The sequence below is a fragment of the Oryx dammah genome, unplaced genomic scaffold (genome assembly GCF_014754425.2).
Source record: "Oryx dammah isolate SB20612 unplaced genomic scaffold, SCBI_Odam_1.1 HiC_scaffold_10, whole genome shotgun sequence".
Classification (NCBI taxonomy): Eukaryota; Metazoa; Chordata; class Mammalia; order Artiodactyla; family Bovidae; genus Oryx; species Oryx dammah.
The window spans coordinates 20,039,320-20,100,267 of NW_024070194.1; the positions used below are offsets into that span (position 1 = coordinate 20,039,320).

At 48.1% G+C, this 60,948-nt stretch overlaps 2 protein-coding genes and 1 long non-coding RNA gene across 7 annotated transcripts in view; 1 reads left to right on the top strand and 2 right to left on the bottom strand.

Annotated features, from left to right (window-relative positions):
- The window catches only part of CHMP4B (charged multivesicular body protein 4B), a 43,282-nt gene extending 34,530 nt beyond the window's left edge, over positions 1 to 8,752 (bottom strand). Inside the window, exon 1 of the mRNA XM_040247512.1 lies at positions 8,334 to 8,752. Within this exon, the coding sequence (XP_040103446.1) occupies positions 8,334 to 8,523 (190 nt within the window). The 5' untranslated portion in view covers positions 8,524 to 8,752. The remainder of the gene's footprint in view (positions 1 to 8,333) is intronic.
- Positions 8,024 to 16,492, top strand: LOC120868700. Of its 2 annotated transcripts, none has more exons than XR_005722282.1 (3): positions 8,024 to 8,238; positions 10,934 to 11,095; positions 16,459 to 16,492. It is a non-coding gene; the product is annotated as an uncharacterized LOC120868700 (long non-coding RNA). The 2 variants fall into 2 exon arrangements; XR_005722283.1 differs by lacking the exon at positions 16,459 to 16,492 and adding an exon at positions 14,462 to 14,946.
- A 3,143-nt stretch (positions 16,493 to 19,635) lies between these two features.
- On the bottom strand, positions 19,636 to 60,397 carry ZNF341 (zinc finger protein 341). Of its 4 annotated transcripts, none has more exons than XM_040247515.1 (15): positions 60,336 to 60,397; positions 53,825 to 53,935; positions 51,938 to 52,134; positions 48,836 to 48,985; positions 45,611 to 45,862; positions 42,514 to 42,709; positions 41,034 to 41,124; positions 38,524 to 38,717; positions 37,359 to 37,549; positions 32,232 to 32,440; positions 27,974 to 28,070; positions 26,284 to 26,416; positions 24,522 to 24,633; positions 24,214 to 24,284; positions 19,636 to 22,215 (listed from the first exon to the last, which is right to left on the bottom strand). In XM_040247515.1, exons 1-15 carry the CDS (start codon positions 60,364 to 60,366, stop codon positions 21,686 to 21,688), a joined length of 2,565 nt encoding a protein of 854 aa, XP_040103449.1. In that variant the 5' UTR covers positions 60,367 to 60,397; the 3' UTR covers positions 19,636 to 21,685. The 4 variants fall into 4 exon arrangements, with proteins under 4 accessions (XP_040103449.1, XP_040103448.1, XP_040103450.1 ...); XM_040247514.1 differs by having other exon boundaries at positions 42,472 to 42,709; XM_040247516.1 differs by lacking the exon at positions 60,336 to 60,397 and adding an exon at positions 54,893 to 57,016.
- Positions 60,398 to 60,948: the final 551 nt, after the last annotated feature.

A 60,948-nucleotide genomic window follows, 5' to 3' on the forward strand; every position in this document is an offset into this window, starting at 1 on the left:
CGGGCTTTCTCTAGTCGTGCTGGGCAGGCTTCCCATGGCGGTGGCTTCTCCTGTTGTGGAGCACAGGCTCTAGGAACGCAGGCTTCAGTCGTTGCCGCGTGTGGGCTCAGTAGTGGTGGCACAGGCCTGGCTGTCCTGTGGCACGTGGAACCTTCCCAAGCCAGGGATCAAACCCATGTCCCCTGCATTGGCAGGTGGGTTCCTAACTGGACCACAGGGGAAGTCTAACTCATTTATTTTTATAACTGAAAGTTTGTACCTCTTCATCTCGCTCACCTATGTCATTCACATCCACACACTCCTGTCCTCCTCCAGCAACCACCTGTTTATTCTCTGCATGAGAAGCAAAAGTTGATTAGTAAATATTGTATCCTGTGTTTGCAGCTGAAGAAGCTGATGGCCAGAGACAGGAGGAGACTTTTACCAGCAAGCAGAGGTGGACTGTGAATTCAGGTTGACTGATCCCAAACTTAGAGCTTTTTTAACTAGACCATATCACTATCCTCCTGAGCTGAACATCCAGGACCATGAAGACATATAGCCTTCCTGCATCCCTCAAGTTAGCCCTGCCACCAGCTCTGCCATGTAATGCAGAGGGAGGAGGGAAAGCTAGAAATAGAAGCTATGGGAGAATCAAGCCAGCCAGATGCTCGTGTTAAGAACTTAAATCATTCAATCCTTCAGCTAAGGCTCCTTAAGAAGGATCAAACAAACTCTGGGTGTGTGTCTCACATGCTCAGTTGTGTCCTACTCTTTGCGAACCCATGGAGCACTGCCCACCAAGCTCCTCTCTCCATGGAATTTCCCAGGCAAGAATACTGGAGGGGACTTCCCTGGCAGTTCAGGGGCTAAGACTCTGTACTCCTAATGCAGGTGGCCCTGGTTCGATCCCTGGTGGGGAAACTAGATCCCATATGCTGCAACTAAGAGTTCACACGCCACAACTAAAGGTCCTGCATGCTGCAATGAACATGGAAGATTCCGACGCTGCAACTAAGACCCAGTGCAGCCAACTAAGTAAAAATAATAAATATTAAAAAAAAAAAAAAGAATACTGGCATGGGTTCCATCTCCTCCTCCAGCGGATCTTTCTGACCCAGAGATCAAACCAGTGTCTCTTGGGATTCTTTACCACTGTGCCACCTGGAACAAATTTTAGGGGCTCCTAGATGCTTGCTCCTTCACTAATGAAAGGCCACGGGAAAGTGTAATCAATCAAGTGTAAAAAAAAAAAAAAATGAGAAAAATTCTCAGTGATATGGAAATTATCAGGGCCATACAGCACACAGAACTAAATTAATTCCTAACAGCCAGCCAGTCCTGCGTGTTCTGGGCTGCAGTGCTCAGACCTCAGCTGACACATTTACAGAGTGGTCAGCTCTGCCCACTTCACACCTTAAGAGCGACACTGATGAACAGGAGCCCACCTACAGGAGGGTAACAAGGAAAGAGGAAAAGCACCAGGCCAGGAACAGTCAATGGAACACAGAAGACTTGTCCAAGAGAGGTGCAGGTTGAGACTTAAGCCCCATCTGCCTTGATCTATCTTCCCAAAGGGGGATTAGACCTGTTTTCTGAGGCAGAATTCACCACCTGTTTTTCCAGCTGAAGCAAACAGTTCACTATTGTCTAGTGTCAGGGGTGGCATTCGCCCCTAAACCTTCTAACTCCAGATCCCACATTCTTTCCACCAGCCCAAGCTGCTTCCCTGCAGAGCCACCACCCCAGCCTGTACCGGAGGTCGGCACTACAGGAAGACGGATCTCAGTTTCAAATAAGAAAGGTGGTTTTATAGTCAGAGCCGTCCAAAGGCAGACTATGCAGTAGCGTGAGAGGACAGGGCACCTAATACAAATCCTGTTGGCAGAGAGGTTCAATCAGAGGCTAATCGCTCAGCAGGAACACTGCGAAGGGAATCTGGGTACTGGATGGGTGGCTGTGTGAGATGAACCTGCCAACCCTCAGAAATGAATTCATCTCTTCCTGCTGGATTTTCCTCTAACACTTCATCTGTACATGGTTTGCCTTTTATCAGTTACTTGTACGTGTGCGTGTCATCTTCACTGAACTGTGTGCCCTTGTAGCATCTCATCCATCTTTCCACCTCTTAGTGTGCCTGAGACTGTACCTGGGAACCCAAGGAAACATACGCGCCTCCTCTGTGCTGGGCACTCTGCTAGGCACTTTACATGTGTCACTTTATTCTACAGCCTCACAAGAACCCTAAGAAGTATTGTTCTTACTCTGTGTTTATAGATGGGGAAACAGACTCAGAGAGGATAACTGCCAAAGTATTGCTGGTGAGTGGTGAACTCAGTTTGGAAATCTTCTACCTACACCTTCATGCTACTTTCCTCCTAAAAGGAACTCAACAAACGTCTGCTGACTTGAGCCAGACACCTTAAAAACAGGCCAGTACTATATCCAGCTAGGTCTCTTGTTGTTTCCTGTTGCTATGCTCAAATTTTCCTTCTAATTATAACCATCCATCCTCAAAGGAGGAAAGGAAATGGCAACCCACTCCAGTATTCTTGCCTGGAAAATCTCAATCCATGGGGTTACAGAAGAGTCGGACACAACCTGGGTGACTAAGCAACAAATCCTCAAAGTGACCAATATAAAGTTGTCAATTTTTGGATATCCTTTTTCTCACTTTTTAAAAAAACAATGGCAGAGCACAAAACAACTCTGGGTAAGAGGAGCAAGTTTTCACAAACTTTTCCTATGCAAAGGAATCTCTCAGGGTCCCAAGAACCCCAGTCTCCTCCCAGTAGGCCAGAACTCCATCTCAGGACCCTGGACCACTGTGAACATCAGGCCCTGGCTTTCTGCCCCAGAAGTATATGGCTCAAACACATCTTCACAAGCTCTTCTCCAAAACCTAGCTCTCTACACTCAAGCCCAACTCAGAACAACTCAGAACTTCCTTAAGCAAAATACTCCAGCTCAAAGGTCCTCACATTTAGCTAAACTTCCAAACAAAATCTATCTTGAATTTCAAATCACACTAGAAACCCACTGGCAGGCACTTTAAAAATGTTTAATCTTCCCGCCCAATAGGGAAAAAATTTTTTTTTTTTTGTAATTTGAATCAAAGGCGCCAGCCTGTTTGGAGAGCCAACACATAAGGCCTCTCTGACACTCCATCTGTCTTAAGAAATAAACCAAAGCCAATCTGGCCAACCATCTCTTTAAACAAGAAACTTAAGCAGCACGAGGGCCAGTCCCCATTGCTCAGTTCCCTGGGTGGGTTTCAGGTTTTCCATCCCTGGGCCTCTGGGGTAGGCGCTCCTGCTGGCACATGTACCATTAAGACGCTGTACTTTTCAGCCTGACATCTTGATTACAGAGGACCAAAAAGCCACGATCACTATAAATTTAACTTATGAAGATGTCTTCCCTCATGAGAAAGCCACCTTGGCTCCAGCAATGAACAGGACTTAATGAAGATCTATTTCCCATGAGTGTCTGGCCTATCTGCCTCCATCAGACATTTTCAACTGAACCCAAATGAACCTAAAAATGAACTGATTTGCATCCATAAATCCAAGAGAAATATACCAGTATAGGAGGAGGTATCCAACCTGCATTTCCCAATCTCATGTAAGTCTCCTGTTAAACTAATATGATTCTTTCAACAGTCAGGTTTCATTTTTATTAAAATGGGAAAACAGAGAAATCTGAGCCACATAGGGTAGCTTATTTCATAACTAGTTACAATGCCTTAAGAAGAAAACAATGTTTGCTATATGATCATCTTTCTTAAGGAGAAAACCAACCAGGCACTGTTTAGAAAGATACCAAAAAAGACCTAAGCTGGGGAGATTTTTGTCAGTTCACCTACACCGCAACTCTGGTTCCCATCCAGTTCTCAGTGAAAGAACTTTTCCACTTGACAACTGAACCCAAGGAGTTTGCTCAAGAGGTTGGATGGGGTGGGAGATGGGAGGGAGGTTCAGGAAGGAGAGGACATGTGTGTACCTATGGCTGATTCAGACTGATGTATGGCAGAAACCAACACAACATTGTAAAGCAATTATCCTCCAATTAAAAATAAAATTTTTAAAAAGTTTGATCAATAACAACTTTATCAGTAAAGGATAGTTTACTTACTCAATATTACAGTGTGCCACACTCTTTCTTATATTATCTTAGCTAATCCACACCATAGTCATGTGAGATGAATGCTATTTCCACTTGATAGAAAAGGAAAAATGACAATATTTAAGTGCCTTGGATGTATTTGTTTTCTCTATATTCCCAGTACTAAGCTCCTCGTATTAAGCATGGGACTTAAGACACAGTTTAAGAGCCTGCCACATGCCTAAGAATGAATATATAACTAAAGGAAACGAAAAAATAATGTAAAGGAAAAAAAAATGTAATCCAAACTTTGTTCTAGGCCCCTAACTAAAACCACTTATTGGAACATACTTGCCTGATGCAAATAATTGACTTGAACTGCAGAGGTTTGTTTCAAAGAACCAGTTGTCATCTTTCTAATATGTACATCACAGAAATAACATCCACGTTTGGTTACACACTTCACAGGGCAGGGCCGAGTCCTGTCTCGCTTCTTTTCCCGGAATCAGCACCACACCTTGCACAGGTGGGTGTTTAACGAGCTACGCGATGACAAAGGTCATGATGAGGCCTGCAGCCAGCACGGGAGTAAACAGAACACAAGATACCCATGGCCACTGGAAGACCTGGTCTCTGAGTCGAGTTGCATCCTCTCTCCAGCCTCGGTTTCCTCTCCAGACAATAGGAATGACAGAACATACCTCCAAGACTGTTTGCATGCATTTAACAAATACTTACTGAGCATAAATACTACATGCAAGCACCGTGCAAAGTCCAGTGGACACAGTAATGAATATGACTAACACATCCTGTCTCATGGGGCTCAGTCTCAAGGAAGTATCATGAGACTCATGAGAAAAAAGGAGTTTCACAAATGTCAAAGGATTCACAGTTATGAAGTCCTGCCCTGCCTCTATGTTTCCAAACTTGATTAGTGGCATCGCTATCCACCCACTGTCTGAGCTGTCAACTTAGGAATCACCTTCAACTCCTCCCTCTCCTTCATCGTGCCCACAGTTGTGATCAACCACCAGCCTTCTGATTCTCCTTCAGAAAAGCCTCTGATGTTTATTACTTCCTGTCAGGTCTTCCATGCTTCTCTAGGCCCTTTGTTCCCATCTGGAGTCTCCCTGTAATAATGATAATGGCCACCACTGATTGGTCACTGTATGCCAGGCATTCTTCTAAGAGCTTTACATGCATATAAGTTAATCCGATAAGGTAGATACTAGTACCCCTACTGATAAGAGGAGGAATCTGAGGTACAGAGCGACCTGCCCAAGACACGGTTCATGACGAAGCTAGCTCAAACGCACTGTCCATGAGATCCCACCCTGACCCTGTACTGGACTCCTGCCCCCGGTCCCCTCCTGGTCAGCTGACACTCCTTCCTTTATGGATACTGCTGCAGTCCTTTCAGAAACCCAAGCTGACCGACCTCTTCTGCTTTAAGACAGCCAATGCTCCTCACCATCTCCAGGGCAAAGTCTCAGGCTACAGGTCACTCCCTAGGGTTACCCACCTGCTCTCCTGCCCAAAAGACTCCCACCAGGGGATGCTGTCACTTGGGGCTCCCCAATCCCCTTGCTGACCACTTCACATCTCCCTCCTCAGCCAAGCTGCTTTTGCCCTTTGCCCTCCAGACAAGAGTCTTCTTCTCGGCAGCCTGAGCCCCATGTACACACACACTCATATCTCAGCCCTGACTGGTGTTCTTTCCTCCTTCCTTTCCCACTCTTCCTCCTCTCTCCTCCTCATCCTCTCTCTTACACACAAACTAAAACACACACACACACACACAGCACACACACACTTCCAAAAGGAGGGCAGGCACAGTGTATTTTCATCTCTTCCAAGTCCCAGCACAGTTCGAGTCAATCAGTGACTAAATGAATGATAGGTTGTGGTATTAACACCTCATAGCACTGTCCCTATAAGCAAATACAACTTTTCCCCTGGAGGACACTAAAAAGAAGGGGAGGTAGCTCCTGTCCTCTCAGGTAAACTCAAGAAAACAGACTGCTTTCCAAAATGTTCTCACAGCTAGCTGAGCCTGGTTGTCTCATAGTTGGCTGGCAATCTCTCTGCCAATTCAATCACCTCTAGAACTGCAGAAACAAAACTAGCTCCAGACCAAAAGACCACAGGAGACCTTCCCTCTCAGATGGGAGATGATGTAAACGGATGCCCTCCTCCGCCCAGCAATGGGCAAGCCCCTCCCCAAATGCAGACTGGTCAAAACACCAACTCTCACTACCTCTGTGAACAACAGAGGATCCTGATTGAGGGAGAGTCATGAAAGAAAAATGCTAAAGACAGCAAAACCTAACCCTGCTTTCCATCTCCGGAACTACAACTGGAGTCCAAGCCGCAAATGCCCAGCTGCCTCTGTCCTCACACGTTTCCCCTCTCCCATTCTCACCCCTCATTCCCATTCTCACCCCCACAGGTCCGTTTTCCAAAGAGAGGCCCAGTGGTGTTTTTAAAACAATGTGAATGATTAGGACAGCCATAATCATCCTCCAGCAGTTTTCCATCCACTTGGAATAAAATCTAAACTCTTCACCGGGAAGTTCAAAGTCCACTCCACACCCACTTGCATTATACCACTCTCCTCTTCAGTCACTGTATTCCATAAACAGAGGTCTTCTGTTTCTTAAAAGAGGCCAATCTCTGGGCCTTTTCCATTGCTGTCTGCTTGCCTGGAAGGCTTCTCCCCTAGATTTCTACAGAACTAGTAACTTCTCAAGGTTCAGTTCAAACTTGACCTTTTCCAAGAGGACTTCCCTGACCACCTTATCTAAAGTGGCACCCTTTCCTACCCCATCACTCCCAACCCGTTTTTTTTTTTTTTTTTTTAGGACTTTCCACCACTAGACAATATTTTCTTCATCTATATTCCTGTCTTCTCCCTCATGAGGGTGGAAGCTGTGTTCTGTTCACCCTCTGAATATCATGCACGTAGTAAGCCCCCCAAAAGAATTTCCAGAGTATCTGTTGACTATCATCAGCAAAGGAGCATCCTCAGGGTGGGTTATTCTGCTCCTTTGTTAGAATGATGAAAACATCTAATTAACCCTACTATATGCTGGGCACTGTAAATCCACGATCTTCCTTTCAGAGGTAAATTCACTAGCTCAAGGTCACACAGCTAGTGACTTGCAGATTTCTCAATTAAATACTTGTTTGTAAAGCTCCTAAACCCCTCTCACCTTTCCCGCTTCTCAGGGGAAGAGTTGTCATGCTACGGTTCACCCCCGTATTGCCATAACAACGAGAAAAATCAAATATTTCTAAATTGCTTTATAGTTATTAAAGCATTTTTACATTCACCTGACTTAAGAGGAATACAAACCACTTGCCCAGAAAGCCACACAACAGTAAGTAAAGTGCCTCAGAGTTCAACAGCCCCGCCCAGAACCACACTAGTGGGGACTGGGGGAGGAGTCAGGGCCAACAGAGGCAAGGAATCCTCATTTCTGGTACACAGGGATCCCGAAGCGGTGAGTCACCGGGTGAAGGCTTGCGCTACGTGAAACTCTGATAAAGCAACAAGAAGTGAATCACAAGAGCTGGAAGGCACTTTAGGCCTACAGAGGACAAACCCTGGCTGATGGATGGGGGAAATGAGGCTCAAGAAGAATAGTAACTTGCTCAAGTTCACTCAGCAAGTGAACAGAGCTGGAACCAGGGAGTTTCCTCTCCCCTAGTTCCCTTTCCTCTCCATCTAGGCTTCTCAAGGAGAATTCTGAAACAGGAGATGGGGAGAGGCCAGGGACAGCTCATGGACTTCACAGAGGAATCGGGAAAGGGCAGGGGTGGGACCAGGAAGGACACAAGTGTTGGGATGGAGGGCCGAAATGAGCCAAGGAGGCGACAGCAGTATCTGAGGGGGGCGGGGGGGGGGGGGGGTGAGGGCAGGCAAGAGAGAGGAGGAAAAGGCGGAAGAGAAAGAACAGAGTGAAGGCGGAAGAAGAGGGAGAAGTGCTGTGAAATTAGGGTCTGAAGAGGCCTGGCAGAGAGCGGAGAGCCTGAGACGAGAGGGCTGGGATGACAGTGTGACGATGCAGGAGTCCAAGGCTCCGGGAGACACCGAAGGCAGTCGGATGGGGAGGGGTCCCGGACCCAGAAAGGCAAGGAATGGAGTCTGACAAGGTAAGAAAGAGTTTCAGGTCCCAAGCAAACACTGGAGCAAGTCTGACGAAGGCGGAGTCCGGCCAAGGGAGTCTGAGGGGGCCCGGCCGACTCACCGCGCTTGTTTTTAGTGCCGTGCTTCTTGGCAGCCGTCAGCTCCTGCTCGATCTTCTTCTCCAGGAATTCCTGCTTCTTACTTAGCATCTCCTCCGTGTCCCGAAGCCTCTGGATGGCCTCCTGGGGGGTCGGGCCGCCCTTGCCGGCCTTCCCCCCTCCAGCCCCGAACAGCTTCCCGAACACCGACATGGTTGCTGCTAGCCGCGCCGGCCTACGCCGTCCGCTCCGGCTCGGCTCGGCTCGGCTCGGGCGCCCGCTCTTCTCCCCGCCGCTCCCTGCCGTCGCAGGCCTCTCCTCCACCTCCGCCCCGCAGCTGGGCCCTGCCGCGCCACCTCCCACAGGCCCCCACGCCCGGCCCGGCAGGCGTCAGGGAAACACGCCGCTGACTACAACTCCCGGTAGGCAACGCGCCGGCCGTGCTTCAAAGCTAATGGAAGGAGGCGCGCTGCATGCCGGGAGGCTATAGTCTTCCGGCTGAAGACACTCGGCGGCGCGTCTTTTTGGTCTAACTAGGATCAAAGGGCGGGGTGGCATGCTGGGAAATGTAGTCTCCTTGGAACTAGTTTTGTCGGGGCGGGGGTGGAGAAACAGGAAGAGAAGTAAGAATATTTTATAAAACAGTAATTAACGTTATGCAGTTTCTGTGATTCAAACATTGTGAAGTGCTTTACTTGCATTATCACATTTACTTATCACAAGCTTGTGTGAGATAATACTCTTACTATTTTCAGTTCAGTTCAGTTCAGTTCAGTTCAGTCGCTTAGTCGTGTGCGACTCTTTGTGACCCCCTGAACCGCAGCACGCCAGGCCTCCCTGTCCATCACCAACTCCCGGAGGCCACCCAAACCCATGTCCATTGTGTCGGTGATGCCATCCAACCATCTCGTCCTCTGTCGTCCCTTTCTCCTGCCCTCAATCTTTCCCAGCATCAAGGTCTTTTCAAATGAGTCAGCTCTCCGCATCAGGTGGCCAAAGTATTGGGGTTTCAGCTTCAACATCAGTCCCTCCAATGAACACCTAGGACTGATCTCCTTCAGGACTTACTATTTTGTAGGTGAGTAACAGCGATGGCACCCCTCTCCAGTACTCTTGCCTAGAAAATCCCATGGACGGAGGAGCCTGGTAGGCTGCAGTCCATGGGGTCGGGAAGAGTCGGACGCGACTGAGCAACTTCACTTTCACTTTTCACTTTCATGCATTGGAGAAGGAAATGGCAACCCACTCCAGTGTTCTTGCCTGGAGAATCCCAGGGACGGGGGAGCCTGGTGGGCTGCCGTCTGTGGGGTCACACAGAGTCGGACACGACTGAAGCGACTTAGCAGCAGCAGCAGCAGCAGCAGCAGCAGCAGCAGCAGCAGCAGCAGCAGCAGCAGCAGCAGCAAGACTCAGGTTTCTCTGGTGGCTCAGTAGTAAAGAATCCACCTGTTAAACAAGAGACACAGGCTGATCACTAGTTAGAGAAGATCCCCTGGAGGAGGAAATGGCAACCTACTCCAGCATTCTTGCCTGGAGAATCCCATGGACAGAGGATCCTGGTGGGCCACAGTCCATGAAGTCGCAGAGTCCAACACGACTGAGCAAGCACACACTATTGTTCCTTACATATTTTAAACTATGGGAATGGACTATATCACTTAAAAGGAAAAGAGAACAGGTCCCTGAAGACAGAAGCATTTAGATGTTGATAGAACAGTTGGCAGGGCTTCCAAGGGGGAGCTAATGTTAAAGAACCTGCCTGCCAGTGCAGGAGATGTAAGAGACACAGGTTCAATCCAAGGGGTTCGCAAAAATTTGGGTGCAACTTAACAACTGAACAGCAACAACCAAGACTCAGAAATTGAGTGACTGACTAGCTTAACTTACTAGCCATGTCTTCACATATGCTGTTCCTCTACCTGCAATGCCTTTCTATGCTTTATTCACCTAACTGATTCTTTGAAACCTAGCAGAGGCTAACAGCAAAGCTGGACTGCAAAGGTTCAGAACCCTCCTTGAATACTTACTTGGACATGTTACCTCCCTTCCTCTGTGTGCGTCCCTTTCCAAAACTGTTAACTGGAGATAACAACAGGACCACCTCTGAGCTTGTGTAAGATAGGGAGTTATAGGCCTAGCACAGTAGGTGCTCAGAAATGTGTATTTTATTCTAGGCCATCATTATGCACAATAGCAATTAACAGGAGAAGACTCAAAACTTTCAAAAGTAGCAGAAGTATTGAGGGTTGTTTTTATTTTATTTTTTTGCCCGTTCATTACAAAGGCCAACTGGTTATGGGTTCACATATCATTATTTTCCTTTGTCTTTTGCTGTCAAGAATCACTTCTCTGTCTATTAGCGGTGAGTCTAGTAGCCAATATTTCCCTCAAGCCCACCAATCTAATCTGTGGCTTCCAGTCTTTTGCATTAGTAAACCAGTTCTGAGTAAACCTGTTCTGAATGAGGAGCTGAAGTGGTTACCTATGAAGAAAAACTTAACTTTTTTTTTTTTTAAATCACTTCCTGGACTCTGTTTCCTAGGAACAGAGTTTCAGATAAATGAGAGCTTAATGGAACTTCTCCTCTATTATTTCATATATATGAATCTTGTCTCCTCCCCAGACTATTATCTACATATAGACAAAAACAAGCTTTGAATGTGATCCTTGATGTTTTGTTGCTCTAATCTGCCACAACCCCAGCCTGCACCTACAGGTAACTATTTCCAGAGGATGAAAGAGTCCATCTCACCCAGCTTTCTAGGTTGGAAACACTTTTTCAAATGTAAGAGACATGCTAGAATTGTCAAGAATTCTCAGCAACATAAATTGTGAAACATAAGCCAGACTTGAGTTTGTTTTGTAATTGAGACATTGCAGTATTTTAACAAGCTTTGCCAGTCGTAAAGAATCCGCCAGCAATGCAGGTGACTTGGGTTTGATCCGTGGGTCTGGAAGATCCCCTGCAGAAGGAAATGGCAACGCACTCGAGTATTCTTGCCTGGGAAACCCCAGGGAAAGAGGAGCGTGGTGGGCTACTGTCCGTCAGGTCACAAAAGAGTCAGACACTATTGAGCGACTAAACAACAACAACAATATTTTTATCAAAATAAAAAACAGAAACAAGGAGGTTTCTGTCAAGTCATCTAATGGGTAGAGCAACCCCTCCATATCTAAGCAATCAGCCTCTCCCCTCTTAGCTAAGTCATGCTGCAACCAGACACACAGGTAACAAACACTTGCTGGGTTTGAGCCATGACCCAAAGAATATTTGAACGACCAGACTCTGTAGACCTCACCACCACCAGTCTCGTATTGCTGTGGGGAAAACCATGGATGCTATCAGAGCCCCTCATGTCATAACTCTGGGAGCCCAGAAAAACATCTTGGGGATATGATAGCAGAACACTTAATCTTTAATACCAACCACAATCAATTGGTGTGGGTCACTCAGATTATTGGGTTGAGAAGAAGTCTCAGTCTGCATCAGGACATTTTGTAAAAATATGCTGAGATCAATTCATGATGTCTGCCTAGTGTGTGTGAGATGGGAGGTGGTGACATATGGGCAAGGTAGCTGCCATCATGACTGAGGATTCAGCTGCCTTGGTAGAGATTCTCAGGGCAATACTGGGCTTCCCTAGTCTTCATTTTTTCTGGTCTCTGGTCTCTTGGGCAAATGCATAGCTTTTTCAAACTGAGGCCGACTGTTATTGATCTCAGAGGGAGAGCAGTGAGCAGTCCTGAAGAGAAATCTTAGTTCCCTGCCCAGAAATTGAACTGGGTAACCTGGATGAAAACCCAGGAATCCTATCCATTAGACCACCAGGGGCTAGAGGCCAGAAGCAAAGGGCCCTGACTCTTTACCAAGCTTGAAATCAAGAATATTTCAAGGAGGCAAAAAACTGTGAAAATAGGAAAGTTTATTATTAGAGACATAGCATAACATGCAGGAGAGCGCCCAGAGAAACAGTTTGTTTAACACAGAAGCAAGGCAGAAATACATACCCAGAGAGAAAGGATATGGGCCTCCTCTCCAAAGAGGAGGAGCACAGTAAGTCAGAAGCTAGGCAGGTACACACACCCAGTGAGGCGTACGGGTGTCCGGAACGGGGAGTGCAGTAAAAAGGTCATTTAAATCACTCATATAGGGAAGGTCCCTAGTGGTCCAGTGGCTAAATTCTGTGCCCCCAATGCAGGGAGCACAGGTTGGATCCCCGATCAGGGAACTAGATCCCACATTGCCACAACTAATAGTACGCATGCCGTAACTAAAGATCATGGCATGCCACAATGAAGACCCGGCATAGCCAAATAAATAAATATTCAAGTCACTTATATAAGACAGTGCTTCAAGGTCTTTGTCTACATTTGGCCAATTATCTTGTTTCTTTCTTCACACCTAACTGGTCGACACACCCTCCCCTAGATGCATATGCAAATTTTCTCTAAGATGTATCCTACCTCAAAACACTTTGGGCACATGCTCACATTTATTATGGGTGGGATTGCCTCCCTTTTCAACCCCCAAAAAGCCTTCTTGCGCATGTGCAGATAGGGAAGTCTTCTTTGACCTTAGGAGTGGGCACTCTATCTCTACTTTAGCAAAGCTCAGCTTCTGACACTAGCTTTGTCCTTGGAGTGTCTGGGTGAGAACAAACTTTGAATTTAACTCCACTTAACAAACACCAACTGTCCAGCCCAGGGGCCCATCTACCTCTTACCTCAGTATTAGTTCATGAAAAACTATGTGAAAAGAATGGGCTACCATGACTTGCAATAACTTGTATAGCTTGCATATATTATGCTAACTGAAAGAAATTAGACACAAAAGCTTGTGTGATTCCATTTACACAAAGTAGAAAAACAGGCAAAGCATGCATAATCAATGGTGACAGAAGTCAGAATAGTAGTTATTTCCTGGGATAGTATATACCAAGCAAAATTACCATGGTGGATGTGCTGACAGGTTCTATATCCAGATTCAGTGGTATTCACATGGGTGTATACAAATATATATTTTTATACTTAAGATCAGTGTCCTTTGCATACTTTATATACTTAACTAAACATGTTACATTGAAGTTTAAAAAATGTCCCTAGTAAAAACAATAGAAGCTTACAAAGTTTTGATTTGTTTACCAAATATCTTGCACTCAATAATATCATCTCTATCCACCAAAGCCCCATGAAAGAAGCATTACTATACAATCTCCATGTTACAGTTGAGAAAACTGAGAACCACCAAAGTAGAAATCACCCAAGGTCGTGTGGTTAAAGACACCCTGCCATATATTTGGTACCTTGTAGGCATCATTCTGATGAGGGACACAGACCTTTGGTTTTGCTTCAAAACCTACACTTGGCCTTTTCAAGATGGCCACCAGAGATAGAGCCATCTTCCTTCCATGCCCCTCTCTGGGCTCCTTTGTCGGAACCTCTGACCTACTGTGACATTGTGTGTCTGGTCCATAACCCCCTGGATCTCACAGACCAGAGGGACACATATTCCCATGCCTCGTGCTGGTGACACTGTCTTCCTGAGGGTCTCTGCGTTCAGCCTGGGAGCCCACCTTTTAGTCCCATGTTCTGGATGCCTGTTCACGAGGGAGACCTATGCTAGCACTCAATGCTCCTGAAGCTCCCAAACGTCCCATGACCAGTGGCAGCTCTCGGGTCATTAATATGCACCCCAAACGACGCCCTGGCAGCCACTCTGCCAAGCAGCTTGCCCTGTGGCTCTCCTTCCCAAAGAGAATCTGTTTTAAAGTTCAAGTATACATTCCTCAATTCAGAGTGGGAGTCAAGCAGCCTCTACAGTGAGCCACCAGCATGGTTTCAGGTGGTTCACGGGGACTAGGTGCCCATGAATAACAATGTGAGGGAGTCAGATTCAGGTCAGGGTTTTTTTTTTTTTGGCGGGGAGGGGGTCTGGGATTGCTTTTTGAAAATATCTTCAGCACAAGAAAAAAAAAACAATTTGTAACCATGTATGGTGACATATATGCGGATGGTGACTGCAGCCATGAAATTAAAAGATTATTGCTCCTTAGAAGAAAAGCTATGACGAACCTAGACAGCCTATTGAAAAGCAGAAACATCACTTTGCTGACAAAGATCCGTCTAGTCAAAGTTATGTTTTTCCTAGTAGTCATGTATGGATGTGAGTTGGACCATAAAGAAGATGGAGCACTGAAGACTTGATGCCTTTGAATTGTGGTGCTGAAGAAGACTCTTGAGAGTCCCTTGGACTGCAAGGAGATCAAACCAGTCAATCCTAAAGGAAATCAGTCCTGAATATTCATTGGAAGGACTGGTGCTGAAGCTGGAGCTCCAATACTTTGGCCACCTGCTGCGAAGAGCCAACTCATTAGAAAAGACCCTGATGCTGGGAAAGACTAAAGGCAGGATGAGAAGGTCACAGAGTATGAGATGGTTGGATGGCATCACCAACCATGAAAGTCAGGGAAGCCGACCCCCAAACTCCTCCTTCCCCAGTGAATATTCCACCCCTTTACTTGTAGGCCCCTCCTAACCAGATTGCCAAAGAGGCCCAGGGCAGCAGTTCTTCACCTGTCTGCCCCCTCTGCCTCTGAGTATATCTTTGCTTAAATAAACTTTCACTTACTTTCTTAACTTCTCTGCTTGTCTCTGAATCCTTTCCCAACAAAGAACCTCATGTTCGCCAGAGTCATTATGATCCTTCAGGTCAGGAGAGCTGGATCTGAACTCAGTGAGCCTGAGAAGACCCTTCCCCTCTCTGGGCTTCAGTTCACTCTCTGTGATTCAACACAGTGAAGTGGGCCTTGACCTCCTGCCTCAGCTTCTGTGACGAACCATATGCCAGCCACCCTTGGCCAGTCGAGGGGGTCACGCCCAACCCTGATGTAGAACTGCTAAACTCTGTGACACCCACCCCCTCCAGGTCCTGAGAACCTGCAGGGCACATGCTGGCAACCCTGGGGGTTGGGAGCATCTGCAGCTGCCGCTGTCACTCCCTCCTCCCCACGGGGGATAAAATGGGTCCAACCAGTTCTCCTGGGCCAGGCAGGATACCTGCTCTGTCAGCTGAGACTTCCAAGCCTCCGCCTTTTCATTTGTCCCAGATATTCTCAGCTCCCTTTTAAGACAAAGGAAAGAGCCCTTCATATCAGACATTACCTCCCAGCTCTCTCTCAGCCTACATGGAGGATTCTTACTGGGGAAACTTGGGCTCTGTGAGGTGGGAGGAAGGGATTGTGGAGGGGACCTTGTTTTCTCAGATTATCTCAACAAATATTGATCGAGCAATTCCAGGGAAGTTCTGGGCACTGTAGATATACCAGTGAACAAAACAGACAAAAGTCTTTGAACTTGTGGGCTTCTAATGAGGGGAACAGACAATAAAGAAATGTCTAATGTAATGTCAAAGATGAATAAAAATGAAGCAGGGTAAGAGACTAGAGAATAATGGGAGTGGGTGGGGTTTATTTTAAACAGATTGGCCAGGGAAGACTCCCTGCAGACTTTTGGACAATAGTGAATAGAGGGAAGGAAGCAGCTATAGGAAAATCTGGGGAAAGAGCATTCTAGAAAGAGGATAAGTGCAAAGGCCCCGAGGCAGAAACTGTTAGGGGAAGCACACTGACTGAAACCACCCACCCTCACCAGGAACCATAGTAACCACTTACACAAGTTGTTGTCACTCTGCTTATTTAACTCATATGCAGAGTACATCATGAGAAACGCTGGGCTGGAAGAAGCACAAGCTGAAATCAAGATTGCCGGGAGAAATATCAATAACCTCAGATATGCAGATGACACCACCCTTATGGCAGAAAGTGAAGAGGAACTAAAAAGCCTCTTGATGAAAGTGAAAGAAGAGAGTGAAAAAGTTGGCTTAAAGCTCAACATTCAGAAAACGAAGATCATGGCATCTGGTCCCATCACTTCATGGCAAATAGATGGGGGAACAGTGGAAACAGTGTCAGACTTTATTTTTTTTTTTGGTCTCCAAAATCACTGCAGATGGTGATTGCAGCCATGAAATTAAAAGACGCTTACTCCTTGGAAGGAAAGTTATGACCAACCTAGATAGCATATTAAAAAGCAGAGACATTACTTTGCCAACAAAGGTCCGTCTAGACAAGGCTATGGTTTTTCTAGTAGTCATGTATGGATGTGAGAGTTGGACTATGAAGAAAGCTGAGCACCGAAGAATTGATGCTTTTGAACTGTGGTGTTGGAGAAGACTCTTGAGAGTCCCTTGGACTGCAAGGAGATCCAACCAGTTTGGCCACCTCATGCGAAGAGTTGACTCATTGGAAAAGACCCTGATGCTGGGAGGGATTGGGGGCAGGAGGAGAAGGGGACGACAGAGGATGAGATGGCTGGATGGCATCACCGACTCAATGAACATGGATTTGAGTAGACTCTGGGAGTTGGTGATGGACAGGGAGGCCTGGTGTGCTGTGATTCATGGGGTTGCGAAGAGTCGGACACGACTGAGCGACTGAACTGAACTGAACTGAACCGGAGAGTTCAGGAAAGATCAAAAGGAGACACATGTCCGACCTCCCAGAATCTTTCTCTCTGGCATCCATCTAGGCTGAACAAGGTGTGCACCACCAGGAAGGACTCTGAGTCAGAATGACTGGTTAAAGACAACCTGGAAACTAATTCCATCATCATAAAACCCGAGACTGCAAGTGGCAAAGCTGTTCTCCTGGGTTCCCTTACCCTACTGCTCTCCACCCGGGAGTCCTTTCCCAATAAAATCTCTTGCTTTGTCAGCACATGTGTCTCCTCAGACAATTCATTTCCGAGTGGTAGACAAGAGCCCAGTTTTGGGCCCTGGAAGGGGTCCCCATTCCTGCAACAAAACTAGTTTATATGAGAGAGGAACAGCCAGAGGGCAGGTGTGGCTGGAGTGGATGAAAGAAGAGTGGTAGGAGACAAGGTCTGCATCACGTAGAACCTGGAAATCCACAGGGAAAACCTTCGAGTTCATCCTGGATGGGACTGGAAACCATTGGAGGGTTTTCAACAGGAAACCACCATAATCTGATCAGGCTCTAGAAAGATCACTTGGGCTCTTGTGGTCAAACTGGTAGGGATTGTGGTGGGGAAAGAGAGAAAGCAGATGATGCCAGAGAGAAGGCTGATGATACAGCCATCCATGCAGGGGAGGCTGGTGGCCTGGAGAGGGTAGTGTGGCCGAGCTCTGATTGGAGCCTCAGAGAAGTGGTTCTAAAAATAATCATCTCATCAGAGCTGGCAAGACCTTCAGAAATCCTCAGACTAGGGCTCTGGAGTCTTATCAGTCCTGGACTGGAGGCCCAGCTCTACACATTCCAGCAGTGAGTCCTTGGGCAAGCTGCTATACCTCTCTGAGCCTTGGTTTTCCCACCTGTAAAATGGATATGATAGGAGAGCTTGCTTCCAAGGGGTGTCTTAAGGACTCCAGTAACCTGTAAATAAGGTACAGAGCACAGGGTGTGGCGCTTAGTAACCATTCAGTAAAGCCATGACTGAACTCCCCACGTTTATTGATAAGAGAAACTGAGGGTAGCTGTGGCTTAGAGGCAGAAAACTGGAAGAGGAAGAAAGATTTCCACGGTTCCTCAAAGTCATATGTGTGTGTGCTTAGTCGTTTAGTCGTGTCAACTTTCTATGACACCATGGACTGTAGCCCGCAAGGCTCCTCTGTCCATGGAATTCTCCAGGCAAGAATACTGGAGTCGGTTGCCATTCCCTTCTCCAGGGGATCTTTCCAACCCAGGGATCAAACCTAGGTCTCCTGCATTGCAGGCAGATTCTTTACATCTGAGCCACCAGGGAAGTTCAAAGTCACATACCCAGAGACTATAAATAAGATGAATGAGTAAAGTGGGCCAGGAACATGAAAAATCATGTGGCCCTGCCTGGCCATCTTGCTTTTCCACTTTTGAGACACATGTAACGTAAGTGCTCACCTGGAAGGGTGAGCGCCACTTGACTGCTGCCCCCTAGTGCCAGGTACCCCATTTTTCTTTTCTTTTTTTGGCTGTGCTTTGCGGCTTGAGGGCTCTTAGTTCCCCAACCAGGGATCGAACCCACACCCTCAGCAGTGAAAGTGCAGAGTCCTAACCAGTGGGTTTCAGGGGAATTCCCTCCCATTTTTCAAAAGAACTCAGAAACTTGGATTTTTATGTGAAATCTCCCAACGTTATATTTCCTAATCACTTCTGGAGTACAGGAATGCAGTAAATTTTTATATATTTGTCTTGCTGTTGGCTAGGCCTCCTACATAATGTTGAAGTCATGACAGCAGGCATCATGGTCTTGTTCCTGATACAGAGGGAATGCCTCTTACTTTTCATGATTGTAGGTCTCGAATTTCATAACTTTTAAAGGCTGGCTCATTTTTTCCAAACACAGTGAAAGTCAAAGTCTATCAACCTGTAGGCTGCCAATTTGTGATCTCTGTTTTAGCTCAATTCTCTGAGTTGTAACAACAATCTCATTGGGTAGGTGCTATTAATATCATTCTTCCAATTTGACATACAAGGACCCCAAGGTTCAGAGAAGTGAAGTGACTTGCCAGTTACACAGCTGGGAAGAGGCAGCGCCAGGATTCAAACCCAGATCTGCCTGATGCCACAATCTGGATTTGACAACCCTGGATGCCCAGGTTAGTTCCTCTTTCTACCACACCCTGTCCTACAGCTCTGTCATCAACTTTGAGTGACCCTTGACTGTGGGCCTTCCCCTCTCTGGGCCTGTCTCCCATATGCCAACCTAGGACAGATTTAGCTATGCTGCTAAGTCGCTTCAGTCGTGTCCGACTCTGCGCGACCCCATAGACGGCAGCCCACCAGGCTCCCCCGTCCCTGAGATTTTCCAGGCAAGAACACTGGAGTGGGTTGCCATTTCCTTCTCCAATGCATGAAAGTGAAAAGTGAAAGGGAAGTTGCTCAGTCGTGTCTGACTCAGCGACCCCATGGACTACAGCCTACCAGGCTCCTCCATCCCTGGGATTTTCCAGGCAAAAGTACTGGAGTGGGGTGCCATTGCCTTCTCCGATTTAGCTATGAGAACCCCAATATTGCCCCAGCCTCCTCACCCGCAGTCCAACTCCACATCTTTTAAATATTAGACCTGATCTTAATATGGCCCTTGTTTGGGGGCCTGGCTCTGCCACTTACTGCTGTGTGACTTGGGGCTGCTTAACCTTGCCTCATCCTAGCTGTAAAATGTGATTAAAAGTAGCACTCACCTTAAAGTGCTTAGCACACACCAGGCATGACGTAAGTGCCTAGTCAACTTTAGTCCTCATGATTATTGATAAGTGCACGCATGTGTACATTGACAGGAAAAAGAAAGAAGTATAATTTAAAGTTGTATTAAGATGGAAATGTGGTTGTTCACATTTTTTTACTATAACTGTTACAATTTTTTAAAAAATGTTTAAAGTCACCCATGATGCTTTCATTACAAAGAATATATTCATTGTAGAGAATAAAATTCCTTAAGCCAACATCCAAGGCTCTCTCTGATTTGACATTGACCCATATTTCAGTAGAGCAGAGTGGCTAAGTGTACATGGAAGCAGGCCCCCCAGCTTGAATCCCAACTCTGACTTCCTGTGTGTGTTTGGGCAAGAAACTCTGCCTCTCTGGGCCTCTGTTTCCTCATCTGTGAAATAAGGAAAGTGATGAGTCTCACCTGATGGGGCTGAACTTATGTGACACAGAAGGGTTACAACACAGCTTCCATCAAATGGAGATTTGAAGCAATTAGTGATTATCGCGATTGACCCACTTCCCCCAAATCTCTGTCACCCTGGACCACACACCAGCCCCCAGGCCTCAATCACTGTCACACCTCAAGGTCTTTGGCTCATGCCCTGCTCTGCCTGACAGGCCTTCTTCTATCTACCCATACATCAAACACTCTGTCAACACTCTACTTCCTCCTCTGAGACTTCCTGACCCCACCAGCCCCTCCCCTGGGCCTTCTGACGGCTGGGCCAGGTACACTTACTGCCCTCACCCCCTCTGCTGTGCAAGGCTGCCTCACTCATCCCTCCCACCACATCACACCCTCTCCTGAGGATGTGGGGAAGTCAGCCTTGCTCTGAGCTCCAGCCACAGGCCCACACACAGATGTCTGAGGGATGTCCTCTTCAGGGAAACTCCGTGATTAGATTGCGCCCAACAGTCCTCTCGAATCCCGTCCTGTCCCATCTTGAGCCTCAAAGGCCTCTCCTGAACCTGAGGCAATGTGGTCCAGCAAGGAGGTGGTGAAGATAAATAAGAAAGCACTGGTCAAGGCCCCTTTTCTCCTCCCTGCCTCCCAGGAAGCCTGGTGTGCTTTCCCCCTGGACTAGCTGGAGACAGGGAAGGGAATGTTGGACGCGAGAGTATCTATGGCCATTTAGAGATGGTCCTCTGGCTCTGGTTAGTTTCTGATTGCAGAGGGTTTTAGGCTAAAACCCAGGATTCTGCATTTTCAAAAGTGAGTTATAAACCCCTTCCTTGGGGGTTTCCATGGGTCATGATCTAAAATAACTGTTCTGTATGCATCAAACCTCTCTGTGGCTATTGGGGCAGGATAGTTGTGAGTGAGGAGCCAAGGGACCCCTCAGCCCCCATGTGGTTTGGAGGGGGCACTGCTGCCACCTAGGGGCTAAGAAAGAAACTGCCAAAGGTAGGGCCTGAGTCATTTTTGATACAAAAAAACATTTATTGAGCACTTGATCAGTGCTGAGCACTATGCCAAATTCTTTGTACACTTCATCATACTGGATCCTGATGACAGCCCTATGAGGTAGTACTGTCATAAGCCCCACTGTACAGATATGGAATGCGGGGCTCAGAGAGGGGAAGTGACTTACCCAAGGTCACACAGCAAGTAAGTGTCAGTGCTTGGATCTGAAGCCAGATCTGGCTGATAGCTCCACTCTAACCATGACACTCGAGTGCCTCCTACATGCCTACATTACAGAGTCATCTGGGGATGCTGGGAGGAACTGCATGTGAAAAGGTTCAACAGATAAGGGCTCTAACCATCTCAGGCCTCAGCAGCTTAGTTAGAGGCTGCCCCCTGGCAGCCTAGAGGAAGGGTGGATGGGGCGGCCCTGTCTTCCCTCTTAGGCAGCCCGACCACCAGCCTGGACCAGCCAGACCCTGGGCCGCTCAGGCTCAGCTGCCTCGGTTCCCAGCATGGTGCAGGGCTTCCCAGCAGGACAGGGAACACAGCAAGGCGGCCTTGGGCCAGGGTTTACAGGTGACGTTCCAAAAGGATTTCGACCAATGGTTCACTTCCATGGGGAAGGCTCTCTGGTCTGCTCCCAGGGGCTCTGGACCTAAAGATGAGCATCAGGCAGGACGTAGGAGCAAACACCATGGGCCCATCACTCTGAGGCCTGGATGTAGACAGGCACAGCGAGCATGGCACACGAGCCCTCAGCACCTGCCTGCAGCTCCGCCAGCGCCAGGTTGGAGCCCAGGCCCTCGGCATGCCCAGGCACTACCAGCTCAGGTTCGCCCCCCACTGTGCCCCCCACTACGATGGACAGCACGGCCTCTGGCTCTGAGAAGGGCGGCTTGCCTGGGGTGGCCTCGGGCACGGGCCCGGCCCCTGTGTCCTTCAGCTCCTCCAGCCCGAGCGGGCCAGGCAGGGGGGTTACCACCTTGTGCCCACCGCCGCTGCCGCTGCGGGGGGCTGCCCGCCTCCTGGGGGGCCGCCGGGCTTGCAGGTCCTTGTCCTTTTGGGGGCCGAGGCGGCAGCGGTGGTCCTTGAGGTATTTGTGGCGGGAAAAGCCCTTGGCGCAGCCAGTGCACCGGAACTTGTAGTTGCCTGTGTGGGCACGCTGGTGCTCGGCGAGGTGGGCGCGGCGGCTGAAGGACTTGCTGCACAGGGCGCATTTGTGGAGCTTCATGCCTGCGGAGAGAGGGGAAGGCCGTGAGAGGCACCCAGACCCTTCACCCTACACGGCTGCCTTGGCACTTGGGAGTAAAACCCGGTTTCTCAGCTTGCCCTGTGAGCAGGGGTGTGACCTGGGCCCTGCTCCCACCAGTTGTATCTCCCATCTTCCCCCAGCCACTTCTCCTGTGCTAGCCTCCCGCCTCTGGGCCTCTCCATGTGCTCTTTCCCTCTGCCTGGAACAGCAAGCTCAGCCCCCACACCGTGGCTAACTTTGCCAGGTCGCCATCATCTCCCCACTCTGGCTGGCCTGCCTCACCCTGGCCCCCTCACACCACTCCCCACAGGGCACCTAGAGAGGTCTTGGTAAAAGTCCTCCATGACACTCCCCGCTCTAGACCCTCCAGTGATTTCCCAAGTTTCCCACGGAGCTGCGTGTGGCTGACCACCCCCTTCTCTTCTCAGCCCCTTTCCCTCCTCTCATTTGCTTTCTGAGCTCTAGGTTCCCTGCCCACTGTTCCTCATCTCAAACACTCCCCAGTCTCTTCCCTGCCTCAAGGTTTCACCCCTCTGCTCCCTCACCCTGGAAGCCATTTCCCAGCTCTTTTATCTCTCAGACTCAGCTTTTCTGTCACCTCCTCCGAGAAGTCCTCCCTGAAACCCACTTCTCTTTTATTCTCTGCCCTCTCACTCTGCTTATTTCCATCTTTGAACTCAGCATATTTTAGTGTAATATACTTATTTGTTTGCTGTTCATTTTTTATCTCTGCCACTAAATGCTAAGCTTCCCAGGAGAGTGGGGTGGGGCTCTGCCTGACTCCCTCATGGCACCCCCAGTGCCTGACATGTGGCAGATTCTCAGTTATCACTCACTGGGTGAATCACTGGTGCCTCCATGTCCACTGTGAAGTCAACTGCATCCCATACACAGCTTGTGCCATGGCCCCCTCAGTTTCCCTGGAATGCCGGCTCAGAGAGGGGGCAGAAACTTGCCTGAGGTCACCTATTAGGACAGTGGTAATGCCAAGAATCCAACCTAGGTTCTTAGTCTCCAAGTCCTCAATCTACTCTCCCAGATTTCAAACTAGATCCTTTCTGGAAACCAGTTGCTGTTCATCAGGGGTGACTTTACTACCCAGGGATTTCTTGGCTTGTCCTCTAGAGGCAGAAATGCTGCTAAACAATCTATAGTGCCCAGGGCAGATATCCACGACAAAGAATTATCCAAAATATCAATAGTGCTGACACTGAGAAATCGTGTTCCAGACCAAATGGTACATGGATGTGGGAAGCCAGCCAAGCTACTCCAGGGAGCAACGATCCTGGGGGGAGGTCCATGGAGCCCCTTGGAAACTGAGGAGTGACGTGAAGACCCCTACTCCACATCCCAGCTGCCCTTCTCTGCCAAGGAGACCAAGGAACCCCTCTGGCCTTATCTTGCTGCTAAGTCGATTCAGTCATGTCGGACTCTGTGCGACCCCCTAGACGGCAGCCCACCAGGCTCCCCCGTCCCTGGGATTCTCCAGGCAAGAACACTGGAGTGGGTTGCCATTTCCTTCTCCAATACATGAAAATGAAAAGTGAAAGTGAAGATGCTCAGTCGTATCTGACTCTTAGTGACCCCACGGACTGCAGCCCACCAGGCTCCTCCATCCATGGGATTTTCCAGGCAAGAGTACTGGAGTAGGTTGCCATTACCTTCTCTGGGCCTTATCTTGGACCCACTCAGAATCGGATCTCCCTCCCACATGACCCCATCTCTATCACAGTGGGTGCTTCTCTGATACAGTCATCTCATGAGTCAGCTTCCTTCTCCATCTGGAGGTTGTCGCTGACTCACCTCTGTGCACCCTGAGGACCCAAATGTAGGTGGGGCTCCTGGGAGCAAGACTCTGCTGGCTAGAAGGTGTCAGGCAGGGATACTAAGTCTCATGAGACATGCCTGTTCTTTCCAGGGTCCTGCCCAGGGGGCTCGAGCTGAACCAGACTTTCCCGGCAGGTGCAGGAGCAACTTACCGGAGTGAGAGAGGATATGAGCCTTCAGCTTGTCTGGCCGATTGAACTCCTTGCTGCAGCCCGTGTGTGTCCTAGAACCCAAAACACTGGTCAGGGGAGTGCGCTAAGCCCAGGACTCTCCTGTTGGCCACTCTGCCAGCCCTCATCTACCCTGGGGGCTGGGCAGGGAAGCAGGGTGGGAAGTGAGGCAGCCAGGCAGGACCCAGGACAGGACAAAAGGTGAGTGGGCCTTACGCCCTCAGCCCCGGCCCTCTTCCACCCCACAGCTGGTAAAGCTGCCCCTCCTACCCAGGGTCGTCTCTACTCACGAGAAGGGGCATTTGTATTTCTTGAATGGCTCATGGATCAACATGTGTCTCTTCAGTTTGTCCTTGCGGTTGAATGCGGACTCACACACTGAGCATTTGTAGGGCTTCTCACCTGCAGGAGGAAACCCCGTTGGGGGCGCCCAGGGTGCCCTGAGAGAGAGTCTGAATTTGGGGCACGGGGTCCCCACCAGATGGCAGCAACTCCTTTAGAGAGGTGGCCTGGGGAAGACCTCTCTCTCCTTCCTCAGGACTTTGCTTTGCCAAGGAGACGAGGGGGCTGCTTCAGTTAGGAGGGGCAGGAAAGGCCTCTCCGATGAGGCAACACCTGAGGTGAGCCCTGAGATGGTGAAGGAGTGAGCCTGGCAGTCGCTGGGAGTGAGTCCAGGCAGGAGGAGAGGCAGGGTACTGGGTGTGTCGCAGGAACAAAGTGCAAGGAGCAGGGAAGGGAGCATGAGGCAGAAGAGGAAGTGGGCAAGGCAGTCAGGCCTGACAGGGAGGGCCTGAAAGCCAAGGTTTCTACTCTGAGCCGAATGAGAAGCCACAGCGGGGCCGAGCGGAGGAGGGCCAGGATCTGACCACGGGAGGAGAGCAGACTGAGGATGGTGTGGGCTCAGGCAGGAAGGAGGCTGGTACAAGAAATGGGAAGTGGCCAAGTATTGGTGATGCTGAGAAAGCAGAACCGGCAGCCCTTGCCAATGGACTGGCTGTGGGGCAAGAGAGGAAGAGAGTCAAGGATGAGCCTGAGGCATGGGTGACCAGGTGGACAGTCGTGACGTTTACTGAAATGGGGTCCACCATATGGGAAGGGGAAAAGTGAAAAATGAAAGCGAAAGTCGCTCAGTCATGTCCAACTCTTTGCAACCCCATGGACTTATCCAGGCCAGAATACTGGAATGGGTAGCCTTTTCCCTTCTCCAGGGGATCTTCCCAACCCAGAGATCGAACCCAGGTCTCTTGCATTGCAGGCGGATTCTTTAGTAGCTAAGTCACAAGGGAAGCCCACAGGAGGGGGCAATTACATCTTATCTGATTGAATCCTTACAACAAACTATAAGGTAAGTCCTCGATGAGAAAACTGAGGTTCACAGTGTACACTTAAGTGTTTGGGGGAACTAAGATTCCATAGCTCAGCAGTATGTCCTGGAGCCCACTTGAGTCATCCCGAATCGTCTGCTGCAGATTCCACGGGTGGGGCTAGTGGGGGTGAGGCATGGAGAGCAGCTCTCGTCCGATAGGGGTCGGGGGTCATAACCTGCCCTTTGGAAAAGGTCTACGATTGGGCTGTTTTATTTCCTCTCTGTCCTCCTCTCTAAGATGAATAAGTACTTTTGAAGTATGCCAATCCAATGACTGAGGTAATTCTGATTACAATGGAACGGTCTGTAGCCATTAAAAAGGTTAAGGTGTGGGAAGGAATTCTGTATCGAGAACAGTGGGCCCAGTTTCCAGGGTTTAGAATGGTCTCAAGGGGATGATTCCTGGAGGCAGAGCCAGGAGTCCCTCCACCAGCCTCCAGAGGCTCGTCTCTACTACAGTGTTGGTGGGAACCTCTTGTTGCCTTGAGATGGCAGATGGGTAGGGGGCCAGGAAGGAGATGGGGTGGGGGATGAAGAGAAGGAAGGGGGTGGGCAGGAGGATGCTGAGGAAGCAGGCTGAAGGAGTTGGGAAGGAAGGCCAGAGGGGCATGGAAAGGGGAGCTGAGAGGGTGTCTAGGGGAGGGAGTTGGGGATTGAGCAGAAGTTGCCGGGGGGCAGGTACCCACCTGAGTGGATGTGAGCATGCAGTTTGAGGTAGTGCTCCCGCCGGAAGAACTTCTTACACACCTGGCACTTGAACCTGCCCCCACTGCCGTGGGTGGGCAGATGACGCCGCAGGTACCGTTCACAAGGAAATACCTGGCAGGACAAAGGAGCTGATGTCAGGTCTGACTCACCACCCGCACCACATTACGATCTCAAGGGGCCCCTCATTACCAGCTCTTATGGAAACACCATTCGTTCTGCCCACTAGGGGTCAAGGTTCACAGTGCCCAGCTCAGTCATTAGAAGCTCATGGCTCCCACCACTCACCCATAAGACCAGTCAAGACAGGCTGGCTCTGAGCTTCTGCCCAGGCTGTTGTTTCTACCCAGAGAGACTTTCTCTCTTAGCAGGACAAACTCCTACTCATCCTTTAAGACCCAACTCAGGTCACTGCTTCTGTGAAGCCCTCCGTGACTTCTCAATGCCACACATTCAGTGCCTTGAAAGTCCACCCACACTTTTAAAGTTAGCATCTAACCTATTTGAATTACAGCCCTTTGCTCGCATGAGATCTCCCAGAGGGCAGAGAGGAGCTCTCATTTCCCAGCACAGGGCCTGAGTTAAATGACTGACAAGCAGGGGAATGAAGGAAGAAATGAACACGTAACTGAAGAAATAAATGGAAAGGTAATAAAAAGCCAGAAAACACAGAAGCCAAATTCTCCTTCCCCAGGCATAGGAAGGGCACTCATTCATTTTTTCATTCATCTGATACAGATACGTGGTCAAGGACACAGACCTAATTACTTACTCACTCCATTATCTCCTAGCTGGATGATCTTTCAGTGCCTTAGTTTCCCTGTCTGTAAAATAGTATGCCAGCCTCCTAGGGTTAAATGAGTCAGTTTCAGATAGAATGCTCAGAACCACATCTGGCACAGGGTTCTTGCTAATTCATGATACCTTTTATTTGGATCACAAATTCCAAATCCCCAAATTAGGCTATAAAATCAGAAACATCTACAGTGAGGCCGAAGTGAAATCAGAACTGTCTGTCCTGGGAAATCTGCCATGTAAGGTGGTAAGAAAATGAGGAGAACAAAGAAACCAGTTAGACACACCAGGGGGTGTAATCAGCAAAATCCAGACTTCAGGAAACTCCACAGGACCAAAGGCCCAGCTTCTTCAACAAACACATTAAAAGAAAAAAAAAAAGAGCATTGATGGGGGAATCTGTAGATTAATAGAATCAATCACAATATATGGACCTGATTCAAACAAACTTTACAAAAATTATGTTTTGGGGAAAAGTGAAAAATGGAACTGGATTTCTGATGGGTGTGAAGGGCCAGGCTTTAGTGGGAGATTCCGGATCCACTGTTAGAAAGGAACTGGTAATACCAGGATAATAAGATGTCAGGAAGTTGGAGGCTGCTGTTTGCATGCCAGGCCTGGGCCTAAGAGGGTCCTCACTCCATAGCCTGGCCGGCCCGTGTAGCCCTAGTAGCAACCCCGAGCCAGCCAGGGTGGGTGACCAATTGATAAGACGGGCAAGGTAGAGCTCTCATTCCTCAAGAAGTGCTGTCTGCAGAGACAACCCCAAGCTTGGCCTGCATGTGATGAGGCAGGAGAAGAGGAGACAGTGGGGTCTTTGCTCCATCACCTCTTGCCCCCTACTTTTGTCTCACCAGAAAGGGCAGGGGTCCTCACCTTTTGGCAGTGCGGGCAGGGGAAGTTGTGAGTGGCGGTCTGCAGGTGATGCTCCAGCGCCTCAGGTGTGGAATACTTGTTGACGCATTTGACACACCTAAATGGGGAGGAACAGAGAGGTGAGAGAGCATGCACAGGGCTGGAGGTAACCAGCCACACCCCTCCTCCACCATCACTGGTTAACAGACCTGCAAAACAGCAGTTTCAGGCCACAAGCCACACTAAAGAAAAGACCCCACTGTCTATCCACCATGAAAACACTGGCCAGCAATTGGGCCCATTTACAATGCAGTACCAATGAGGAAAGCTAGAGGCAGGTGGGCAATTCATGCTAAAAACAGAACTGTGGGCCCTGCCATCTGTACACCAGGGCCATGGTGGGAAACCCACAGGCAGGCTGCACCTGTGGTGGGCCCTGGGGACTCCCCCTCAGGCCACACCCTGAAAACCACAAGCTAAATGCCTACAGATGGCAAGAAAGAAGGAGGGAGTGGGGTGGGAGCCATGCTACCAGGAGGGCAGAGACTTTGTGAGCTGGTGGGAGAAAGATGGGAATGGCTCGGGCTCTGGTGGCAGGAGGCACAGGTTTGCAGGGGAGGCAGTTTTGCAAGACTATTAAAATGAAAACTCCCTGCCAGATATGCCACCCTAACTAAATCATGCAAGGTAACATGCCCAGCAACAGGGAAAACCCATGTCATGTGTCTCCTGATACAACATGCTGAGAAAGACACAACGTCACTTTGTGATGCTCCTGCCAAAAGTGTCGATCCTGGACCAACCAGGTCAAATCAGACAAATCCAAACTGAGAGCATTCTACAAAATACCTGGCTTCTACTCTCTCAAAATACTAAGGTCATGAAAGACAAAGACAGAAAGAACTGTTTCAGCAAAAAGGGGACTGAAGAGACAAGGACAACCAAATGCAATGTGTGATCCTGGATTGGACCCTGGGACCAGAAAAAAGTTTTTTCTTCATCTATAAAAGATGCTATTGGAACCACTGGAAATTTCTGCATGAGGTCTATAAATGTGATAACAGAATTGTATTGATTTAACTTCCTGATTTTGATAACTACACTATGCTTTTATGGAAGAGGTTATCCTTGTTTTATTTATTTGTCTGCAATGGGTCTTAGTTGCAGCATGTGGGATCTCTAGTTATGGCATATAGGATCTAGTTCCCTGACCAAGGATTGGAGCCCCTGCATTGGGAGCTCGGACTTTCAGCCACTGGAACACCAGGGAAGTCCCTCAAAGGAACTTTAAAAGAAACGCTTCTTGAAAGTGATTGCCTGTGGGATGCGGAAGTGGGTCAGGATGGATAGGGATTTCCTTTTCATTCTATGTGCTTCTGTAGTTTTAAAATACTCCATTGTATGCACATAAATTTATTTTTTCAGGTTGTAATTAATCTTTTGTAAACCCTTCTTTGATCTCTGACCTGCAAAATTACTTCTAGGAACTTATTTACAAATGAGCAAAGATACAGGTCCAAAGTTGTTCCCTGTAATGTTGTTTATAATAATGATAAACTGGAAATGACCCAATTAACCTGTAGTACGGGACATGTTAAATAAATTACAGCCTATCCATGTATAATAGAATGCTAACGTCTCCTCTCTGAGCCTCAATGTCCTCATCTTTGCAATGGGGAGAATACCACAGCTATGAGCTGAACTAGGTTCCTCCAAAATCCATATGGTGAAGTCCTGATCCCTAATGTGAGGGTATTTGCAGATGGCGCCTCTGGGAGGTGCTTAGGTCTAGGTGAGATCATGAGAGTGGGAGCCTCCAGATGAGATTAGTGCCCTTATAAGAAAAGAGCAGGGACTTCCTTGATGTTCCAGTGGTTAAGAATCTGCCTTCCAACACGGGGAATGTGGGTTCAATGCCTGGGCAGGGAACTAAGATCCCACATTCTGAGGGGCTACTAAGCCCATGCCCTACAACTACTGAGCCCACGTGCTCTGGAGCCTGCATGCCACAACCAGAGAGAAGCCTCCGTGGCACGATGAAGGACCCTCAAGCCGCAACAAGATTCTGAGTGCCACAACTAGGACCCAATGCAGCTAAAGAAGGAAAGAAAGAAAACAAAAGACCAGAGAGAAAGGGCACCCCCTCTCTCTCATGTGACTCTAATATTTTGTTATAGCCACCTGAACTGACTGATACCACCTACATCCCAGGAAGGCAGGGCTCAATGTCCCTAAGTCAGGTCAAGGCACCTGGCAGGTACTCACTTCTTTTTACTTGGCATCTCACTCCAGAGAGCCACACAGCTACAGGGACTTGAAATTCCACAGGTTGGAAGGGCAAAGGCAAATGCTCTCTACAAATGGGCATTACTCATCGTTATCCAGAAATCACCCCTTAGCTGGTCAGAGTTCACCTGGCTTTCCTGCCTCTGGGGCCCCATTTCCCAATCTCCCCCAGGATCTGATGCCCTCTACCCCATTTCTTGAGCCCAGTCCCCCTGCCAGCTTCTTAAAGCTCCTGTGATTTCTACAAGATCCTCAGGCCCTGGCCCCCACTTTTTCTCCCAGGCCCCATCTAAACATCTCCCACTTCCATTCTACAGAACAGGCATTCTAAACCACTTGCTATTTTATTTCCTATCTTTACAGTTGCTGTTCCTCCTGCTAGGAAGGTACTCCTGGCCATCCACTGTCTACCTGGCAAACTCCTATTCATCCTTCAAAACTCAGTTCAGATATCATTGCTCCTGGGATACTGTCCCTTGCCCTACCTCTCACCGTGGGTATATATGTCTATGACAGCATTTTATCACAGCATACAGTAAGAATACATACACTCCTGTCTCCCTAAGCAGTCCATGCATTCTAGACTCAGAGTCTGTTTACTTATTTCTGAACCCCAGAAGCCTCACCCAGGAGCTAGAGGTGGGCCAGGGTTGGGGATTGCATTAACAGAGGTCATCAGCCAACTCCCTGCAGATACAAGTCTGCACAGAGAAGCAAAATTATTCTAACATGAAAATATTCACTAATGAACTAGAAGTCGTCCCTGGACAAAAACTCCTATTTTTTTTCCCCACTAATACCTATCCCCATGTGCTAGGTTTTGTGAGGCAGCTGCTCCCAAATGACATAAGGCTAATGGACAGCAAAATGAATGGAGAGCAACAGTGAGGGGTTCCTCCAAGTCATGGAAGTGATGCTAGACAATACCATCAGCAAATGGTATTCTGGAGGAGGAGCCAGAAAGCTCTCGAGGAAGGGAGATTCTACAAGGGTGAACACAGGCTCAGTAGCTCCAACGAGAATGACAAGGACAATTACAAGATCAATGGATCCAAAGAGAATGATCGGAAGTTCTAAGGACTAAAAGCATATGGCAAAACGGAGGGAGCCCTTTATCATTTCTGCTAAAGGGACCTTCTTTATGACTGAAACAGAAGACTACAGCCATGTAAAGGGTTGTCAGAAAAATTACCCCCAACAAAATACGCATTTAATTCATTCCTTGTCCCACTCTAAGAATCAGCATATAGCTCCAACTTTAACCTAAATTTTATAGATTATAAAACATACCAATCTCATTTTTATGATTTTTGCTTTCAAAAACACACTTGTGCATTTTTTCATTTACGAATCGATGTAGGATTTCCCTGATGGTCTTGTGGTTAAGAATCCATCTGCCGATGAATGCAGGGACTCAGGTTCAATTCTTGGTCCAGGAAGATCCCATATGCCATGGGACAACTAGGCCCATGAGCCACAACTATTGAAGCCCGCACCCCAGAGCCCACGCTCTGCAACAAGAAAAACCACCACAATGAGAAGCTTGAACAACGCAACTAGCGAGTAGCCCCCGCTTGCCACAACTAGAGAAAGCCTGTGCTCAGCAACCAAGACCAAGTGCAGCCAAAAAAAAAATCAGTGTACCATTCTAAGTATAATCTAAATTGTGTAGATTATCAGACAAAATACTATTTTCATAATATTTTACTTTAGGGAAAAACAAATCTTTTTTCCACTATGAACAAGGAAAAATTGGCTTCCCTTTCTTAAGATTTTTTTTTTAAGGTTGCATGTCTGCCAAGTTGAAGAATGATACAAGGAGGGCCCACATTTTCTGCCCCCTCAGTGCCAAGGCACACAACCCACTCCCCTAGGCTGGACCCTGAAGCCTCAGATTCCCCTTTGAGATGTCCCACTGGGCCTGAGCAGTTGGAACCCCCAAGGGAATGGACCCCAAGGCTTCCTATGGGGGGAGGGAAGGGGGGTCACGTACTTGTAGACAGCACTGTCCTTCTTGGGGCTGTGCTGTGGCAGGAGGCTGTGTGAGTACTGATGCACGCCCAGGTCATACAGCGAGGGGAAGTCCTTGCCACAGAGGTGGCAGCGGTAGCTCAGCTCCTCCTGGTGGCTCTTGATGTGCTCCAGGAATGTGTCCAGCTTCGGGAAGGTCTGCGCACAGCTCTTGACCACACATTTGTACACCTTGGGGGAAGAGGTAGGGCAGGGGAGGGCAGGCTGGAGAGCCGCCTCCACTGTGGTCCCCTGCCCTGTGGCGTCCACCTCCAACACTGCTCACTGAAGACCCAACTGCTGTTCCCCTGCTCCCCTGCTGCAGGAGCCCTGGATTTATTATTATTTTTTCTTCATTCATTTATTTTTAATTGAAGGATAATTACACTATTGTGTTGGCTTCTGCCATACATATTATTTTTTTAATTTATTTATTGTTTAACTGGAGCATAATTGCTACAATGCTGTGTTCATTTCTGCTGTACAACAATGTGAATTGGCTATATGTATGTCAACCATAAATTGCCACTTGCCATGGGCACTTGCCATCTACCTCTACAAGGATTAAATCACGTGCTGCTACAGCTGACCCACCCCCTGAAAGGAGTTCAGGGTGGAAAGCAGAAATGAGGCACTCTGTGCTCAAGGAAAACCTAGTACGACAGGTCTTCAGGTATTTTTAGGAGCTGATTTTATGAGCCTAATTCTTGTATTTCCCTATAATCTAAAAAAGCACTAAAATCCTTCATGGTGATGACTGTTCCTCCTGACTAGCAAAAGCTTCACAAACCTAGCGGAAACCTTCTGGAAAAAATATGTGCTTGACTGCATGTACTCTCTCTTCACCAAAATCTCATATACACTGACCTTTCCCACCCTGCCTCTTTGGAGCAGTTTCTCAAAGCTAGGTGAGGTGCTGCCTCCCAGACTGCCCTCATTTTGCCCCTAATAAAACTTAACTCTCACATTGTGCATTTCTTTTTAAGTCAACATGTATATATCCATGTGTTCCCTCCCTCTGAAGCCTCCCTCCCGCCCCACCCCCATGCCATATCCTAAGTCATCACAGAGCACCGAGCTGAGCTCCCTGAGCTACACAGCAACTTCCCACCAGCTGGCTATTTCACACACGGCAGCGTCTACATGTCAGTGCTGCCCTCTCGATCTGTCCTACCCTCCTCTTCCCCTGTTGTGTCTACAAGCCTGTTCTCTACGTTTGTGTCTATATTCCACCCTGCAAATAAGTTCATCTGCACCATTTTTCTAGATTCCAAGAAACACAAATTAAAACCACAATGAAGTACCACTTCACACTGGTCAGAATGGCTATCACCAAAAAAACATACAAACAATAAATTCTGGAAAAGGTGTGGAGAAAAGGGAACCCTCTTGTACTGTATGTACTGGGTATATTTTTTAAAAATTATCCAAAACTTGGAATGATAACATCTTGAAAAGATGTGAAAAGATGGCATCCCATCCTTTCAATGTTATGCGAGAATGGTGGCTCTCCAACTCGAGCCTGCATCACAGTAGCAGACTGGCCACTTCCAGGGAATCTGACGCAGCAGGTCTGGGTGGCCTGAACACGTGCATTCCTGCCAAGCACCCAGGTGATGCTGAAGCTACTGGGCTGGGGACCCCACTTGGAGAAGTGCTGTCTGGCAAGCAGTTAGGTGAAGACAGTTAAGCTGCTAAGGGTCATCTCACTCTCTGGGTGATGTCACTTGTTTTGACTGTTTATTACTGATCAGAACCTAGACTCTCTAAAGTTAGATGTTAACTTGTAGAAAACTGATCCAATGTAAATTATTTTTGTCATGTAGAAAAGATAACTCCAGAGGGTTTTTTTTTTTTAAACTCCAGAGGTTTTATTGCCCTGAAGGACATAAACCAGATTTGTATCTAACTTAGTAATCTTATTTCAGGATTCCTTTTTTTTACTGACACAGTTACACAGAGATATAGGTATTAGTGTTCCGTGCCATCTTTTGACCGGCTTTGTCATTTTTCCAGTTACCCCATTAATGGATTAAGCAAAATCCTGATTCAAGTTCACTAAGTTATTTATATGAAAGATATGCTTTTAACGTTTTAAAAGGTATACATTAATAAGTAGTACACACTCCTTATGGGGCTTCCCAGGTGGTACTAGTGGTAAAGAACCCATCTGCCAAAGCAGGAGATGTAAGAGATGCGGGTTTGATCCTTGGGTTAGGAAGAAGGCTGCTTCTTCCTAACAAAGTGAACACTGATTTGCTCAGAGTGGCAAGATGCCCAGTTAAAACACTTGATCTCCTGGCTCCCTTATATCAAGTGTCAGTCATGTGACCATTTCTTGCCAATGGTATGTAGGCAGTAATCTTTGGGGAGGGCATCACTTCCTGGACACAAAGGCAAAAGCTTCCTAGGAGAAGTTCCCTCTGTTTTTTGCATTTATCCTAATTGGAATACAGATGTGATGACTGAAGGTGTGACAGCCATTCTGCAACCTTGAGGATGAAAGCCACATGCTAAAGATAGCAGAGCAGAAAGCCAGGAGAATCCTACTAGATAAGCCCAATACTACCTACTTATGGACCTCTTATGATGTGAGAGAGAAAAAAATCCTAACCAGCAAGCCAGTTATCTATTATTTACAGCCTAACAATGCATTTGTAAATGATAGAGCAGGTGCATGGGCTCTGACCAATGAGAAGGCTACAGAAGGCTTCTGGGCAAGGTTTCCTTGCTCTTAAAGAAGATATAGAAGATATTATTAATATAACCCCTTTATGTTCATGGATAATACTGTGTCTGGTCTTCTGCCTAGAAAAAGTGGCCACCATCACAGGACCACAGGTGAACCACCAGCAGAGGACAGGGCCATGCCCTGTGGAGACAAGAGTTAGAAAGACATAGGTCCCTTGATGCAGGGTTGAGTCAACTGACTGTCTCAGGCCTGAGTTGCCCCATCTTGGGTTTTCTTATTATGTGAGATAACAAACTTCCTAATTGTTTAAGCCAGTTTGAATAAAAGTTTTTGGTGATTTTTTCCCCCCAAGGATAGTCTAACTTAACTCCATCAATCTCTCTGCTAAGAATCTATAATAAGGAAAAAGTCAAGAGATGTGGACAAAGATTTGATTACAACAATATTCATCATGGTTTTGTTTATAATAGCAAAACTCAGGAAATAACCTAAATGTCCAATAATAGGGGATTTAAAGAATGCCGCCATTGGGACTTCCTGGTGGTTCAGTGACAGGACTCTATGCTTCCACTGCAAGGGGCACGAGTTTGATCCCTGGTCAGAGAATTAACAACACACAAGCCATGTGGCATAGTCAAAAAAAAGAAGGAAGGAAAGGAAATCTACAAAACGTACTGCATTGAGTGCTGGATTCCTGGGAGGACATACTGTAAGCTGGTTATGACAAGGGGTTTGGAGTCAAACGAACTGGCTTTGAATCCTGCCTCAGTTACTTACTGGCAGTGTGACTCTGGATGGATCGAGCCTCGGTTTCTTCATCTGGATACACTGAAAATGCCTATCTCTAAGGTTGCTATGAGAAGTAAGTAAAGTACTGAATGTGAGGAACCTCAGTAGGGTTGTTACTCAGTCCTAAGTTGCGTCTGACTCTGCCACCCCATAGACTGTAGCCCACCAGGCCCCTCTGTCCATGGGATTTCCCAGGCAAGAAGACCACAGTGGGTTGCCATTTCCTTTTCCAGGGATCTTCCTGACCCAGGAATCCAACCAGCATCTCCTGCATTGCAGGCAGATTCTGTACTGTTGAGCTACCAGGGAAGCCCTCTAGCAGGGTACTTAGCATATAATAAATAGTAAATGTGAATCTATATATTTTTCAGACTTTTCTGAATTTCCCAATTCTATATTGGGTATATGATACTTTAATAGGGAGGAAAAATAACTAACAAAAATTACTTAAAAAAAAATAAACACTGGAATAGAGTTACCATATAACCTAGTAATTCCACTCTTAGGTTTATACCCAAGAGAACTGAAAACACATGTTCATACAAAAACTTGTACACAATGATCACTAAAGTATTATTCATAATAGCTAAAAAGTAGAAAGAACCTAAATGTCTATCAACTGATAAAAGGATATTCAAAATGTGCTGCTGCTGCTAAGTTGCTTCAGTCACGTCTGACTCTGTGCGACCCCCTAGACGGCAGCCCACCAGGCTCCCCTCTCCCTGGGATTCTCCAGGCAAGAACACTGGAGTGGGTTGCCATTTCCTTCGCCAATGCATGAAAGTGAAAAGTGAAGTGAAGTTGCTCAGTTGTGTCCAACCCTTAGTGACCCCACGGACTGCAGCCTACCAGGCTCCTCCGTCCATGGGATTTTCCAGGCAAGAGTACTGGAGTGGGGTGCCATTGCCTTCTCCATAAAATGTGCTATATTCATACAATGAAATATTATCCAAAAATAAAAAGGAATAAAGTACTGATACATGTTACAACATGAATGCAAATATTATCTCAAAAGGCCACATACTAGATGATTCCAATATTAAATGTCCAGAATAGGCAAATCAATAGAGACAGAAGATGGGTTAGTGCTTGCCTGAGTCTGGGAGTAGGGGCGAGTGAACACTAATGTGTATAAAGTTTCTGGGGTGATAAAAAGTTCTGCAAAAAAAAAAAAAAGTTCTAGAAATACAGAGGTGATGGCTGTATAACATTATGAACAGATTAAAAACTACTGAAGTGTACACTTTAAAACGGGTGAATTTTATGGCATGTAAATCACACTTCAATTGAAAAAAAAAAAAAAGGCTATAGTCTCAAGTCCCCATAGGCGGGTTTTTACACACTAGATCTTCTCAAAGTGGTAAGAATTCTTCCTGTGTCTGATTCCTTCCTTATATGACCCTTGAGAGGTGGACTTCATCCCTCAGGCAAGCACTGTAATGGCCCAAAAAGCTGGCACCACCCAGGGAGGATGGAGGGGGAAGCTTAGCCCATCACGGTCACTTGGCAGCTCAGAGCAACCGAGGCCCACTCCTGTCCCTTTCTAGGCTGTGTTCAAGACCCCAGCATCAGCCAAGGCTCATGACTCGGGTGGCTGTGCCCCTCCCCTGCTCCTCCCCCCTCACCTACCTGCTCATTCTTGTGCTGGGTCATGTGGGACTTGAGCTGGAAGTAGGTACTGAACTTGCTGGGGCAGAACTGGCACAGGTAGGAGCTATCGATGAGGACCACCTGCTTGGCCTCCAGCTTATCCCCCTCCCCCTCGCCGGCTGTGGGCAAGGCCTGGGGCTGTGGGGTGCTCGACAGGGTCTGGCCCAACCCTGTGGAGAAAGCCAGGGCGGAAAGTCACTGAGAAAGGCAGAGGAAGGGTCAGGGCAGAGGGCCACGCCACCCAGGAAGGACTCCTAGGACCCCGCCCCTGTGCTCTGCTGCATTCACCTGCCACCAACCATGGGCTCAGTGTGGGACGTGGTACCGAGGCCCTGCATTCACGCTCAGCTGGTGTGCAGGGACACAGCCATTCCAGGGGCCGAACTACTGAACACTTACATTCTGATGGATGAAGAGCCACTGCCTCAAGTCTCCCCTTGCAGGCCTTCCCCTCAGACACTCTAGACTGCTCTGCGGTTGTTAATGACCCTGACTGCCATCCCCAGCTGAACTCATGATGCCGCCCAGCTCCTTGTACAAGCATGTGTTTAGCTGTTCCTCCCTCACTCTCCCTGAGGACAGGGGCCTCTGATCTCAAGTTTGTAGGCCCAGGGGCCTGGCACACAGTGGTGGTGCTGGTTTAGTCGCTAAGACGCATCCAACTCTTTGTGATCCCACAGACTATAGCCCACCAGGCTCCTCTGTTCATGGGATTTCTCAGGCAAGAATACTGGAGTGGGTTGCCATTTCCTTCTCCAGGGGATCTTCCCAACTCAGGGATCGAACCTGAGTCCCCTGCTTGGCAGGCAGATTCTTTACCATTGAGCCACCTGGAAAGACCCCTGGCATACAGTAAGCCTCCATAAATGTTTGCTCAATGGTTGAACCCTAGGTGCTAGGCATTACAAGAGTTTTGAAAGAAATGGGTTCTTCTCTAGAGCTCACAAGAATTCAGAAGGCACGCACAGAATGGCTCAACACAGTAGGGCAAGTTCCTACTGGCAGGCCAGAGAAAAGGGGGCATCTGTTGCTTGCATAGAACACCCCCTCCGTGAGCTGTCTGTGGCTGGCTCTGCTCACCCCCAGGGCTGCACAGGGATGCTCCAGCCAGACGCTGCCCAGTACAATGGTCACTTCTACCCACCTGTGTTATCCTCATTCTCCTGTCTGCTGGGGTTCAGAGCCATGACCTGTACCGTCACAGAGTTACGAGAGACGGTGCCACCGCTGCGTCCTGGAGGCCACACCTTGTGGGTTTGCATGTGTTTTTTGACGTTAGACTTCTGGGCAAAGGCGCGGCCACATGCAATGCACTGGAAGGGCTTCTCACCAGTGTGGCTGCGGAAAACAAGGCTTGTCAGCACCCATGTGTAGGTACTGTGACCTCAGTCCAGGAGCTCAGAACCACCAGGAAGCCCTGGGCAGAGTATCTGGAGGCTGTGGGCCACCATCCTGAGACTGTGAGGATGAGCCCTCTTACTGAGGCAGGCAAGCACAGACACACCCCGGGCTCCTAGTGACAAGACTGAGTGGCTGAATCAACCAGCCCTGGAGCGGACCTTCTCTGTGGCCATCTCAAGCTGTGAGATAAAACAGTTTCAAAGAATTGGTGCTTTCGAACTGTGGTGCTACAGAAGATTCTTGAGAGTCCCTTGGACAGCAAGGAGACCAAACCAGTCAATCCTAAAGGAAATCAACTCTGAATATTCATTGGAAGGACTGATGCTGAAGCTGAATCTCCAGTACTTTGGCCACCTGATGCGAAAAGACTCTGATGCTGGGAAAGACTAAAGGCAGGAGGAGAAGGGGATGATAGAAGATGAGATGGTTGGATGGCATCATTGACTCAGTGGACATGAGTTTGAGCAAACTCTGGGAGATGGTGAAGGACAGGGAAACCTGGCGTGCTGCAGTCCATGGGGTTGCAAAGAGTTGGACACATCTGAGAGACTGAACAACAACAATTGTTTAAGTGGAGAATTTTCTGTTATTTGTAGGAGAAAATGTCCTAGCCGTCACAGCACAGCACTTGTACAACTATTTAAAACTTTTCTTCAAATCAATGCACTTTTTAAGAACTGAAAATAACTAAAAATGAAGCTTCCTGTTGTTATTATATATGCAAAACCGCCTGTCATAAACACAAGTAACAAAAAATGCACTTATTCATAAAACAATCTTATTAAGATCTATAGACACATCATCCTTATGGCAGACATAAGCCATAGGGGACTATTTAATTTAAATTCATTAAAATAAAATCAAGTTAAAAACTCAGTTTCTCAGGCTTCCCTGGCGGCTCGGTAGTAAAGAACTGCCTGCCAGTGCAAGAGACACGGGTTTGATCCCCGATCTAGGAGGATCCCACATGCTGCGGAACAACTAAGCCCGGGTGCCACAGCTATTGAGCCCGTGCTCTAGAGCTCGGGAGCTGCAGCGACGGAAGCCCGAGTGCCCCAGAGAGCCCATGCTCGGCAACAAGAGGAATCACTGCAAGGAGAGGCCAGGGCGCCTGCGCAGCAACAAAAACCCAGCATGGCCAAAAATAAGTAAATAAAGTTACCAAAATTCAGTTTCTCAGTCATACCAGTCACATTTCAAGTCCTCAACAGCCATTATGTCCACTGCCCTGCAGACAGAGCCTACTGGGGTCTCTCCATCTTTGCAGAAAGTTCTACTGACAAGCACTGGTTGTAGACCAGTGGTTTTCAACTGCGATCGATTTTCCCTCCTAGGACATCTGGAAATGTTTGGAGACATTTTGGGATGTCACAGCTGAGGAGTGAGGAGGGGCTGTTGGCATCTCGTGGTTAGAGGTCAGGGATACTGCTGAACATTCTTCTAGGCACAGGGCAGCCCCCACAGAAGGAATGATGTGATCTAAGACATCTCAATAGGCTGGCAGACCCTGGTCCACAGAGAAGCTATTGCCTGCCAGGCTGGAATCTTGGGCACTCTCTCTCCCTCCCTTCCTTCTCTCTCTGTGATAAAAGATGAGCAAAACTGTACGAGGTGTTACAGACAGACCACACCTAACTGAGGCTTTCTCCTCTGACTCAAAAGAAATTGAAAAAAATTTTCTCACTATATCTTTCAGAAATTTTCAATACCCATATCCACAAACCACCTAAAATCATCTTATGTCCCAGTGTTCCACTCTATGAGAAACATCGAACGAGACCACCCCTCCACTTCACAATGGAAAACCTGAGGTTTAGAGGGGCTCCTTGCATGTTCTTGGGACAAGGGGTGTCATGGTTAGTACTGAGCGAGCAGAAAACTTGCAGAGGCCTGTTCATAGAGCATCGCTAACCCCGAGGTCAGGCCTTTCTACAGAAGTGAGGGCTGAGGCACGCCTCCCACCGACAAAGCCCTCCCCCTAGCCATTCAAGTCAATTCCGGCTCCTCCATTCCCACCTTGGACCTTCCTCATCATGGCAGGCAGGCTCCACAGATCCTTCCCACTGAGGAAGAAAAGGGCAAAATCACCCTGAGCTGGATGGAAGGCCTGAGAACCATGACAGACCAGTGGGGGCCTTGGTCACCACCAGGCGAAGGGGGCGGGGAAAGGAGCCCTGCTTCCGCTGTGGATTCCCCATCCCACCTCCCCGCCAGGGCTGCCCAGGGGCCACCTGCCCCAACACGTCCGGTTACCTTCGGATGTGCTGCTGCAGGTCAAAGTTTTTGGTGAATGACTTGTCACAATATGAGCACTTGAGTTTCTGAGCCTTTGGCTTCCCTGCAGCTGATGAAAAATTAAAAAAGACACACACACAGAAAAAGACAAAGAAAGGGATGGTGAGGCTGGCAACACAACTGTAGGCAGCAAGGGCAGCTTCCAGCCACTCTACCCCTAGACCCAGGGCCAGACAGCCCAGATCCTAGGAGGTCTACATCTTGGACGGGGTGGGGAAGAAGCACAGGTAAGTCTCTCATAGGGCCTGGGAGAAGAAATTCCCAGACATGCTCTGGCTGGGAAAGTAGGGCAAACCCCTCAAAGACTCCCTTCTGCCGGAGGATAAAATCCACCCTCTGCCATGGCCTATGGGGTTCTGCATCCTCTACTTCCTACCAATCCTATTATTCTTACGATCTAGTTGAAGTGAACTCCTGGCTAACCTGGAAAGACCTCAAACATGGTCCCACCTCAGGGCCTTTGCACCTGCTGTTCCACCTCGCCTAAAATGCTTGTCCCTCAGACAGTCACGAGACTCTTTCCTTCTCACCCCCAGACAGATAGGCAGCAGCATTTTCCAGTCTCTACCCAGTATTCTCAATCACAGCACTCTGTTAATCTGCTTTCTAGAGTGACCCATAAATATTTATTTATTCCCTGTCTGTCTCTCCCATTAAACTGTGAGTAACTAAGGGTAAGGAAATCATGATCCAAGATGCTAGATTTCCAGTTCTGACACCAAGCCTGGCACACAGATGCTCAACACATGTGTGAAAGGAAAGAAAGGGCTGGAAGCCCCTGAAAACTCTCAGTTCTTCTGCCTTTCTCTACTACCACTACTTTCTGACATCGTCCCCAACCATATACCTAGCATCTCTAACAGGGTGGCAGACTTTGCTGCTTGCCTGCCTAATACCCACTCTTCCCTTTTTCTTTCTTCACAAATCCCCTACATAATGGGAGCATCAATGTTCCTGGCTAAGAGAGACATTTCCCAACTTCCTTTGGAGATAGATATGGTCATGTGACTTAGTAACCAATGAAATGTAAGCAAAAGCATCATGCTTAGAACTTCTGGGAGCTGGGAGATGCTTCTTTTATCCTTCTTCCAGATGCTTGGAATATGAAATTTGATGACTGGAGCTTCAGCAGCCATCTTACACAATGAGGCACCAAAGAACAAAAGTCATGTTCTAGGAATGATGGAGCAGAAAGATAGAAGAAATGTGGGTGTCTGGTGATTATATAGGCATACAAACTCCAGATTGCCTGTCTCTGGACTTGTTTTGCACAGAACAACAAAATTCTACCATTTTGGAGTCACTCCTATTTTGGATTTTCCACTACAGGCAACCAAACTTAATCCTAGCTATCACAAAAGGGAAGACTGGAACCACGCAGCCTGTGGACAGGTACATCCATGCTGAGGAGAGATGCCATGACAGGCTGTGTGCCCACCTTCTGGGAGTCCACTGGAACCTTTGGTCCGTCGGGTCTTCAGTGATGGTGGGGAGTCAAAGGTGGCCACTGTGCCCCCGGTGGCGCTGGTCATAGGGGCAGCAGGGTTTGGTCCTTTTGGTTTGAACCCCTGTTTGCCGGGACTGTACACCTGGGGTGTGGGGTATACTGGAGCCTCCACACACTGGTTTGGCACCTACAAGGACAGCAGAGTCAGGAAGAGTGCCCTGGGAAGGGAGGGGAAGAGCTGCCCCAGGTGGTGAGACCTTCACTGTGGCTCTGGCTGATCTCAGCCACCCACAGCTACATCGCCACCCTAACTCCTCCCCCTCACTCAGTCCCCCCAGTCACTCCCAAGACCCCTTTGAACAGAATTCCATGAATCCAGCAGGCTAGAAGCAGCTTTGGAACCAGGCTGCTTGGGTTCAAATCCTGATTCTGCCGCTTATCATTTAAGTGACCTTGGGCAAATCTTTTAACTTCTGTTTCAGTTTCTGCATCTGTAAAATGGGGCCAATTATAGCAACCCTGTATGAGGATAGAGCTTAGAAGAGGGCCTAGCAAGTAGTAAGTACCCAATCAACATCAGCTGTTGTGATGGCCATTATTATTGCTGTTCGTAGTAGACTTCTTGCACAGGAGAACTAGGAAGTCAGAAGGGTCTATGCCCTCACCAGCAACTCCACTTCTTAACCAACTCTGCCTGATGCCACACCAGCAGGCATCCCTTGACTAGGAATTGACACTGAAGCCACAAGAAATTACCAAAGGAATTTTGAGCCACCCAAACTCAGTGACCACTAAGCTCACATCATGACACTGGGGTATTGTAAAGAATTCATTTATTCCTTCACCTACCTATCATTCATTGGTCTTCCTGGGCTGCCCTAACCAAAATTCCACTTCCTCTCCTCTGTTTCATTTTCCTCCTTAGATGCATCATTATCTAATAAATTATGCATTTTACTTACTTACCCTGTTATCTGCCTAGTTTCATGCAGGCAGGGACTTCTGCTCTGCTTTTGTTTCTTCCTCTATTCCCAGGCCTAGAGCAATGCCTGGCACAGAGTGGGTACTCAATAAACATTTGCTGAATGAATGAATTCAATTGTGGAGGTCTCAGGCATCTAATACCACTAGGTACTTCTGCCAGGTCTTGCCTGTCGGCCCTTGGCACCTTCCTACACCCGCCCATGCTCTCCCCTGAAATCCAGAGGTGGCAAGCTTGAACCCACATTCTCAAGTACCCCTGCCAGCACAGTTCTGAACACAAATTAAGTTCTGCCCATGAGAAGCATCTACATGAGATTTGAAGGCGGAAGGGAGGTAGAAACTGTTCTCCTTGGCAGCCATTCTGGGAGACAGGCAGGTTAGCAGTCATGTGTTTTGGAGTGGCAAACTGAACCCTACATTCCCCTCCTGATTACCAGCCCCAAGGATGGCAGGGCAGCTGAAACCTCAGCAACAGAATCCTACAGTTTTCTCACCAAGTACAGTGTCCTGGTTACAAGGGCCAAGCCACAACAGTGACCCTGAAAACAAGTGGTTCTTGGCAACCCTGACTTTAACTCCTCCAGCCCTTCCATCAGCCCTACAGATTTAACTTCCTGTATTAAATCCCTCTGTTAGAAATACCTAGAGTGGTTTCAATTGTCCTGACCAACACAGCACTCAATATTTGTCACAGTGAATGAATTCACCCATCATCCAGGTCATTCCTGAGCAATGATATGGCTGCCACTGGGTTAGTTCTCATTATCCTCACAGCTCTACAAGGGGAGTTCCCATTCTAGAGTCTCTTCTCTGAAACAGGTCAAAGCACCCTATTTCAGATACCAACTGTGAGTGTCCCACAGGCAAGGTCTCTGCTAGGTGCCAAGGAGGCAAAATCAAAGACGATTCAGGCTCTGTTTTCAGAGAGCACTCTTTGTCTACCTGAAAAATAAATAACAGCAGCTATTCCTATGCTGGCCCCTCTGTCTATGAGGCCACCATCATCCTCTCAGCATCTCACTAGCTAAATTATTTTTTAAATTTTAAATAATATTTATTTAAATACAAAATTTACAAGTCATTTTTACTGATCAATTGGTGACTCAATTAGATTCTTAACTTTTAATTTTGCATTTGGGTATTAGCTGATCAACAAACAAAGCTGTGAGAGTTTCAGGTGAACAGCAAAGGGACTCAGACATACATACACATGTATTAATTTTTTAAAAATTCAGCCAAGTCCTTGCTTTATTCTCCAGGGTAGGGAAAATCCCCCTGCAGGGTATAACATTACATGGCTGGGGACACAGTATCGGCAAAGTGCAATGAAGCAGGGTATGCCTGTACACTGACTGAATGGCTTCGATTCTTTACTTCTTCTGGTACCCAGGCCCTTCCCAGCGTAACCTGCAGTTTTTCCCATCGAAAGGTGGCATCTATTTCTGTACTCCTTCAACCTAAGCTGGCCTTGTGACCTGCTTTCACCAGGAGAAGTGACCCTGTGTCGCTTACAAGCCTAAGCCTCAAGAAGTCTTGAGCATTTCTGCTTGCATTACTGCACATCCACCACTGCGGTGAGACCATGCCTGGGGAGTCTGCTTGAGAAGGAAAGATGTGTGGAGGAGAGCTGGGTCACCCCACCTGATTATTCCACCCTAGGCCACTCTAGAGCAGCAGCCAGTCAGCCAACCTCCAGAGAGGGGGGAGCACCCGGCCAAGATCAGCAGTTGACAAGCTGACCACCATAGACGTGAGAACAATAAACATCTTTCCCCAAATACTGTATTTCTTACACAGTCACAGCTAACTGATACACTTAGCTTGTTACAACATATGAGACACTCACATATATAATTTTGGAATCCTTTCCCCAAAGGCAAGCATTTTCTTGACTGTTCTGAGTACTCTCTGAGGGCAGCTTGTATTTCTGCTACAATCCCTGCTTCATTCCACCTTCTCATGGGGTGCATTTTACTTTTACATATATGATAGTTTGAGCTGGTTTTGCCCCCACAGTATGTCTGGCATCAGAAAAGGCTCAGGTTACCTGTGACGACTATGACCAGCTTTTCCCCCTTCACCCCAAGCCCCAGCTTCTGCTCACCTCCAAGGGTGGGTAGGGCTGCATTCCCAGTGCTTGGATCTCTACCGTTCCACTCCCAGTGAGGGGTGCCGTGGCGCTGTACACCTCCACCACGCCATTCCCGCCAGGGTTGGGACGCCCAGGGGGGCCCAGGCTCTGGGGGGGGGGGGGGGGGGGTGGGGGGGGGGGGGGGGGGGGCAGCGGCGGAGGGGGCGGAGGAGGAGGTGGAGGCTGGGCCAGGTAGTTTGGTGCAGGATGCATATTCAGGTTACTCTGAAATCACAAGAGAAAATTAAATTGTCATAGCCTCTTGAGACCAGCTGTCTGATTTATCAGCAGGGAAGGACACTTGCCTTAGCCAGCCATGTGGGAAGGAGAGAGGAAAAGGCAGAGAGCAGGCATGGAAACCAAATCATGGGAGAATTCCAAGGAGCCATCAGTCTGGTATTGCTGCCCTTTTTCTCTATGAAAGTCAGCAGAAATGGCCCAGCTTGTGCAGAAATGAGCTCACAGAGCGGGCCTAATGTTGCTGTCTTTAGAAGGGCTTGCTTGTAGGACTGGCTCTGAACTGGCATCTGAGAACCTGCCTTGAAGAATGTTCCCCGGTTTTCTGTTTGTTTTGGCTGCACTGTGCATCATGTGGACGAGGGATTAAACCCATGCCCCCTGCCTTGGAAGCTTGGAGTCTTAATCACTGGACTGTAGGGAAGTCCTGCAGGTTCCCTATGGTGATGAGGCTATTTTGCCCACCTGGGGCACTGGCCCTAGCATACCAACTACCTAGACAGTTTGTACAACCATGTGATTTATGGTGAACAACTCCTTCCCACCTAGGTATCTGGAATTGTGCTGTGTGGCTGGAAGCCTACATGACGTTCTCAACAAAAGCCCTGGCCTTAGAGTCAAAGGTGTTCTTTCCTGGCAGAAACTCTGGGCACTCTTGATTGCTGGAGGATGCCGTGTGCCCCCCTGAGCAGCCTCTCCCCACTTTCCTGAGGCAAAGAAAGCTGGAGACTTGGAAGAACGCTGATTTCCTGCAGACTCCAGTTGCTGGGTCTTTCTTCCTTGCTGGTCTTGCTGTGTATCCTTCTACTTTAAACCAGCCAAGAGCACACGCATCCTGAGTCCTGGGAGTCTTTCTAGAGAGTCACGAAATGTGTAGGTGGCTATGGATCCTTGAAACACAGCCACTGACTTCTAGCAATTGATTCTACAAAAAAAATCAACCAGGTAGGCAAAGATAACCACACACAGATGTTACTTGTCATTTTTATAATAGCAAAAACTGGCAACGACTACATGTCCTCCCACTGGAAGTTTGGCTAAACAGAGGATGGTCCATCCACCTGGAATGGAACAGAATCCTTTGTGGCTGTTACAGTAATGGTGCTGATCAGTATTCAATAAAGGGTGCTTCTCTTAATTGCTGTTCCTTGGGCTCCATGGTCAAATATGTCAGGGGAAAAATCTGGGTTGACAAAATCAAAAGTATTTCTGAAGTATTTACTGAAGGAAAAACCCAGGGACAGAGCAAGGGAAGAAGTACAATGCTTCCACCTCAGGCTGCTTGGACCAAAGATCCTTTTTCTACTGGAAAATCCCAAGGAGCCACTGTTCCGAGGAACACTTCAGTAAATACTGATGTAGGGTTGTAGGCATAGATAGAAAACGATGTTAAACAAAAGGCAAAGTGAGAAAGGGCTTCCCAGGTGGTGCAGTGGTAAAGAATCTGCCTGCTAATGCAAGACACAGAAGAGACTCAGGTTCAATCACTGGGTCAGGAAGACCCCCTGGAGTAGAAAATGGCAACCGGCTCCATATTCTTGCCTGGAAAAATTCCAGGGACAGAGGTGCCTGGAGGGCTACAGTCCATGGGATCACAAAGAGTCAGATACGACTGAGTGCACAAAGTAAGGAAAGCAAGTTCCAGAACAGTTCGTAAAAGATCCATTTATATAGATGTGTATGTTTTAAACATATTTATATAAAAAGCTATTTCTATCTCTATTTGCATTCGAAGACCAGGAAATCCAGACACCAAAATTTTGGTAGTGTTTTCTCTCGGTGGAAGGAGTAAGAGTGCTTGTTTGACTTTCCAATTTTTATTCTGTAGAATTTCAAACCTACAAAAAGGTTGCAAACAAAATACAATGAATGCTCTTTCTACATCATTTAATTCACCAGTTGTTACCATCTTGCCGCATCTGCAGTGCACGTGTGTGTGTACATATACACACATATATACCTGCGTTTTGTTAAGCCCCTTGAAAGTAAGCTAAAAATATGACACTTGATTCCTTAAAACTACTCAGATGCATCTCCTAAGAACAAGGACATCCTCCTATGTAATAACTGGATGAACACACACAGAAAATTGAACAGATGTAATACTATTATCTAAAATATTCAAATTCCTCCATATTCTAATCTCCCTAAGTGTCCCAATAAGGCCTTTAAGGCTTCCTTCACCCCAAACCCCAACACCCTACCTAGAATCCAACCAAGAATTGCAAATTCAGTCGGTTGCCCTGTCTCTTTCGATATTAATAATTAAATTTAAAAAAAAAAACTTTTCTTTTGTGTACTTTCTAGTGTTTTTCTAATGGACATGGAACACTTCCACAAAGAATAAAAATAGAAGGGCTTCCCTAGTGGCTCAGTGGTAAAGAATTCACCTGCTAACGCAGGGGACATGGGTTTGATCCCTTATCCAGGGAGATCTTACATACCACTTAGCAACTAAACCCACGTGCCACAATTGTTGAGCCTGCACTCTAGAGCCCAGGAACCTTGACTACTGAGTCCTCGAGCCGCATCTACTGAAACCCGCTCACCCTGGAGCCTGTGCTCTGCAGCAAGAGAAGCCACTGCAGTGAGAAGCCTGTACGCCACGACTGAAGAGTAGCCCCCAGTCTCTAAAGCCAGAGAAGAGCCTGTGCGCACAGCAAGGAAGGCCCAACACAGACAAAATTTTAAAAAATACAGTAATTCTTTAAAAAGGAATAAAAGTATGAGTCAAAAGAACTGGACTATGGCTATGAAACCCCAAAGTCATGCTGTGGGTCCCAGCTGAACACATCAGCTTCCCCATCCACAGGAGGGCTGGCCAAGGGAGAGCAGACAGTCCTCCTTAGCTTGAAGAAGAGCTGGGGTCAAGCTCTCTTCTTTCTAAGAGATTCTGAATCTGCAGGAATCAACTTGCAGACCAAAAATCAAGATCCTATAAGAAACTGGCCACCTCCTTACCTGTACAGGTGGGGGGCCTTGGGGCATGGGCTGGTCCAGGGACGTGAAGGCTGACATGGCGGACATGAGCACGTCGTCGCTTACCAAGATATTCCCCTGCACCAGGGTCTGGATCAGCGGGGATGGGGGCACTGTGATGTACGTGGAGATCTGGACAGTGAGAGAAAGACGGAAAGAACATCTCTGACGTTCTGGAAGGAAGCAGATGGCACGGTAGAAAAGGTCTGGGTCTGGAGTCCCACATCCCCACCTCTGCTACTGCGCCCTGTCACACGACCCTGGGAAAGTCACACCACCTCTCTCAACCTGCATTTCCTCATCTATCAAACGAGTAAGTTATACCTCCCCGCAATGCCTATAACCTATGATCCAGCAACAATCTTTCCTGACCTCTGGCCTAGAGAAACATTCACACCTGTCCACAAGGAGACCACAAAAAAAAGAGTACTCTGCACAGCCTTTTTTCTAATAGTGAAAAACTGGAAATAACCTCGATGTCCATCAATAGGAGGCTAGATTTAAAAACATGTAATACAGTCATGGATAGAATACTATAGATGGCAAGTAAGAGGTACTGCATGGAAAATTAAATTTTATAATAATATGTACATTATATATTCTCATCTTTAAAAATCCAAACAATACTACTATGTAACTCCTGTGGGTACTTCAGTAAGGATGTGAAAATATAATAATATGCTCTCAGGTTAACAGCAAAGATGCATGGCAGACCTTACAAGAGGGTGTCAAACATGCAGTGACTTTCCCGTTGTAAATGCAAAGGGTGTTTTGTTTACTTGTTGCCTTTTCTGGCATCTTCTTAAGTCACCTGTCTATAGGACCCCTGGGGACAGCAGCAAATGAGCCCCTGATTCCAACAGAAGTCCTTGCCCTCAACCAAGCAAGGACAGCCTGGGCAGGTTAGGGATGCACCCCATGTCCCTGCCACGGAAGGCAGTGACACGTATTTTTACAATGTCACATGCATTAGCCTGAGACAAAAAAATGGGAAATCATTTCCATGTCCATCCAGCTCACTCAGGCAGAGGGATTTGGGTTTGCCCCTAACCAATTGATTGTGTGCTGAGGTTTTCTCCTTGCCGAGGCCTGGAAGAATTTCCCTCTCTCCTATTGAAAATAAAAAGGGAGTCAGGAGAGAAGGAACATCTTCTACTAAACGACACTCATAATCAAGAAGTGAGAAAAACGACTATGTTCCTGTGTTAGGAAACGTCTGTGGTAACTTGAAAAGTTTCAGTGCACAGTGTCCTAGGGATCTGGGGGTGGGTGTGTTTATCCTGATGGCAGGAATTATGTGTATACAACCACAGGGGAACATTAATGTTTTAGAGCAGCAGTCCCCAACCTTTCTGGCACTAGGGACCAGTTTCATGGAAGACAATTTTTCCACAGACTAGGTACGGAGTAGGGGGGTGGTTTCAGGTGACTCAAGAGCCTTAAATTTACTGTGCACTTTATTTCTATTATTATTAATCAGATCATCAGGCATTAGATCCCAGAAGTTGGAGACTTCTCATTTTAGAGGAAGAAAGAGATAAGAGGAAGTCAAAGGGAAATCTAACCCCTTGACTTGGCATCCTGGGACAAGCCCAGCCCCCTTTATGGGGATTCTTTAATCCCTCTGAGCTCCCATCCACGGTGTCTTTGCTCTAGAACTGTGTTCCTGACTGAGGACTCTGGAAGCTTCTCCAGATACCCCCAGCGTGGTTACCTGACCTCTAGACTTGTCTATCTGTCTGCATTTTCATCGCTTCTACTTAAAGGTCCAGTGGGCATCTCAAATTCAACATGAGCAGCTGAACTCCAAATCTCCTCCGTGTTCTCCCCACTTCAGTTAATGGCAACTCCAACTCTGGGCACACTTACCTCCTCTTAATCTCACACCCTACATCCAATCCAGCCACTGCCTCGGCCAGTTCCACTTTCAAAATATTTCTAAAGTCTCATCCCTTCTCTCCACTCCACTGCTACTATCCTGGTCAAGTGACCCACCACCACCCACTGCTGGATTTATACAGTAGTCTCCTAATGGGTCTCTGGACTTTTCTCTTGACTCTCATCAAAATCTGCTGAGGTAAGGGTTGGGGAAAGGACAGTTAAGGAGTTTGGGATTGACACGTACACACTGCTATATTTAAAATGGATAACCAACAAGGACCTATCTTATAGCACAGGGAACTCTGCTCAGTACTATGTAACAGCCTAAATGGGGAAAGAATTTGAAAAAGAATAGATAAATGTATATGTAAAACTGAATCACTTTGCTGTATTGAAAGTAACACAATGTTGTTAATCAACTGGACTCCAGTATAAAATAAAAAGTTATTTCCTGAACAACAACAAAAAATCTGGTCTCTACAGCAGCTGCAGTGATCTAACTGAAGTATTTGTTACTATTGTTGTTAGTCGCTCAGTCGTGTCTGACTGTGACCCCATGGACTGCAGTCTGCCAGGTTCCTCTGTCCATGGGATTCTCCAGGCAAGAATACTGGAGGGGGTTGCCATTTCCTTCTCCATAAATCAGACCATATCCCTCTCCTGCCCAAAACCCTCCCATGGCTCTGATCTCAAGCAGAGTAAAAGCCACATGGTTTGCCAGGGTCTCCCTATTGCCTCTCTGACCTTATCACTTCTTACCCTCCTGCTCACTCACTCAGCTTCAGCCACTCTCACCTCCTTGTTGTTCCTGGAATAAACCCAGCACACTCCTGCCTCAGGGCCTTTGCACTTGCTGATCTGCCCCCAGCATACTCTTTCCCCAAGGAGCTGTGTGACTATTTCTCACCTCCCAAGGTCTCTGTACAAATGTCACCTTTTCTCAGACCTCATCCCATTGAGCATCACATACAAAAAGGCGAAACCTCCCAGCCCTGTCCTGGTATCCCCACTCTGCGCTGGTCCTGGGAGAAGTCCATCTCAACACGTCTTTTGGGTGCTGTCTATCTTACCTTTAGCCACGACAGCAGTGACCTGGTCTGTTTGTCCACTCCTGTACCCCTGGTGCTCACACAGAGCATGACACACAGCGGGTGCTCAAAAAAGACTTGAATAGCTGAATGAACGAAACGAACGAATGAATACCTGGCGATTGGGAGGAGGCGGGGCCTGCTGGACGGCTGAGGGTGCTGCCGAAGGTGTGTAGATGCTGTTGGTGGCCAGTGAGACTGTGGCCAGGGGCAGGGCACTCCCTTGGCACTGTTCCCTCTTGTGGGTCATAAATGCTGGAAGCGAGTTGAACTGCTTCTTACACTTCCCGCAGAGAAAGACATCCTCATCATCTAAGGGTCACACCCGCAGAGTAGCAGAAGGAGAGAAATAACGGGAGAAGAGCAATAAAAAAGGAGAGGGCATCAGTGAGAAATGGAAGGCCCGTGGCTGGACCATGAGAAAGGCACACTAATGGCATTCCATCACTCAGTGCTTGAGGGTCAAACATCAACTCTGTGCTTCCTATGAGCTTTCAAATCACATCAGTACCTTTGGGAATATCCAGCCACGTTCACACAGGTATCAAAAAAATCAGAAATCAGGAAATAGTAAGGTGGCTTCGCTTCAAGGTTGGGACAGTCAGAATCTTTATCCTGCCTGAATTTATTTATTCACCAGTCCCCAAATGGGCTACATGATCACACTCCTGGGTACCTCTGCATCCCCTGCTCCCCCTGCCAAGCTGCCTCTTCCAGAATGACTCATTCTGCAAGGCTCAGCCTAGATGTCACCTCCTCCAGGAAGCCCTCCTAAAGCAATGTTCACAGTTCCTTCCTCTAAGCAAGCCTCTCATCACATTTTCCCCATCACCAACATATTTTGTAAAGGAAGGAAATATTCTTATTTGTCACCATAACTACAATATTTTCTGGGCACATAGGAAGCCTTCAGTGGATGTCTGTTGAATGCATGTAAAACTAAATGAAAGATTAGCTACAGTTACCACCACCCATAACTGAAGGCCCACCACAGGCTATGTAGTGTGCCCAAGTTTTCAATATTCACTCTTCCTTCTTAAACAATATAAACTTTAGTGAGAAATATGGCCATCCAGTTAAAGAACATGTCTCCTAGACTTCTTTACAGCTAGACATGTTATGTGACTAAACTCTGACCAATAGGATAAGAGAAGAAGTATTCTGTCTATACAATTTTCTCTTGAAAGGAAGGGGTATGACTTCCACTTCCTTCTTTCCTCCCTTCCTGTTGGCTGGAGTGTGGAAATGAAAGTGGGAGGTTGGAGCAGCCATCTTGGACCCCATGCTGAGAGCGGCAGAGCCATACAGGAGAAGGGGTCTGAGTCACTGGGACTTCATACCACAGGGAAACTTTAATCATGTACAAATTACAAGACACTCGCATTTCTTATTTAACACAGCTAAAACCAAATCCCAAGTACCCTCACAAGATTACTATGAGGTGGACTATCGTCCTCATTGTACATACGTGGAAACTGAGGCACAGAGAGGTTAATTCATTTGCCCAAGGTCACAGAGCCAAACTTCAGGAGCAAGGATTCCAACTAGGTGCATATCTCTCTGTCCCCAGCATGGTTCCCAAGTACTCAAAAATCTTTGTAGCATGAATAGATGAACACACAGACTTACACAGGGCACTAAAGAAAGCCCTCTGCTTGTCTCAAGAGCCTGAGTTGTAAATTGGAGAGACTCATGTTTAGTCTCATAGAGAGGAGGCTGAGGAACTACTTTGGGTCAAAGGCACAAACGTCAGGGCTCCTAGTCATTCTCTGTCATGATCCCCACACTTACTAAGGGACTGAGGACCAGTGGCCTCAGAGCTAAGCGAGAAAGGTCTGAGCCTGAAGATCCAGGCTGGGAGGAAGGGGACAGGGTTCAGACACCAGAGGACAACCTGGGGACCACAGTAGGCAGTTCACTCCCACACCCCCGCATCGGCCCCACCTGTTTTTCACAGTAAGCCCCTTACCCTTCCCGCTGATGAACCTGAGCAGATACTCACCCAGTGGCTGGATAGCAGGGGGTGCATTGACACTCTGGCCTGTTGGATCAGGAACTGCTCCTTGGCCATCCAACAATGACTGGACGGCCAAGACAGTCTGATTGTCCATTCCTGAAGGAAGAAAAGCAGTCTTTTTGGAAGGTGAACTCAGCATCCTGCTGTGACTTCACCCTTAAAAGCCAGACCCACTGCAAGGCCCTGATGGCAAAAGTGGTTGGCCATGCCCTGATATACATTCTCTCCTGCTTCTACTGTAACATAACCCAAGATTTGGGGCTAGAAACATGGCCCCAAAAGAAAGATTACATTTCCCAGCCACTCTTGCAGCTGCTGCTGCTGCCGCTAAGTTGCTTCAGTCGTGTCTGACTCTGTGTGACCCCATAGACGGCAGCCCACCAGGCTCCCCCATCCCTGGGATTCTCTAGGCAAGAATACTGGAGTGGGTTGCCATTTCCTTCTCCAATGCATGAAAGTGAAAAGTCAAAGTGAAGTCGCTCAGTCGTGTCCGACTCTTTGCGACCCCATGGACTACAGCCTACCAGGCTCCCCTGTCCATGGGATTTTCCAGGCAAGAGTACTGGAGTGGGGTGCCATTGCCTTCTCCACTCTTGCAGCTAGCGAATGTCTAAGTTCTGGCCAATAGGAGTTTTGGGGAAGTTTTCTTTTTTTGTTGTTTTTTTCTTTTTCTTTTGGGGAAGTTTTCTTAAAAACTACCCAGTATGAGACCTCCTTCTTTGTCCGATCCTCCATCCTGCTTCCTAGAACAAGAGGATGATGGTGGGAAGTCCAGCCGCCATCCCAGATCATGAGGACAAGGGCCAGGCCCTAGGCACTGCAGGGCAAAAAACTGGCTTGATCCTGGGCCTCTGGGGACCTGGTAGAACACGGCCACTGTCACACTGTAGGGTGCCTTCTTCTGGACTCCCACATGACGGAAATAAACTTCTAGCCTGTTTAAGCCACTGTTAGGTTGGGCTTCTCTCTTACTCGTGGATGAATCTAATCCAAAGGGCAATGACCCCTCTGGAAATCATGTTACTGAATCTTCCCCAACCACACCGAACAAACCTGTTTGTACTTGGGCTTCTCCTGTTTTTTCTCCTGTGTGCTTATTTTTTCAGATCCTCAATAAACAGTGCCATCTGGGTTTGGGTCAGGGGTTGGGGGCAGTTCTTGAGAAGCTGACTACGTTTACGTTTTCCAATCAGCTGTCACTGTTGCGATTCTCAGTAGTACACTGTCCAGCCGTGGCACCAACTGGAGGACAGGCCCCCTCACCTAAGTGGCCCCCAAGGCACACTACCTCCCTCCCAAATAGCCCAGAGGGCTGCCTCTTTCTCTCCGTCCTCACAGTCAACCTCTCAGCTCTGACCTGGACACCTACCCCAGCCCCTCACTGAAATGCATTTGATCCTGCGGTCAGGCTGAATCCATACTTCTCCCTGTGACGGTATGGGCTGTGCACCTCCTGAGGCCAGCCTTCTCTCCATCCTCTCCGGCTCCTGCAGAAGCCACTCTCCACCAGCTGGCCCCTTTCACACTGTGCCCACAACCTCTCCTTCTCATCAGCACCTACACACATTCAGGTCTCTCTAGATACCCTCCTTCGAACCCATGTTCTCATCTCTCTTCCCTTCAACATCAAGCATCCAGTGAGAATTGTCTACACCCTCCATCTCCTCTGGCCACTTCGCAATCCTCCTCCACCCACTCCAGGGGGCTTAAGCCCTCATCATTCCACCAGAATCACCAAAGAGAAGCCGGCAGCGCTGGACGTTTCTTCTTGAAACACCCTCTTCTAAGGCTCCAGGGCGCCAGCTTCCTGGGTCTTCTCCCATCTTTCCACTTGCTACTTCCCTGCCTCCTTCACTTTCTTCTCCTGTCTGTCTCCTAAATATTTCTGTTTTGAAGGGTTCCTTCTGTCTGGCTCTCTCTCACCTCTCACTCTTCCACTCTCCCTGAGAATCCTCACTCACCCTCATCTAGTTCTCCCTATTATCTTGAGTATCAAACCATTCTGGGGTCCATCCTCCCCAGAATGAGATTCAGTAAATCTTCTATCATGATGCAAAATCGCACATCAGTATTTGTGTGCAAACCTGTACCTGAATGTTTATAGCGGTTTTATTCATAACAGTAAAAAACTGGAAACAAGTCAGATGTCCTTCAGTGGGTGAATAGTTAAACAAACTGCAGTTCATCCACACCACAGAGCACCGCTCAGTAATAAAAAGGGCCAAACTATTGATATAAGCAACAACTTGGATGAATCCCAGGGAATTACAATGTGTGAAAAAAGCCATTCTCAGAGGTTATATACTTTATGATTTTAATTACATGACATCCGTGAAATGACAGTATTTTAGAAATGGAAATATATGTATAATCATGGCTGATTTGTGTTGTCACATGGCAGAAACCAACACAACATTGTAAAGCAATTTCTCCCCAATTTAAAAAAGAAAGACATGGAGAACAGAGAACAATAGATCAGGGTGCCAGACATGGGGGATAGGGAGCAGGGGAAGAGGTGGATGTGGCTACAGAAAGAGAAACATCCTGCAGTGAAAGGATGGTTCTGTAGAGCCACTGGTTGTAATATTATAGGACAGCTTTACAGGATGTTACACTGGGGGAAACTAGGTAAAAGATAAACAGAATCTCCTGGTATTATTTCTACATCTGCACGTGAAGCTACAGAACCAAAAAGATTTCAAAATAAAAAGTTTAATTTAAAAAAATATTGCCTGGGACTTCTCTGGTGGACCAGAGGTTAAGAATCTCCCTCCCAATGCAGGGGATGTGGGTTCAATCCCTGGTTGGGGAACTAAAATCCCACAGGCTGCAACTAGAGAAGCCCACACATTGCAATGAAGATCCGTGTAGCCAAAATCAAATAAATGAAAAATACTGCCTGTCAAAACTGTGGGGACAATAAAAAGATCAGCGGTTGCCGGGGGCGGAGCGGGGGCGGGGAACAGATGAACAGGCAGAACACAGAGAATTTTTACTGCAGTGAAAATATTCTATATGCTAATACAATAATGGTAGATATATGTCATTATACAGTTGTGCAGTAGAATGTACAACACGAAGAGTGAAACTTAAGATAAACGATGGGGACTTCCCTGGTGGTCCAGTGGATAAGAATCTGCTTGCCAATGTAGGAGACACGGGTTCAACTCTTGGTCTGGGAAGATCCCACACGCCAAGGGGAAACTAAGCCTGTGGGCCACAACTACTGAGTCGGAGCTCTAAAGGCCACAGCTACTGAAGCCTGAGAGCCTAGAGCCTGTGCTGGCAAAAAGAGACGCCAACACAATAAGAAGCCTGTGCACCACAACAAAGAGCAGCCCCCACTCGCCGCAACTAGAGAACGCCCACGTGCAGCAATGAAGACCCAGCGGAACCAAAAATAAATAAATCATTTTAAAAAAAAGAGAGAGAAATGATGGACTTCTGAGTGCTTATGATGCATCAGTGCAGGTTCACTCTTGGTAACAACTGTACCACTCTGGTGAGTTATGTTGATTAAAGGGGAGGTTATGAATGTGTAAGATCAAAAGAAGTCTCTGCATCTTCCTCTCAACTGTGTAAACCTAAAAGTGCCCTAAAAAAAAATTAAGTCCTTGATAAAAATGCTGCCTATCTATGCCTCTATAACTCATGCTTTCGAACTGCGGTGCTGGAGAAGACTCTTGAGAGTCCCTTGGATAGCAAGGAGATCAAATGAGTCAATCCTAAAGGAAATCAACCTTGAATATTCAATGGAAGGACTGATGCTGAAGATCCAATACAACTTAGCAACTGAAAAACAACAAATCTAAAACTCAAAATGTGTGGTTCCTCACCCCTAAGTCTGTTCCTCTCCTAGTAATTCTCCTCAGTAAGAACAGAGTGCCACTGCCCACCCTGTCGAAGCCCCTGGGACAACCCCTGATTCTTTCCTTAACCTATTGCCCTTCCCACCTTGATTTCTAGCCATTCAGGAAGTCTAGCCTAGTCTGTCTCCCAAAGATCTCTCAGATCCACTTTCTCTCCATCCCCCCAGCTGTCCTCGGGGCCCAGGCCACCATTAGTTCTCAGCAGGACGGCCGCAGTGGTCTCAGCTCCCTGCTGCCACTCTGGCCCCTCCTGTCTGTTCTCAGGGAAGCCAGGGTGAACTTTATAAAACATACATTAACTTGTGCAGCCCCCCTGCTGAAAACTCCTTCTTTGCTCCACACTGATGCCAAGATAAAGTTCAGAAACATCATCTCTAGCTGCTCACATGAACTTCTGTGAACCCCAGACCTCTCTTACCCCAAGGCTTTTTGGAAAGGCAGTTCCCACTGCCTGGGTCACCTCTGGATCCCCACAGTTCTGCTGCCCTTCTCCAACCCCAGCATAATCACACAGTCTGAGGAACTGATTTTTCCTTTCCTTTCTTCATTACTCAGTACACAGACACGCACAGGACTTCCCTGGTGGTCCAGTGGTTAAGAATCCACCTGCCAGTGCAGGGGACACAGGTTCAACCCCTGGTCTGGGAAGATTCCATATGCTCTGGAGCAGCTAAGTTGGTAAGCCACAGCTACTGAGCCCCAGAGGTGCAACTACTGAAGCCTGAACACCCTAGAGCCTGTGCTCTGTGACAGGAGCAGCCACGGCCATGAGAAGCACGTGCCCCACAGCTCGAGGAGCCCCTGCTTGCTGCAACAGGAGAAAGCCTGTGCAGCAACAAAGACCCAGCACAAAGATAAAGTAATAACAAAGGCAAAAGCAAAATTATTTTTTTTAAGACACACACAAAAATACACACATTCTTGCAGTGAAAATTCAAACACTGAGGGAGTCCCTGAACCTAGAGAGGAAGTAGACCTCACCTCATCCTATTGGCCTCTCATCCACTGACTTGGCCCTCCCATCACAGCACTGAAGGCCAGCTGAGGTTGTCCTCTTTTACTGATTACCTTTTCTATAATTATATAATTTCTGGGTCCCTCACCAATGAGTATTCCTAAAACTGAACCTTTAGGGAGGTTTCCAGGAAAGAATTCTGATCCTCCAAAAGTTAAAAGACCTGCGACCGAGACCTCCTGAGGAGTTGTAGGACTCAAAGCCCCAGCCACACGCCACGAATCCAGCCTACTTTCAGTTTGCACTCTGATTATGTGTGTGCTCATCTCATTCCTCTAAGAGTATTCTTGGATCTGTATCGCCCTGCATCAACTCTGCCCGGCTCTGAGTTCCCCAAGACATCCTTTCCAGCTCCCAGCAAGTGCACATGGAGGTCCTTTACCTGTGCGCCCTGTGGAGTCGCTCAGTCGTGTCTGATTCTTTGCGACCCCATGGACTGTAGCCCGCCAAGGCTCCTCTGTCCATGGGGAGTCTCCAAGCAAGAATACCGGAGTGCGTTGCCATGTTTTCCTCCAGGGGATCTTCCCAGCCTAGGGACTGAACCCAGGTCTCCCGTATTGCAAGTGGATTCTTTACGGTCTGAGACCTCTGCCTTTGCCTGGCGCCAAAGCTCACAATTCCCAGAGCCTGAGGACCATTCACGTGCTAGGATCTGACAGAGCACAGGATAACCAGCGGGTGCCCAGTGTTTGCTGGTTTGGGTCTGGGAACTCGGTAGCCCGGTCAACCACACCGTTGGCATCCATCCTTTCTTGATCTGGGTTTTTAAGACCCTGCACCCCAGAAAAGTACACAAAGTAGGCACCCAGTGTTTGTTTGCTGCTTTTGGGTGGCATCAATCCTTTCCTGTCCGAATTAGAGACACTATGCCAAAGCACAAAGCACACAGCTGATGCTCAACGCAAGCTCTTCGGGGGCTTCCCTAATGGCTCAGTGGGTAAAGAATCTGCCCACAACGTGGGCAACCCAGATTAGATCCCTGGGTGGGGAAGATCCCCTGGAGAAGGGTATTAGTAACGCACTCCAGTATTTTTGCCTGGAAAATCCCCACCATTTTCCCACTGGATGCAGCCCTTCCCAAGCCTCGCATCCGCGGGGCAGCCTAGCTCACCCCTCAGTTCCAAGCCTGGTTGCACCCAACCCCCGGCTGTTCCCTCCAGGACACTGCTCCCCGCGCCCAGCTCGCACGCCGGCCCGGGGCCCTGGCGGCTGCGGCTGTTCCGGTCCGGGACGCCCCTCCCCGCGGCGCCAGCCCACCCCGGCTGTTCCGGTCTCGGTGCTCCCCCCCGGGGCCTTCCCTCTCCCGCTGTTCTTGTCCCGTGGCCCCCCACTCCGCCGGGCCCCGGCTCCCGCGGCTGTTCCATTCCCGAGACGCCCCCCACCACCACTGAGCCTCAACTCCGCGGCTGTTCAGGCCCCTCGGTCCCCCACCCCCGCCGGGCCTCGGCTCCCGCGGCTGTTCCCGTCCGCGCCCCTCCCGCTCCGCGGCTGTTCCGGCCCCGATGCCCTCCGCCCCGCGGCCGCCACGCGCCCTGGGCCCGGCGCGGCGGGTTCGCGGCGGGAGGGGGCACAACGCGGAACAGCCGCCTCCCCCGGCCCCGCCGCCGCTCACCCTCCAGGGCCTCGAAGATAGTCTGCGCCATTTTGGAGCTGCCGCTGCTGCTGAAGCCCGAAGCCGGGCTACGCAAGCATTGTGGGAGCGGCGGCGGCGGGATCGGATTCGCCAGGGGGCGCCCGGGAGCCGCCGCCGAACCCCCTCACCACCCCGGAAAGCCGGGAATGACCCGTGGGACCCCCAGGATACCAGAACTCTCCCAGCCCCGCCTTGATGTCCCTGTCAGCGGTGCACATGGACTCCTATCCCGGCCTCACTTGGTCCCCCCAATCCCATCTCTGGCGCAGAGAGGCACCACCAAACCTTGTTTTCTGCACCCCGTCCCCCCCACCGGACTGACTCCCAGCTCTCGTGACACAGACCTCTGTCCCACCGCGTGCCACCTCACAACTCTGCAACATGGACCGAACACTTGCATAGTACACGGTATCCCCACCTTTGCAACACCAACCCCTATTCTTATCCCATCTGGACCACCCAGCTTGGTTGCAAGGACCCCCATCTCCACCTAATACAGGACTACTGCCCAACTGTGCAACATGGAGTCCCGTCCCTCGTCGTAGACTTCTCATTCCCCCTCCCACACTAACCACCATCTCTACGTGTTGGA

What these genes read in the sequence shown, in the direction of transcription:
- ZNF341 (XM_040247514.1), bottom strand. Translation starts at nt 60,366, where the DNA reads ATGGCGCAGACTATCTTCGAGGCCCTGGAGG. An exon ending in GGAGAATGAGGATAACACAG is followed by an intron (nt 37,550 to 38,523) that starts GTGGGTAGAAGT and finishes CTTTCTCCACAG; the next exon opens with GGTTGGGCCAGACCCTGTCG. An exon ending in TCATATCCTCTCTCACTCCG is followed by an intron (nt 22,216 to 24,213) that starts GTAAGTTGCTCC and finishes CTCTCTCCGCAG; the next exon opens with GCATGAAGCTCCACAAATGC.